At 46.1% G+C, this 68,566-nt stretch overlaps 1 protein-coding gene across 2 annotated transcripts; it reads left to right on the top strand.

The window, feature by feature from the left end:
- Positions 1 to 17,810: 17,810 nt before the first annotated feature.
- Positions 17,811 to 58,819, top strand: RYBP (RING1 and YY1 binding protein). 2 transcript variants are annotated; one of them, XM_054640204.2, is made up of 5 exons: positions 17,811 to 18,059; positions 18,886 to 19,011; positions 50,484 to 50,660; positions 50,775 to 50,873; positions 54,789 to 58,819. In XM_054640204.2, exons 1-5 carry the CDS (start codon positions 18,028 to 18,030, stop codon positions 55,039 to 55,041), a joined length of 687 nt encoding a protein of 228 aa, XP_054496179.1. In that variant the 5' UTR covers positions 17,811 to 18,027; the 3' UTR covers positions 55,042 to 58,819. The 2 variants fall into 2 exon arrangements, with proteins under 2 accessions (XP_054496179.1, XP_054496178.1); XM_054640203.2 differs by lacking the exon at positions 17,811 to 18,059 and having other exon boundaries at positions 18,689 to 19,011.
- The last annotated feature ends 9,747 nt before the right edge of the window (positions 58,820 to 68,566 follow it).

Here is a 68,566-nt window from a genome sequence, read left to right as displayed (position 1 = left end):
GGGCTGCTGGAGGGGGTCCCTGCCATGGCACGGGGCTGGAACTCGAGGGTTTTAAAGGTCCCTTGCAGTCCAAACCATTCTGTGAGTCTGTGGTTCTGCTGGCTCCCAGCATGACAGCTTCCCTGGCAAGGTTTGTGCAGTGCAGGGGTCCATGGGCCACCTGGCTACCAGTGGGATTCCACCCTGTCCAGCCAGAAAGGGGAGCAGGATGAGGCCTCTGCTGGCCCCAGTAGTGTGAGTGCTGTCTGTGGGGTGTGTGGCCAGCTGTGCACATCAGTATATCTCTGTATATGTGCATGGGCTGAGGGCACAGAGCAGCAGCAGCCTCCCCCCTTGGGCTGTTGGATTTTCCTCTGACAATCAGGATGTTGCCAACTGCTTAAAACTATCTAGTGGGTGCTAGAAATGATCTAAGATCTATTTCTTTGGCATTCCAAAGAAATGATTATTGCTGCTTCATTCTTTTTGCTGTGGTCATTGAGGCTCCACGTGGACCAGGCTTTTTGGGGCAATTTGGAGAAGCAGAAGAGGCCTGTACACAAGACAGCGACAGTGACAAAACTGCCAGAGATGGAGGCTTGGTGCAAGGTGATTAGCATTAATTTCTCAATAAGCTAACGAGAGACAATGTTGCCAGTGCCTTTTCAATGCTAGCAGAGCTGCTAAGAGCTGGGTCTGGTGGCTCCTCTGGTGCCAGCCAAGCCTGAGTGACCAGAAAGGCTCAGCCCACATTAACTGCAGCTGGAGTCTCGCTCCTGTTTGAGCACAGGGGTGATCTGGCAGCATCCCAAAGCACCCAGCCTTTGGATGCTGGCACCTCTCAAACTGGCTAAGGCACCACAAGAGTGCTCAGAAACCCATCCTTGAGCAGCCCTGATTCAGTGGGAGTTGCCTGTGCAGCTCCAGGAGTAGCAAAGCGTGTTATTCCAGCAGAGCAGAAACCATCAGCAGTGCCCCTGCTAGGGCTGCAGAGGCAGGTTTAGTGCCTCTTTTGATACTCAGCAGAAGCATTAATAGGAAGCAAGGAGCATTTATCAAACACCTGAAGCATTGCCCTCTGTGTGGCTGATGGGAGCCAGCTGCAAGTGTTTGTATGTGTGCCTTGCTGGGGAGCAGAGAGGGGTTTCCTCTGCTGCAAGGAAATGGTGTCAAAACTGTGAGTGAGCGTGTCTGGGCTGGGGCTGCTGGGCCCGTGGATCTGTGTGATCTGTGACCCTTGGGCTGGGCAGTGCGATGGGACATTACAGTGAGTCAGTGCTGAATAAATGGCCAAAGAAAGCTCAGCACAGGCTGGTTCTGGAGCTCTCCTCAGGTGTTACACCAGGCTGACTCCATCACCCCAGGCAGCAAAGGGAAATCCCAAACCAGGGATGAATTTTCACCGCAGCAGCTGGAATGCTTGTGCTCACATTCCTTGATCGCTCCTTTTCATTTTCCTGTGGGAAATTGTAGAAAATGCCTTCCCCCCGTGCCATGTGCCACTGGGGAGCTCCCAGATTCCCTGTGCAGCTGGGAACATCTCTTAGCAGTGCCAGGCATCTCACCCCCACAGCCTGGCCCTTGGGTACCTGTGCTGTGGGAGACAGGGGCTGCAGGGCCCTGGGGAGCTGCAGGGCTCTGGGAAGAAGCATCTTGCAGATGTGATGTCACCAGCCTGATCTGCACTGCCAGCTGCTGTGTCCCCAGGCTCCTTCCCTGCTAGAGGGCGTGGGGGGATGAGTGCCACAGGGGCAGCAGCACCCACGAGTGCTGGGGGTGGTCACCACGTTTGTGCTCCTGCTGCTCAGCTGAGCATCGAGTTCCACAGCTGCTCTCTAGACAGGGTTTAGAATCCTGTGCACACGTTATTGCCATTCACCAAAAGGTGTTTTGACAGGGCTCTGTGATACACTAATTAGAAACAGTCACTTAAAATCCACATCTGAAATGCATTGTGGAATTGAGGTTCAAGGAGTGCAGGTTTGCTACAGACACCAGATTCCTAGAGAACAATTTCCCACACCTAAATAATGATGTTTTCCATCATGTTACATCCATTAGCTATAACCTGGCAGTTACATCCATCATAATATGGTATTTCAGAGAAATAAATGAGTGTATTTTTCTCTGTGAGAACCAAGGCAAAAATATCTCGCTGCTGAAATATCAAGCAGGTTTATACAGTGAGACCAAGTGCAGACTCCTGCTCTAATACATTGATTCAGCCATTAACATACAGCATAGACTAGTCTGCTTTCTCCTAATCCTGTAACTTCAATACTAACATTTTTGTAGTTACTTCTTATTAAGGTTGCTTTTAAACCATGCAAGCAGCTTTCCAGCAATGTTATTAAACAATATCATGACTCTGCCAGCACCAGCCTGTATTTGTGGCTGTTCCCAGTAGCTGAAGCGCTTTTTAGTCTCCTTGTCTTGGGAGGGTGTTGGCTTTCCCTTCACTTTTTAAAAGCATTTAAATCAAATTTCCCAAGTTCTTTCCCACCATACATATGTGCCAGCAGGTCCCTGATTTTCTATTTCCAGCATGGGGATGGGGTGGTGCGTTTCAGGAAGAAGAGTGACACAGTTCCACACACATATGCTCTCCCTGCTTTCCCCGTGCTGTTGATGGGAAGAGCATTGACATTCCCGTCGTTCTCCGTCAGCGTCACTTCTGCTTCGCGCTGGAGCGGGATGTGCTGCTCCGCTGGGATGAGCCAAGGAGGAGGAGCAGAGCAGCGCTTTGCCCTGCCCCAGCAGCACCCTCACGTGTGCTGCCAGGGTGACAGGCTGTCCCTGGGTGCCTGTCCTCCTGCATGTTTCCAGCTGGAAAGCGGGAATGAGGGCAGTCCTTCACAGGAGGCATTAACGAGCAGCTGGCAGTGCTGGCAGCTCAGGGAGCGCCAGGTAAAAGCTGCACCTTGCCAGGATGAGGGGCTTCCCCAACACCTCTGAGGTCGGTGGGATTTGAAGGGGATTTACCACCCCCTTGGAAGGAGGAGAGGGATCATCTGGGCTTGATTTAAACCTGGCCCAGGCTGTAGTTTAACAGAATCCATGAGACTGCTGATGTGAAACTGCTCCTCATATGGGAGGAGGAAGAGGAGGAAGCAGTGGCTGCCAGATGGGCACAGCCTGTCCCCTACAAGCACCTGGCCCTTTGAGGGATGGTGCATCATCTGCTGGGGTGCAACTGAGCTGTGGGTGAGGTGAACAACTCTGAATGGGAATGAGCAATCAAATGTAGCACTCCTTGCATGCTCCAGCCCCAGAATTTGCCAGCTGGGAATCCTTTTCCTGAACAATGGTGGGGAAAAAATGCCTTGGGGATTGGTGATTGTAGTGGGGTGTCACTCTATCTTGCTCTGGGACTGACACCCAGGAAATGTTGTATTGAAACAAGTGTGTTGAGGGATGGAGAACCCTGAGATGATTGATAAACAAACCACATACAAACAGCACAGCACAGACTTTGGAAAATGTGCCAGTTAAAGATTTCCAGTGATATAATCACAGGATATTTAAAAAGCTTGATTCTCAGCAAGCCTAATAAAAGGGCAGTTCCTGAACCTCAGCTACAAAGCGAGACCACATGCTGGAACAACACGAGCACTAATTTCAGGCCTTAATAGACTACAAGAGCTAAAAAATGCTCCTGGGACGAGGGCAGCAGATACCTCATGGAGAGAGTGAGCAGCAGAGAGAAACAGGCTCTGGAATCAGCACCTTCCTCTCTTCCACCGGGTGCTGATACAGGAGATGGGGAAACACCAGTGGGATCTTCTGCTTCCAACAGTGCAGCCCCCATTGATTGCTAAAGCAATAAAATCGGCCTTTAGTCAAGCACTGCAAAGTTGCATAAAGCATATTTGATGGATTACACCTATCAAAACTTTTAGTGAGAGGAACAGTTACAATTAACAGGCTGCGAACAGGATCTTCTCTGCAATTTTTTCCTTGACATCATCAGTAATTACCTGCACTAAACGTGCTGCTGCTGCTTGGAGGGGGCTTGTCAATCAAGAGGCAGCTCAGACCCAGAAGATTATAAATTTGCTGTCGTAAACTTTGCTGCCAGACTGAGGGAGAAGCACTGACAGAAGGGTATGAAGCATCTGCAGGGCTTTGCATTCCTCCCTGTGCCCTCGTGGTTGAGGACGAGGAGGGAAATTACTCCAGGGCTGTGCCACACACACCGGCTGAAAATGCCAGTACTTCCATCTCTCCAGAAGAGCCATCCCACAATTACCTTCTGTGAGCCTGGCAGTTCCCTCCGCTGGAGAGATACAAGGTTATTAAGCAAATATGATTAATGAATAAAAGAACCTCTGGCATGCTGGAACGAGGCCTGTTGGGCTCCAGGAGGATTCATCAGCTTGTGCTTTGGGAACTGCGTCAGATTTCTGCAGTAATATGATTAACACGCTGTGTAATGGGCTAAATCCATCCCAAGTGTCCCTCCAGTTAAGCCTCTGTGTGGACACCTGGGATGAATTTGGCCCTTTTACAGTGGATGCACTTGACAGAGCTGGAAGAAAGAAGGGTACCGAGTTACTACTACAGCTGGGAAGGGGGATGGCAAAAAGGATGGAGAGGAGGGCTGGGTCTGGAAGGGATCCACACCAGCCCCTGCCCTCAGCACCCCCTGGAGCACAGGAGGGCTGTGGTGGGAGCAGAGGTGTGCAGAGCCCTGCTGTGCCATGCCTGCCGCCCCCAGGGACAGCTGCACCTTCCAGCCGCAGCCTCGGCCCCGCTGTCCCTGCCACGTGGCGCTGCCAGACCTCACGGGCGGCAGGAACGGGACGGATGGGGAGCGCTGCCTCCCTTATCTGCGGGGCCAGATTGCGAGCAGCTGCGGGCAGATAACGAGCGATGGAGATCGGCTGGAGGGAGGCGTTTGCTTCCCCTGCGGAGCAAACCCGCTCTCCCTTTTCCCAGCGCACTCTGGCACAGCCAGGCTGCCTTCTGGGCAGGGAACCTTCTCTGCCGCAGGGGTAAAAGCTGGAGGGTGAGTGATGGAAGAGCTGGAACCCGAGCGACCCATCTCAGTTTATTTGCAGAGCGCTGCTCTATCTCACCCTGTCGGGATTGCTGCTGCTTCCTATCTGCCCCAGGCCAGGATGGGTGTCCCCCAGCACATTTGACAGGCTTGGCCACAGGTTTTGTTTGCTCCAGTACTGGAATGCTCTTTCATAGGTAGGCTCTGTCCTGCTCTCATATCCTGCACTGCATTAATTGCAATATGATATTTCTCACTTGTTCCAAGGTACCTTCCATTTTGGGTAAGTTCCATGTTTTTGTGCTGTTTTAATAATTTCCAGCAAGTACCTTTGTTTTCCATCCTTGGATGGTTTCATCTGCGTGTTCACTGTGGTCTCTTACAGTTCACTTTAGTCTTGTAATTCCTGAGCAAGGACTGGAGCCTTTAGAGGAACTGCCTAGAAAGGGATTAATCGCAGCCAGACCTCGTTAAAATCCCGTTGCCACACCAATTCCCCACACTTACAGAACCTGACCACAGTGTGAAAATTGATATTTATGCTGAGGAGTGTCAATGCACTGCCTGTGCAGCGTTGCCTGATTTACTGTCCTCTGGGGGTGTGAGCTCTGGGGATGCCGGTGAGATGTGCTGGTCCATTTCCAAGCCCCCAAAAATTAAATAACTGCCCACCTGGGCCCTTCAGCACCAAATGTGATCAGCTCATTAATGCTGCTGGATTCTGTGGATGATCAGCCTCCAGCTTTATTGCCTGATTCCTAAAGCCTGGTTCCTGCAACTTGTTGAACTACTGTTGCAGCAGAACAGCCAGATTTTGTGATGGGGACTGCAAATCTGCTTTAAATTCATTTCTCTCAGCCTGTGGTCTCCCTCTGTCCTGCTGGATAATGGGGGACAGCCTTGGCACATAGGTGGCAGATTTCCAAGGAGACCCAAACCACTGGGGAAAGGTTTTCCAGAGGGGACATGACCCTCCAGGATTCCTGAAGACCTGTCTTTTCCCTGGGCACTACATCCCACGGCTGGCTGAAGAGTGCTCCTTCCCCAAGTTCTGCAATGGGTTTCAGAGTTTGTTGAAACTGATAAAAATCTCTCTTAGCTACCAGGACTATGACACAACAAAATAGAAATTTTTGTGATTTTTTTCTCTACAGTGGAAAAACTCTGCAAAATAAGTGTCTGTTGGCTTTGCAAGTCCCTCACTCCAATACTCTTACCAGATGGCCGGCGGCTCACAGGGATGTGGCTGCTCTGTGTTTGCAACCCTTTAGCTCCCGTGGAGACCTGGCTGTTTTGTCAGGAAACAGCAAGTTCTGCCTGAGATCGGGGCTGGGGCCTCTGTGGCTTTTCAGGGTGTAGGAGGAGAGTGTGGGAACCCCACATAGCACACCTGGCAGGGCACAGCCTGCTCATGAGATACCCATGCAGCTTTTCCATGGGATGCTGCTGTGGTCTGGAAGAGCATCTTGCCCAAAAGGCTGCCAAGGCACATGGACTAGAGGAGGGGGCATGGGTGCTGGGAGTTCTCATGGTCCTGGTGTGACCAATAATGGATCTGTTAACACAGTGTCTGCAGCTAGGAAAGGCAGGCTTATTTCTGTACCTCCCAGGAGACAGGCTGAAGCTATTATAAAGTTATTAAGCTATTATTATACACAGGTATTAAGGCTGAATGAAGAAGTCAAGTGATAGGAGGGCATAAAAAAGAGAAACCTCAGAGGTGTGCAGCAGAGTCAGGGAGAGAGCTGGGGAGGCATTTGCTGTGGAAAGGGGCTGGTGCATCTGTGGGATCAGAGGAGATAAACCGTAAGTCACCTCTGAGCTCTTGACAAGGTGTGTAAAGCATTTTCTTCTGCCATATGGCTGATTTGTGAGGATTCCTGCAGGGAGCTGAGCCCAAGGGCCCTGGTGCTGAGGACATCCTAGTCACCAGATCACTAAATGCTGTTGTGCTCTGCAGCATGAGCAGGGACCAACCAAGCTCCAAAACCCAGGGGAAAGCCCACCTGGGATTGCATTTGTTATGGGCCCCTGAAAGGATTATGTGTGCAAAGCTTGTGTTTTTGGTGTGAGCAAGTGTACAAAGCCTGTAAGGCCTGAATTCAAGCCAGCTGGAGGAGGGAAGCTCAGCAAGAAAGGAGGATGCATCAAAACCCAGCGTGGGTAGTGTCCTGGATCCACTCAGAGCTAAGAAGCTCTAAACACAGTGGGATACAGCAGCTGGACCTTTTTCCAGCAATCTGAGCATCCACCACAGGGAGCAGAGCCAGGGCTGTGACAAACAAGTGCAAAATGTTAGTCAGAAAGGACAAATGGAATGTGAAAAACCACCAGAAACTCCCAAAGTGGGTCAAATTCCTTGATGCATCTAACAATAGATGTAGGGCGGGAAGGACAGGGTGGATTCAGTTGCATGCCCTCCTGTGCCTCCTAAAATTTGGGCTGCACTGTGGGCCTGAGTCTGTGGTGCAGAAATTCAAAGCAGGTGGCTGAAATTGTGGAAGCTGGAGGCTCCAGCTCTGCCTCCTCCACCCGGGCCTGCCTGGCATAATATTATCTTCACGCCTGAGCGGGGAGGACTTGGCTTATTAAACTTGCAAACCTGCCTTGTGCTCACCCTTGGGTATCCAGGGCTGCCTGGTCTCTGGGGCAGGATGTTCTAATGCTCCTTTTACGCCACGTCTACCACAACGAGGCCTCCTTAATTGGCTTGTGGTTCCCACCAGCACTGCCAGCACGGAGCCAGCCATGCAGCAAAAGCTGCCAGCCACAGCTCCCGCTCCGTGTTGGTGCATCATTAGCTCACATGTTGTCTCTCTCCCCCAAGACAAACACACTGTGTAGCCAAAGAGGTCTGTGGGGAGGATGCACGGCAAGATCCAAGCATAAGAAGCAGGGGGAGCACAGGTAGTTCTCGTTCCCCTGCCCCATTTGGTTTCTCTGCCAAATCCCAGATTTTCGGTAGTATGGGGGAAACTTGCAGTGAAACATTCTTTTTTTTTCCTCTCTTTTTTTAAAAGGACATCCTCCCCTTTCCTTGTTTTAATCACTTTAAAATAACCCTAGAGGAGCAAGACTTGGGTAAATAAATGTGGGAACCAGGGGAGTTCTTGAACTGTTAAAGAAATCAATATAAATCAGAGTAACCTTGCCCTGATGTCTTCCTTATCACCTCTGAAGCTCTACCTGCCTTTGTCTAACAACAATCTCAGTTAATTAGATAATTAATCTAATTATCTAATTAGGTGGAATCACTAATAGCTATTCCACCTAATTAGGCCAGTGGCTGTATCTCAGCAGTGGTGGTTCTCTCTTTCTGGCTAACCCTCCACCTTCTGCCATGCCTTGAAACCAGGCTCTGACACAATTCACAGCTCTTTGTTTGCTTTAACCAAAACCACCTGGAAGCAGTTTTACATTTTTTTACTCAGGCTTTCCTTGAATCAAAGCAAGGTGGCCAGTTGGAAAGTAGAAAAGGAAGCTCTCAGAAGATTAATTTTTTTAGCAATGAATGCAGGAAGCTCTTCATTGTTTTAATTCATTCTCCTGATGTAAGATTAATTTTAGCCCTGAACACAACAACCTGTTATGAATTGATCCTAGGGAAGTATATTGCTCTGAGGCTGGGGAAACAACATAAGTAGCTTTTCCACCCCTTTATTTGGACAAGTTTAGCTAACTCATGGCTGCAGTCCTAACTACAGCCTCTTCCCTGCGGAAATGTGGATTGTGCTCCCGCTGCAGCTTTCCCAATCCGTCCCCTGCGTGACAGCACGAGGGAGCTGGCAGGAATTAAAAGCAGCCTAAGGCCATTGGTCCCCTGGCAGCAGAGTCCCACTGCTCCTCTCTGCAGGGATGCTGTGGCTGGCAGCACCACCATGCTTGGTTTGGATCACCTCTGTTCCTTCACGAGCTGTAGGTGCCTTCGGGGCTGTCAAAGCTGCCATAAGGCACTCATGGGGTATTTTCCCTTTAATGCCTAAATTGGATTTAAGGGTGTTTTGGTGCATTCCAAAACAAATCAATGTCTGTCTGCAAAACAGCCAGACTTGGCCCTGAGAAGAGATGGATGTGCTCACCCCTCGCACCCAGAGCTCTGCTTCCCTGGGATCCCACCTTATGCACCTGGAAAAACCATTCAACATCTGAGTGGTTGGGAACTGAGACTCTTCCAGCCCCAGGGATGTTAAATGGCTCACTCCATCCCTACCTGTCACTGGAGAGCACTGCTGGATCCTCTCTGATACCCACAGCCTTAGTGGGTACAACCTGGAGCACCACTCTGGTTGGGCTCAGAGTCAGAGACCATGGGAACCCTGGCTGGAGTCTGGATGAGGTAAAAGGGCCAGGTAGGTTCTGCAAGAGCTTCTCTGCAGTGAACCCTTTTTCTCACCTGGAAATGCTTCCTGTAGAGCTCTCAGGTTAATCTGCTTAGCATCCAGATCTATGATCTGGTTCTGGGGAATGACCTGTTCCTGCCTGACTGGAATGATGGGCAACACACAAATCCACAGCTTTTCATTTTGTTTTATTCTGCATTTGGTTGGGATTTTTTTTTCTATATGTATATGTAACTGAAACACCATAAAATGTCTCCTTGGGGTAGTTGGATTTTTCTTTTAAAAAAACAAGTTATGTATTTCATATATATATATATTGAGCTGCTTGGAGCAAAGTTGTCTCAGCATTCTCATTTTGAAACCCCCATATTGAGGTGTTTATTACAGAGTCGTGAAAATCCACATTTAGTTGAACTTGGCAAATGTTTTTTGGCTTGAAGCAAGTTTTCTTTTGAAGGAGTTTACTATTAAGTGTTTAAAGGTTTTTTTTCCCCTTTCTCTCTATTTTTCTTTTGAAAAAGCAACACCTTCCAGAACTGGGTTCAGAAGCAGAAGGCCAGCTCTGCAGCAAGTGTGAAATCTGTGAGTTGAGCACAGAGCTGCAGCCATTCATGCTTTTTTCTGACATCTGTTAAGAGAATGGGAGGAAGGGAAATCAGCTGTACTCTAGGAGAAAAGAGGCTTTTTTGTTGTTGCTGTTTTGGTGAGTCCTGAGTAGCTGCACTCCCCCAGATGCTGCTGATCCCAGTGCCAGCTGCACAGAGCACAGCATCTCTGGCTGCATAGAGCTGGTGCTTTCACACGCCCCAGAGCAAGCCAGATCTGCTGTACCTGGGAGAAAACTGAGCGTGCAGCAGGCTCCTTGCTGTTATGTGACTTAGATGTGTATTGAACAACAACATTCCTGACAGGGGCTGGGATCATGTTGTTACAGTTCCACTGGAGTAACACAGCTACTGCTGCTCTGGTTTGTGCTATGGCTCAATATCCATGACAGTCCATACTTGGCTTTATACTCCCAAGTTCCTCTGCTTTTTCAAGGTGTGCAGACCCATTGCTTCCAAAGTGAGGCTGTGCAGGTGGATAACCAGGTTTATGCAACCCCTGCTAGCAAACTGCACATCCCACAGAGCCAGGAGCAGGAGTCACTGGTGGGAAATGGCTGTTGCTGTCCAGGAGAGCCCAGCCAAACTCCTCTGCCCCTTTTCAGCCTGCAAGCTGGGAGATGGGTGAGTGTGAGGATGGCCAGGGCAGGCAGCCAGATCTCAGGCTGCACATCAGCAGGAGCAGCCTTAGTGACCTTGTGTTTGCTTATGGAGGTGGACAAACCTCTCCATAGAGAGCCAGGACCTCCCTGCTGCCTGAGCTGGCTCCTGGACTTGAACCCAAATGGGATGGCTTCTGAGATTCTGAAATACCATAGACAGAGCTGATTGGGGTTTTTTCCCCACATTTTCCCCACTTCCAGTTTCTGGCAGCAGCTAGAAGAGTGAGTACCAAAGTCTCCAGGGTGAGCCTGCTTTCTCTGGCTCTACCTTGCAAAGTCAGGATGTTTGAGGAGGTCTGATAATCACCCTTACCTTGCGTATTTATCGGCTTAGTCTCCACCCGAGGGCGTTCCCAGTGCCCTACCTGAGCTGGCTTTGCTCACACCTCCGTGCTGGCTGGCTGCCACTGCACTGCTCACTGTGGTAGGAGTACACAGCAATGGTACTTTTGGGCCCGTCCTCCTGGGCTTTTCCCATTTTTCTTCTCCCATTGAAGGTGCTCCAACAAAATGGTGTTTGTGCTGTGGAGATAGCAATGGACTGCCACCACTTTGTATCACAGACAGGACAGTTTCACTGCAGTATTTAAGGTGCCTGGCTGGAATGCTTGTGGTTGGACAAGTATGAATTTGACTTTACCTGTACTGGGGCTTTTCAGCCCCTTCCACAACGCAAAATTCGCTTAGGTGATTGAATTGCAATGTTGGCTTCCTCTTCCCTCACTCATGTCATCCTAATATTTTTTAAAATATTTTATCAGGAGTTATTTTTTGACAATTATGCTCCCACATATCATTGCTATGCAGATGTTACACAGATCTAATGACAATTTTCCATTTGTTGGGTTTCACCAGTCTGTCCAGCAACTTTGTGTGTTTCCTTATCACAGGCTCCAGTGTTCTACAAACAGCATGGACCTAGGAGATCAAGGTGCTTTTTCCTGGTTGCCAGCATCTAGCCCAAAGGGAGAGGCAGATTTGGAGATGTTGCTTGTTTCTATGGATAATAATCAATAAGACCCATTAGGGAGACAAGTACATACATCACTAAACTTTGACCTCTGCTCTCCAGATCAGTCCCAAGATGCCTCTTCATATGCTGGTGACATCCAGATTGTGCTGTTGCAAAAGCCTCTTTGCTTGGGAAGGGATTACAGATTTAAATTGCACAGCCTTTGCTATCTGTAGAGTACAGCATGCAGGATGCTTAGCTAGAGCCTCTAGTTTTTGTTGGCTTTCTTTACTACTCAGCCGAGTTTTATATTTAACGCTGTTGCATGCAGAGTGTTTTATGCCTCTCTACCTTTCAGGCTGTTTTTCACTCCAGTCTGTCTGGCATTTTAAGGGTTTACAGACCCTGGAGATTCCTGGCACTGGCTGCTGCTTGCATATTGCTCCTCATCTTTCAGATCCTTTTTCTCCTACGTTGCTCTTCGGCAGGCTGTTTCTGATAGAAAGTTTTTGGCTTGCTGTTTGAAGTTCCTGATAGTCGGCATTTGATCGCTTGCTAATTCAGTTCTACAGCTTTTTTTCCAAAGAAACCATGCAAGACTATCTAAAAATAGATTTAAAAAAAGAAAGAAAACTTTAAAAATACCCTTATTTTGCTGAATACAGGAAGTTTTAAGTTTTCTGGGAGGAAAAAACCCACATACCAAATTTAGAAGCAAATCAGAGATCCCAGGATGTTTGAGAAATCCATTTCTAGGCACAAAAGCTGGATGAAGAGTTTTCTTCTCCCTGTTCGTCTTCCCTTCCCTTGAGAGAGACCATCTACTGAAATCTGTTGGCTGGGAACAAGCCAGATGAGACCCTTGGGTGTGGGTGGGTGAGAAGGGAGAGACAGGACCCTGGTGACAGCATCGGGGTCTGACCTCAGCAGGGTCACAGGGACTGGGAGCTGCTCCACTGGGTGATTCCTTCTGCGAGTGATCAAGGTCCATCTTTGCATTGAGTGCCTCTGCTCCTCCCACTGCAAAGCTGTTTCTGTTCCGTGTTCCTCTGAAGGTTAGAAACAGATGTCTAGTTTCCATCCCACATGTCCAGCATGGATCAGTTGTGCTCTTCATTCTTGTCTAAGAGCTCTTTCAGTGCTGCAATGTGCTGCCTCCTTCCCCGCTGTGTTTTACAGTGGTCATACCTACTCCTTTGTTTCCCCAGGCTGAGAAAGTTGAGTTTGTAGAGACTCCTTTCATAAAAAAGGTTTTCCATTCCCCTGACCATCCTAGAAACTCTTCTCCATGCTTGTCCCTGCTTGAATGTTTTTTTTCTTCAACTGGAGAATTCCAACAAGATCCCACCTGTGCACTGTTCAGTGGTGTTAAATGCTTCCCTGTCTCTATTAATTGGTACTTCTGATGCCCTGCTTGGCATTGTCTTTTCCAGGAGCTAAGTCACACCAGTGGCACTCAAACACTTGAGGCAGCTCTTCTCCCTCCTTCATGCCAGACCAATGAGCTTGTGCTGCAGGTGAGAAAGGCTGATTACAAGCAGCCAGCTGTCAGTCAGTAACAGCGTATTTCACCCCATTTCCATTTTGCTCTCTCAAAGTTGCTCTCTTTTTCCAGTGTGACATTCTCATCTTCAGGTTATAAGCACAGTCCCTCCTTTTCCTAATGGAGTCACTAAAGGAAATATGAAGTAGTGTTCAATCCACAGGCAGTTTAATGAGGACCTCTACCAATTATCTCTCCAGCTCCTTCTTGCTTCATCCCTTGCCCACTTTGCTATGCTTGTGCTCCCGGCACAAGTAAAAATATTCCATGTGACCTTGCATCCAACTCATTCCTGAAGTTGGAAAATGGAACATGGTGTGGTAACTTCTGTTTATCATTTCCCCACCCCCCCCCAGTTATAAGTAAAGTCTCTGAGTGTTCCTGTATTAAGCCAAAATGGTTGTTAATTCAGTAAGTTTTGCTGGAGCGTGCATAGATCTCTGTGTTGCACCAGGGCCATCCATCAGCCAGCTCTGTGTTTACACAATCCCTAGCACAACGCTTTTCCCAAAAAGCTTATGAACTCAGCCTGGGCCATATATTCAAAGATGTTGTCAAGTGCTACGTGAGATTTCCAAGAGTAGTTTGCTTCTAACTTCTCTCTGGCATCGGCACCCAAACCCCATAGCAGTTAACGCTGTACTTTGAAAGCAAGAGAGGGTGCAGTATGTTGGCACCAGTGCCTCTGGGCAATGCTTGTTTTCTGGTTTGGTATTTTATTTTGTGGTAAAGACTTCCAGGCTCTGAGCACAGGCTCTTGCCTGCCTTGCCAAGGATGCTCTTATGCATGGCAAACATTATGCTGCTTTCTGTGAAGTCTGCCGGCCTTCACACAGCTTCTTTTTCTTCCACTCCTGGACAGTTTCTCCTCATGCTGGAAACCTGTGGAGGTTAAACATATTTAACCCTCTCCAGGAGGACACAGCAAAATGAATGCTGGTTGTCAAGGCGCTCTTGTGTAGCTGGTTCACCATTTCTACCCTCAGTTGCTAATTTCCCTTTCTACCCACTTCTGCTAAAAGGTGCTAATTGTGTGGTGATACGCAACTTCCCTGCCCCGGAGAGCGGCAGCATCACTTCTGATCCTTCTAGGTCTGGCCAAACTAATAGAGAGATCTGTGTCCTGAGCCTGATTCCAACTCCTATATAACAAATTCCTTATTAAATCCACAGCAAAGTCATTTACTAGTGGTTAGACTTTGGGCTCTTCAGGGCAGGAGTCACTTCTGAGAGGTTACGTATGTCTGATGCAAAATTTAAAAAATGTGTATTTACCACAGTGACCAAGGGGGCTGAGAAGCTCAAGTTAATATTTATATTTGGCATTGAACCCTATGCAAAAATAGTGACTTTGGCTGGGTGCAGTATCCCTGTTTATTTTTAAATCCTTTTTATACCAATGGTCCAGGTGCAGGGAATTACCCCTGCGCTCTTGGCACCCCAGGTTTTGGAGGTCTCACTGTGCTGAAGAAGCTGCTAACAGGGTGTTTATCTCGGGAGTGCATCTCAGAGCATCTCTGGCCAGTTGCTCTGGGGAGGGGTATGGGCTGCCACACTGTGGGTTTGGACTGTGGCCTCTTTTCAGGGCTGAAGCAGGAGTAGCTGCAATGCTGTTGGGGTGAGGGGGATGCTGAGCTGCAGAGGGGGAATGAAGCTCCATCTGTTTCATCCCAACATCTGTGTACAGATATGGAGGATGTACTGAAGTTTGCTCTGGACCTCCCAGCACAGGCTGTGGCTGCCAGGTCGGCCCAAGAGGTTTGTGGCCTGTGTGTGAACCTGCCCTCCCCAGTGCCGTGTCTCTTGTGCCCTGGAAACACCTGCAGCCAGCGTCTCTTTACAAGGATTTTGTCATTAAAAATCCACATGGTGAGGGAAGGGTGGGAAGAAGTGGATTAACAGGACCCTCTCGCAGATGAGAGCACTCAACACACATTTGGCATCAATGAGAAAGTGGCATCTTCTGTAGGCAAGAGTGGGAATTCCTTCAGGCAGATTTAGGACCTGCTGAACATCACTGTGAAGTTCAAACCATTTAGCTGGAATGAGTTTGAAAACTTGTGCCATGTGGGAGCCTAGAAAATTCATTCCTTACAGTTCTGAAATCCAGACTACTGGAGTTAAGGAGAAGTGTTAAATAACTTGCCCAAGGCTGCCTTGTGAGAGCCCAAACTCCATTAAAAATCCTCAGATGCTCAGAAGGGTGCACTACCTGTGCCACCTCAGTGAATTTTGAGGCTGGCAGGATAACTCACTGTGCTAATACCAGAGTGTAAAAGAAATACCCCCACCAAGGCACTTGGCCTTTAGTTTGACTGTATTTTCAGCCCTGACTTTTGGCAGTGGTTCCTGTCTTGATGTGTTGGTGTCTGGAGATGTCAGCAGGGAAGTGCTGCTTGCAGGACACAGCATCCCAAAAGCTCTGGCTGGATCGGCCCAACAGTGACCATGGCACTCCTCTGGAACCCTCCATGAAGGAAGAGACCCCAAACTGTGACTTGAAGGGTGTTTAACAAACTGGGAATGATCACCTCCTGATGGATGTACGGGATTGAATGAAGTCATGCTGTGCTTGGCTTGCCAAGTTTTTAACATGTGACGTTGGAAGGGTTATTTGTCAAGGAAGGAAGGTTTCCAGGGGAATTGATAACGAAGGATGTAGCAGGTTTTTGGAAAGAAAACAACTTTTGCTATGAAAACAGCAACCCTGAAACTTTTTTGAGGAGATAAACTGCTTTCTAAAAATGGGCCACAGCTCCCTGCTGCTTCCACACAAACTTACTTTATGCCTGTGGTGGCTGTCACTCTGCTTAACACAACACTATGGAGCTAAGGGAAACACCTGTGGCAGAAAATGGGAGCTGGACCGTGCCTAAGTCGAAATTTCAGTGCTTTCTGCCTTTCTGTGCTTCTCAGGTTCTCCGCTGACCTTGTCCCCAAGAACGGTGCTGTTCTTGTCCCCACACTCTCCATTGTCACAAAGGTCTGGAAGTGATTGCACACCAGGTCTCTGCTTACCAGACCCCACAAGCACTGCTGAGTTCCTGTTCCCACACAGATTCCCAAAGCAAACGTTACAGCTACAATCTAAAAGAGCAAAAATGTTTGGAAAACAGCAGATGCAATGGGAAAATGACACTTCCTACATGTGATAATTGTGCAACCTTAACTGTGCCCTTGGAGTATGTCTGCATCTTGCTGTATTGTTCAGGAACTTGTGTGGTGAAGAAAAGAGTCGGTGGAAGTCTGTCTGGAAATGAAAGTGGTTGGTGGAGGGTTAAATTACCTGGGTGGGCATGGGGGGGCTGGGTAGAGTAAATGGATTACAGGAAGCTCTTAAATATGGGAGGTGACTCTGCCAGCATGATTTCACTGTTAAAATGGGCATTGCTGGAGGCAAAACCCTCTGTGGCTTGTGAGTCCAGATTCCTAAAGCTTTAATGCACAGGACATGGTTATGTTGCCTCCTGCCATGTAGGTGCCTATCCTGTTTTAAGCCACTACACTGGTTTGCTTTCAAGCAATAATTTTATTTTTTTCCCCTTGTACTCAGCCATGGATTAACTCTGTTCAGACTGTCTCCACGCTCTCCCTGCAGCCCCACTCACCACTCTCTCAGGTACAGCCCCGTGCTGCCCACATCCCTCCTGTCTGCCCTGCGCCTTGCCTGGGGATGAAATTTGCTGTTCACTGATGGGAGATGTTTGCCTGGCTTAGTCACCACTGAGAAGGTGGGAAAGCACAGTGAAAAGCACAGTGGAAGAGCACAGTGAAAGAATGCCTGCACTGCAAGCCGTGTGTGGCTGTACCAACTTTTTAGCCTTCACTCATCGCCCCTTGCGCCATCCTCGCTCAGCTGCTCACGGCCCCCATCCCCTCTGGCTGCCGCAGAGGAAGCAGCCCCATGCGAAAGGGGCTCAGCAAAGGCACTGACAGCTCATGCCTGGCGTGTCACCGTCCCAGCCCGCCCTGCCAGCGCTTCCACAGGCCCCGGGGGGCCTGGGGGATCTCAGGGCAGGACTGCTGCTTTTCGGGAAACGCCACTTTTTGAGAATGCCACTTTTTAGGAAGGACGCGTTTTGCCACCTCAGGAGTTTTGCAGAAGCACAGCTCGTGCCTGGTGGAGTCGATAGATCACTGAGGGACTGATGGGAACATTTCTGGAAGCAGCATCACAGCAGCGCTGTCGAAACACCTTGGCCTCTGGGCGGGCCGCTGCCCTGACCCCGAGCCCGAAGCGAGCTCACGGAGGTGGCAGCCGAGGCATCCGTGAGGGCACCGGGAGCCCGTCCCCGAGGTCAGGGCACGCCGCAGGAGTTGTCTCCCTCTGCCCGGCCGCTCCGGCACTCCCAGCGCAGCCACCGGGCGGGCGAGCCGGCTCTGGCCGCCCTTCCCCTCACGGAGCGGGCCTGCCGACCCCCGTGCGCCGCCGTCCCGCCCGCGGCAGCCCCGCTCCCCAGGGGACAGGCGGGCGACGAACCCTCCGAGGGGGCAGGGACGGGAAGGGGCCACCCGCGGGCTGCGCGGAGCCCGAGCCCTCCCGGCGCGGAGGGGCCGCGGCGCGGGAGGGGCGGCCCGCGGGGGCTCCGTGCGGGCGGGGGTGGGACCCGGCGGGGCGGCGCAGGGGGCGCTCCCGGGGCGCTCCCGGCTCCCCCCTCGCTCCCTCCCCGGCAGGGCCGGCGGCGGGGCCGCCCCCATTGGCCGCGGCGCGGCAGCAGCTCCGCCCGCCGGAGCGGCGCGGCGCGGGGAGGGAGAGAGGGAGGAGGAGGAGGAGGGAGGGCGCCGGGCTGCGCTGCGCTGCTAGTCCGGAGCGGAGCCTGGCAGCGGCAGGATCGGCGGCGCGGGGTGCGCAGCAGCCGGAGCCTGCTGGACGGAGGCAGCCCCGTCCCCCCGCCCTCCCTCCCCTCGCCTCTTTCTTTGTGCGCAGGGCAGGGGCGGCCCCGATCCATGGTCATGGGCGACAAGAAGAGCCCGACCAGGTGAGCGGGGGCGCGGGGGCGCGGGGGGAGAGGCGGTAAGATGGAGGGAGCGCGGCGCGGCCGCCTCTGCCCCGGCCCCGGCCGAGGGGATGGCGGCGGGTAGGCCCTGGCTGGCAGCCGCCGGCGTGTGCTCGGCCCCGGCGGGGGGAGGCGGCGAGGGGCGCCTAAGATGGAGGGAGCGAACGGGGAGGGGGCGGCGAGCCCGCGCCGCCCCGCCAGGTACGCGGGGGGCCGGGGCGGAGGGGGGGCCGCGGGCGGGGAGAGAGTGAGGGAGGCTCCTAAGATGGAGGGAGCGTGGAAGGGCAGCAGGAGGAGGAGTGCCGGTGTCTCCCAGCCTGCCGCCGGTGCCAGGGCTGGTGCGGTGCGAGCGCAGCCATGGCGGCTCCGCTCGCTCGCACTCCCCGCTCCGCGCACTCGCCGCTCCCAGACAAAGGGAGGTTTAACAAGGTGGAGGAGGGAACGCGCCTCCCAGCCCGCAAACTCGCCCACCCACCCTCCCACCCTCCCGCCGCGGGCGGGGGGACGCGGGCGGCCCGGCCCGGCGGGTTCGGCCCGGCGGGGCCGGGGCGGAGCTCGGCGCCCCCCGCACCTCTCCGGGCCCGGCCCCGGTCGGGGTTTGTCGGCTGCTCCCGGCCCCGCGGGAGAGCGGCGGTGCGAGCAGGCGCTGGGTTTCGGGGCTCTGTAACATGGTTTCTCATGTGTGTGTTTTCTTTCTCTCCTCCTCCTCCTCCTCCTCCTCTCTCTCTCCTCCTCCTGCCGCCTCTCTCCTCCTCCCCAAACACACACGTACACACACACGCTTCCCCTCTCCCTCCCCCTCCTCAAGGCCGAAAAGGCAAGCCAAACCTGCAGCCGACGAAGGCTTTTGGGATTGTAGCGTGTGCACCTTCAGGAACAGCGCCGAAGCCTTCAAATGCAGCATCTGCGATGTCAGGAAAGGCACCTCCACAAGGTACGTCCGCACCTTTGAACGCGGCTCGTGCTCCGCGCTGGGCTGCGCCGACTTGTTGATTTTTTTCCCTGTTGCCTGGATATCGGCTGGTTGCATCCCCTCTCTCCCCCGATGCGGTCCCTTCTGTCCCTGTTCAAAACCTTGCGGATTTTAGAAATTCTCTTTCAAGCGTTTAATTGGAGCTGGAAGACATGTTTCGTGGATGTGGCAGCAACCTGAATCTTTTTGTTCTGTGCTCTTTTTTTTGTTGTTGTTGTTGCTTGTGTACAGAGATCCTTTTGGAGATGCACAGCCAGCAATGCTCTGACTCGGTTTGGCTTTTTGTGGTTTGGGTGGAGGTTTACCTGTGTCTCTAAAGGAGTGGAAATGATTTAGGATTAGGGAGCGAGAAAGGAAACGGCTGAAACTAAAGATGCCGTGAGAACTACTCTCTCCCTGAGATGTTGATCTCTCGGTGACTGTTGTCATCAGAAAGGAATCGGCTTTGTGCTCAGTGTGGGAATGGTGCGGGTTTTTGAAAGCTTTAGCTGTCAGGTCTCTCTGATTGCCTTGCTCTGAGAAACTGTGGAGGTCTTTGTGAGGTGGTGAGTCTGACATGCAGTAGTTAATTTAATCTCAAAAAAGCCCCCAAACTTGCTATTTCTCAGTTAGAGGGTTCGGAAAGTTTGTCCTGGCAGTATCAGTTGGTGCTGTGCTTTTCCTTTCTTTTTGTGATTTGTTCTACCATGTTGATTTCTGATTTTGTTCATGTTGTACCTTCCAAATTGGAGTTCCCATTGCAGTGCTCTGCCAAAGAAATAGTCTGTGAGGTTTCCATTGTGAGAGGCGTCGTTTTCCTTGAGTGCAGCTGTGTATTGAGGTGCTCTCATCAGCAGGCTGTTTGCATGACTTGGCTGTCTTGGCTTGATTGACAAAGGAGGTGAAAGCGTGTTGGATTGTTATTGTTCGCACTGTGCTTTAGACAATGTGAAGTGCCTACATTTTTAATGGGGAGCATGTTTTCGGGCCGTTGAAACTCTCCGAGTTACAGTAACAGAGCGCTGAAGTGCTTCACTCTGCGTTTTGTGATGCACATCAGCTACAAGTATCTGTGCTTTTTACAAAATGTACAGGGGTGTTGAACTTAAACCACTAAATAGCGTGGTTAGAGCGTTGGGTTAGGTGGAGCTTTGGGACAGCAGTGTTCTGTGCGCACCTGGAGCTGACTCTTGACTCGTTCAGTGTCATTTAGTCGTGCAGCTGAGCCTTCCCAGCACGTTCGATTCCTCTGGGTTTCTGCTCCTTGCCTTCCCGGCAGGCTCAGGTGGAACGTGTTGCTCCTGCACTTGCCTGGTCCTGAGCTGCTTCTCCGGAGTGTGGCCCTGCGGTCCCCACACGCTCCCGGTGTCACACCAGTGCCTGGGTGTCGGTGGGAGCAGAGCCCTGATGAAATTTAGGAGCCCAGATGGGATCTATCCTGTATCAGACGCTGTTATTTTCATTGGCCACCAAGCTGCTGTTCATTTGGAGAGCAGCAGCCTGCTCGCACAAGCCTTTGCATTTTTATTTTTTTAAGAGATAATTTTCAAACTGTTTGTTGCAGTAGTAGGATGGTTTGTCTTTTAAAGGGCCATTAAGAGCAATAGCAGTCGATGATTTCAGGTTAAGAGCTGTAGCCTTACTTGCAGATGTGATCCTCGGGTCTAGAACATTGTAATTCTGTTTAGCTTTTAATGGACCCTTATGAATGGCTTCTAATTTTAATTCATTTAATTCATCAGCTTTCTATTCATTTTTGCTGCTTTTAAAATGGCTTTTGTTTGTAGAATTTGAGAAAGTATTTAAAATATTCAATGGCCCATCATGTCTTCTTGCATATTTGTATAATTTATGAATAAATATAACAGAAAGCAGGAGTGATTGAGTGTTGTGAGCATTGTGTACTGGGAAGTTCTGGGAGGTCAGAGCTATTTGTGGTGTTACTTTGAATTTTATAGTATGTGACGTACGAGTCAGTGCTTGGAAATTATTCAGAATTTTTTAAATAAATGACTGATGTAAAGATACTTAATGAGTTATGATTGATAATTTATTACTTGAAATATAAGGTGTCTGATGAGCTTGACTTTTAAGTTGCAATTTGACAAGTTGATGACACTTTTCCACAGTTAAAACTGCCTTGCTTCATTGTGACTTCCTTCAGTAACACTTACGGAAATTTATCAAACTCACTTTAAAAAAAAACTCAACCAAGTAGTGAAAGACATGGTGAGGCAACTGTTTTTCATCAAATTATTGTGTGCAATCACAGCATGCCCAGGGATTTTTTTAAGATCTGGCATGACCTACTTCCCCCCTCCCTCTGCTGTGAAGCCAGTTATTTGTTGTGGAATTTACTTTGGCTGATAAATATTCTCTTATTTAAGAACTGGTGAGGCCCTGAGCTAATTCTCACCGTGTGTATATTTTTTCAGACTCAATATAATCTGTTGGTGTGTGGGAGGGGTGGCTGGCAGCAGATAGAAGTTTTATCTTCTCAGATCCAACTATCTCCTTTCCCTAGGATCTAGTAAAAGGAGCTTCCATCAACAGTGAGTTTTAGAGCTGACCTGCCAAGTCAAAATCGTTGTAGAGGCTAAACAGTTAAATTGCACTCGACTGTTTTTTCAAGGAGCTGTTTATAAATATTTCAGGTGCACTTTTAAATAAAAATTAGGTCAAATCCATCTCTGAAGAATTGTTGTGCAAAGATTATACTAAACCTGTAGCACTTGAATACTGTATTTGTTACAGTATGCCACTAACTTCCTTTTCTCACCTGGATTCTTGCTATTTTATGGTTAAACTTTTATTACTTTCTATTTAGGCAAGTATGATGAGTTTTTTTACTGTTTCCCTTCTGTGAGGATGATGGCAAAGACACCAGCTCTGTTCAGCACAGAGCTCAGCTGGGTGAGATGATGCTTGAGCTGGCTGCAGAGTGAGCAGTGGGGAGCTGTTTGCTGGAGCTCACAGTGCCTTATTCCTTTCCTGGAGATTTTTATTGGTGTCACAGCACAGGGAACTGCTGCTGGTCACCACTTTCACTTGTGTCCTGTGGCTCTTTGGTGGTTTGCTCTGGTGTAGCAACACCAGCTCCTGCACTCAGGAGAAGACTGGAACTGCCAGGAAGTTTGCTCCACAGATGCAGGTTCCTTTCCAATATCTATTACTCCTTCAAACACGGAAGGAAAGTTTACTTTGGATTTCCTAAGAATGCGAGGGCAGGATTTGGCCTCGTATTTCCTGTGAGTTGCTATTTGGGGGTAGGTGATGGCTCTCTGTTTCTGTTTGTTTTTCTTAGTGGCATTCTTGCTCCTCTTCTCCTTTGGTTCTCTGATAGTTTACATATATTGTGTTCCTGTACACCTCTTGTAGCTTCCTCTCTCCTCCCAGGCAGGGCTGGAAGTGTTTCTAGATGGGATTGTTTTCAGACTTCATTGTGAAGTGAATATTTGCTCCCCTCCTTATTTTAGGGGGAGATTTTAGGGAAACTGGTTTTTGAAACTTTCTTTTTGGATGAATAGGCAAGTGTCGTGATGTGGTGGAGCTTCTCTGATGTTAATTGTTCTCTAAATTTGGGATGAATGCTTTTCTTTTCCAAACTCCACATCCTCTTATCATGAATGTGCCTTGAGTACAGAGAAATGCACTTAAAGTCAGTGGAAAATGTGAAAGCAACAAATGGATGTCTGATATGCAAATTAACAGAACAATGGGAGCTTTTACTACAAAATTGAGTTGAAATGTGTGTGTCCTCTGCAAGTACAAATTGAGCAAGCATTTCTGTTTTATTTGTTGCTAATACCTGTATGCTTGAAGTGCAAGGTTTGGAGTTTGCATTAAGTGATGTGAATGTACACTTCATTGTGGAGTGCCCAAGGACTGATGACAGCAGTGCTTCACCTTCTTGCCATCCTTATTTTTGAGGGGTGGCTGAGCTAAAACTGTTTATATTTATAACTGGAATTCTCTTGTATGGAACAGATGTCTCAGATACTGGCCTTTGTTTCCCTTTAGTTTTGCAGAAAATTTTCATGTTTGCAGGATCTGAACTACCTTGAAGGATGCAGACTACTGTCCATGCCTCCATGGAAAAGTATTCTCTTCTGCATCCAAGCTGGGCTGACCAGAATAGGCACCAGATAGTTCTGCTATTCCTGGAATGAGGAATCAGGCTTATGATCCTGACCTTCATACAAATAATGTGTGCCCTGCTTATTTGCCATGTGTTTGCAGGACTGTTCTGTAGACTCATGCAGTGATGTGTGGCTGTGGTGTAGATTTGCAGCCAAGTGGTTTAATTTGGTTCTCTCAAGTTAGTTAGCTTTCACTTGCATAAAGGTGGGTTTTATTTAGCATCATAGCTGGCCTTAAGGTGGCCTAATTTCTATAAAAATGGAATGTGTAACTTGTCTAAAAAAAGCTGTTGTGGCAGCAGTGTTGGTGCTTTTACTCTGGAATATTTGTTTTACTATTTGGCTGTTTAAATCTATTGTTAAATCATCCCTGTTTTTCCTGTTGATGGCTGGATTTAAATGGCTGTTGGATTAGCAGGAGTGAGGCATTGGCTGTACCAGCCTGGAGTTGTGGCAGTGTTCCACTGGAGCAGCCACATCCTGGGGATGTGTCCCTTCAGGGACTGCTGTTGGGGTAGGGGAGGGTGAGGTGTAACTCTGCCTGGGTGCTGCTGAGAGCTGCAATGCTCAGTACCTATTTGCAAAATGTTTGCCCACGTGCCAGGGGATCTGGAGATCCTTTTTGTGTCATCCCTTATTCACCAGCACTGCCTAAAAGTGAGTGGCTGTTACTTATTGGATTTGGGGAGTGCTGCTGCTAGGTCTGGCAAACCCACCAGGGCAGAGGAGCCAGGGGCAGGAGCAAACACCATCTGACAAGCAGACAATGCTGATGGTTCACAGCAAACCCTGCATTCTGGGGCTGTGGTTTGACAGCACACCAAGTTTGAATCTGTGACTTGTATTGCAGAACCGCATGTGTCTCAGCCACATGGCTTGGAGTATTGATCCACTGTGAACTGACTTCTGGTACAGATTCATGCCACGCTTATTTTTTAAACTAGCTTGGAGTCAGTCTGTGACTCTTCAGCTGAGCAGATGAAGCTGTTCAGCTTCAGATCAGCTATTATCTGTCAGCCTGGTGCAAGCATAACCCTGGCATAAGATCTGTGTCTTGTACTTTGGCTGTTTGAAAGAAGTGAGAGTTGTGTCCTGATTTGCTCTTTGCGGCGTTTGGCTCTGATTAATGATCTCATTACCATCACCCCAGGATTTCTCTTAGATCTCAGCACCTCTGGGAAATCATTCTCAGCAGGGAGAGTCCTCAGTGTTGATGTGCAGCACCAAGGCAATACCCCTTTGCTATGGTTGTCAGATTTGGGTACCTGAGAAGCTGTGAGTGGCAAATTCAATAGGGAGTATGATGGTTCCTGTGACTTACTTTGCTTCTACCACTTTTTTTCTGAATGTCCTACTAAGTAACAATAGCTATACCTGGTTGTTTTCCTTCTTTTATTAGGATAAAAAGATCTTTTGGTTAAGATAAATAATAAAATCTTCAGCATGAAAAAGGGGTGTTGATAATATTTATGTAGAGTACGTTTAGGTTAATTGTGGGTGGTAGGGTTTAATCTCTGATTTCTTGTGGAGCCTCTCTGAAGATCTAATGGATAAACTGCGACACTGAGCGTGTTAATACATCACTGATAATATGCAGTGTGGATATTATTCATTTTTCCCTTCCTCCATAGGCTGCTTTTCTGGGAGATGGGAATCTAAATCAAAGTGTGTGTGTGTGTGTAGGAGGAGAGGGCATGCAGCTCTCTTTTATTGCTGTGAACAGACGTGGAGTCCACTGGGATGCTGACCCCTGGCTCCCAACAGGTCCTTGTGGGGAACTGGTAGGCAGAGGAATGCAGAGCAACTTTCTCTGCATGCCTTTCTTAATTGCCCTGATTGTTTCATGTTGCCATCAGCTGCTGCTGCCTTTGCAGCGCTGGTGGGTGTGTTTGCACCCTGATGTGGGGTTTGTCTGCTAAGAGGAATTGGTTGAACTGGAAATAAGACAGTGTGCAGTGTTGCCCAGAGTGATAGTTGAGAGAGGGAAGTGGTGGATGCAAAGTGTGGCTCCCTGTGGCCATCCTCTGCTCCTGTGGCATCCTGGCTGAGTGTCTTGTGCTCCTTCCTGGTGTTCCCCAGCAGCATGCAGCACTCTGGGACTCTCTTTTGGCTGAATTTTTAGGGCCCTGAAGAAAATGCATGAGACCCAAGACCCTCACGAGGGGTGAGAGGAGACAAGAAATGTGCTGTGGGCTGGATGGGTTGTTTTGGCTGGCTACACCTGGCTTTTGAGCTGTAACTTGGGCACCCCTGCCATAACTCCAGGCCAGTTCACTGCTGTTCTTGAATGGGGTGCCACTTGTACTCCAGTTGCTTTGCATTATTGGCTTAGTGTTCCTTGCTGTGGCACTGCTCCTTGTCTTCCTGCTCCACTGGTCTTGAACAGACAGGTGCTTCCAGGGTCCCTTGGTGAGGGACACAGAAGTTCACAGCACTTCTGGGGAGCCCTGCTGTCTGCAGGAATATGGCAGCAGAGTGAGACACACAGCTCCTGCATCAGGCAGAGCATGTACTCTGCCTGTCCTTTATTTCATGTGCATCTCTCCTTGTCTGGGGAATTCTTCTTTGGAGGAAACCCACTGACCTATTTTGTGGGATTTCAGGTGGTTCTGTAGGTTAGTGGGTTCCAGCCCTGCAATGTAGGTCACTGGCAAGGTGTGCTGGAGTTTTGTAATGCATAGCTCTGACCTGAAACAGGATTCATACAAACTCTCTCTGTGGCTGTGTCTTGCAGCTGTACTTTGCCTCTTTGCACTGGGCTATTTCTTCACAAGGTAAAATGAGAAAATTGGCCATTTCCAGAGGGAAGGTGTCTTACAGGAGGGTTTATGAGTGTTTATTTAAAGTTTCAGACAGGTAAGGGCAAATTTCCCTTATTGCCACTTTATGTTAAGGGCACAGCAAAAAAAGGCAAGGAACACTGAGTAGCCCATCCATGCTACTCTAAGCAGATGTCCAGGATTACAGGATACACCAGAAATAATGTGGAAATGCCTCCATTACATTTATGTAAGTTCCTTTTGCAGCTGACATATGCTAAATACATTGATTGTCTCTTTGTGCAGACAGATTTCCTTTACATCAAGCAGAGCTCCTTTTTGCACTTTTTTGTTGCATCTGGAGGTACAACCAGATCCTTAACATTGCTCTTCCCATAAACCAGCTATTAATTAGGAGCATGTTCTTTGTAGCAGAGTGCTAATTGGTACACCAGCAAAATCACTGCCTGTTAAACATGGGAAAGATAGTAATTCTGACTGGCTCAAAAATAAGTGAGAGAGAAAGCATCACTTCTCTTTGCTGGCCCGCTGGATTTTGTTTGACTGTTCACTAACTCATTGTATTCCAAATTACGTGAATCTCAAGTTCTCCCAAAATTAATTGCTTAAAACTGGATGTTGCTTTGATAATATTTTATTCCTGAAGTTCTTTCTGTGTTTCTGAAAGTTCAAAGTACACCCACAGCCAATTTTCTGTTAAATAATAGTAAAAATTCACAAGGAAAAGGGCTTGTAGGGATCTAAAATATGGATCATGAAACCAGGAGACCTGATTTGAACTGTATGTGGTCTTTTATAAGGCACTGGTCTGGGATTGTGGAGCACACCCTTATGCCACAAGGATCAAGGTACTGAAAATTTGGAGAGGGAATTTTTGCAGGGGTGTGAAGGGACAGGACAAGGCTTCAAACTGGACAGAGGGCAGGGTTAGATTAGGTATTAGGAAGAAATTCTTCATAGTGAAGGTGGTGAGGTCCTGGCACAGGTTGCCCAGAGAAGCTGTGGCTGCCCCATCCCTGGAACTGTTCCAGACCAGGTTGGATGGGGCTTGGGGCACCCTGGGATAGTGGAAGTGTGGTTGGAACAAGGTGATCTTCAGAATCCCTTCAAACCCAGGCCCTTCTATAATTCTCTGTTCAGAAGTTCCAAAAACTTTAGTTTTAGGATCTTACCAGATTGGTCGTCTTTAAATAAAATGGAAGCAAAACAAGTCAGTTTTGGATTTTGTTTAGGGCTAAACAAGGAATAAATGTTTAGACATGTTTTCTCGAGCAGATTGTTTATGGGGATTTCAGAGTTATAATGAATTGTTTGTAACATGCAGAGGTGCTAAGTGAGACGAAATATCTTGCCTGAGATAAAGCTGTCTTCTTCAGATTTATATTTTTGAGTAAACAGAAGTGAGACTGATCATAATCTAAAATGTTTTATCTGAACTAAATTATTTTTGTGCATGTGGAACTGTGTCTGGGTAATTCATGTGCAGCTTCACGTGGTCAATTTGGGGAGGTGGACAGGGGGATGCAGAACTACTGGGATTTGGTGGCTTCAGTGGTGTAAGGTTGATCAGAAAACTGCCCCCAATGAGTAGAGAGTGTGGGTTACTCCCTGCACCCCAGTCTCATATGTGCAGTGTTTTATAAATTATAGGGGTATTTATTAATGGAATAGAATAATAGAATGGCTGGTTTGGGGTTTTTTTGGGGGGGGATTTGGATTTTTTTGTTATCTATGTAGTAAATAAATACATAGAAGGATTTATATTTTTTTTCATTTCTGTTTGCAGGTGGCAGTGGGGCTTGTATGATGGTAATGTGATTTCAGCCTGTGTAAGAGATGCTGGAATTCACCCTTTAGCAAGTCAGTGAGCTAAATATCCTCAGGATGCCATTTTTAATCTGTATGATTATATTCACTGTCTGTGTTATAATTTGATCAAGAAATTTATGTGTATGGGACGTGTTTCGTTCCCTTTGTTTAATTAAAAAGAAAAAAGATCTAGTTTAGCAGAAGAACATAAATCTTACTTGTCCTGGGTGGACAAAGCATGCTGATCTGTTCAGATTGCTGGAAATGTGTGTCTCTGCTGAAATATTTGGCTCTCATTATATATCTTGGAGCTCTTATTCTGAAAGTGCTTTCACTGTTTTTTTCGGAAGTGGCACAGAGCACTTTCTCTTCCTGAGATGAGATTTCAATAAGAGAGGCAATACATTGATGGATGATGGCCCTGTGATGGAGTCAATCAGCCAGTGCAGTCATTTGTCTCCTGGGGATACAGGGTAGAGCACATCATTAGCAGCAGAAGGGGAGGCTTTCCTCTGTAATGCTAATAGGGCCAGGGAGCTGGTTGGTGCCTGTTTGCTGCCATTGCTCCGTTATTACAGGTGCCTTGAGGAGAAATAAAACCATTTTCATTTGTTATCCATGGGTGTGGATCAATTTAACAGAAATATTTAATAAGCTTTAGGAAATGTTTGTGATTCAGCATAGTCTTAGCAATTTGTAAACCTCCATCATGTAAAAATGGTGAATTATTCTGGGGGAATTGTGTGTGTCTTATTGGTTTTACACACAAGTAGCTTGAGTATGGAGAAGAGACAAGCAGCTGGCTGATTTGAAGGGCAGTGGGCCTTAATTGGAGGAGAGGTTGAAAGGGAAGCCCTTGGGTAGCAGGAGTTAGTGCAGCAGTCTGGTGGCGCTGGGTTTCTGTCAGAGCAGTGAGGGAGGGTGGCTTGTCCAGGGACAGCTGGGGCTGTGCTGCTGAGTGGCAGCAGCACTGGGCTCAGGGTAGCTTGGTGTGCTGGGCATCACCCAGCTTTGCCCAGGGAGGGCGAGTTCACCTGCACTCTGCTCTTCCTCCATGGCTGCTGTGCTCCTTCCTGGGCTCTTGGGAGCCACAGCAGTGATCCCAGCAGCAGCAAGTGTGGACTTCCCTCAAGGTGGGCAGGGATGCTCCTGTTATGGGATACAGGGCTGCAAGCCTTGTGTAAGCAGAATGGGTGCCCAGAGATGGTCAGCTCCAGCAGGGCACACACAGAAGCTGGAAATATTGGGAGGTCAGGGTTGTTCTGAGTGGCTGGTGGGTGTTTCTGTACCCTCCAGCACTGTGAGCAGGGGCCTGGCAGCTTGGACATAGCTTTTTTTTCCCCCAAAAAAGTCTTAACTTACTGTGAATCTGGACATTCAGGTAACTCACCTGCATACAATTACCTGTCTGTAAAGTAAATGCACTATGAAGTCCACATACAGATTGTAGAAGGTAAAGTTCATTTTTGGGAAGCACTTTAGGTTCTGAAATGTCTTCTCAAAAACTGCATGTGAAGTCAGACTTAACAAACAGTGTTTATCTTCTTTTCTCTGAACTGTATAGATAATGGTTAAAAAAAGCAAGGGCAGCCAGAAAGCAAGTGAAGTTGAGCTGCTGGAATGGTGTGGTGGGCACTTTTTGTACACTTCTTTTCTCTCGTGTACAGTGATGTCTTTGCTCCTGGAGAGGAATGGCTCAGCTAAAGGCATGGGATGTCAGCGTTGTGCAATTTTACATAGGGGTTAGCAGAGCATGCTTTGTCATGGGTGTGGGAATACAGGGCTCTGGCAGCAATTAAGAGTCATTAATTAAGAGTGCTTATTGCCGGATGTGAGTCAAGTTAGTTGTGAGTTGCTTAACTTCTGAGGTCAAGAGGATCTGATGCATCTGAGACGTGCATCCATGGGACTGTGGGGCTGTCCACAGGGATGGGCTGGAATAGCAGAGCTCAAACTGAAATGTTGAGCTTCATTAGATGATTTATTGACAGTGACAGGTTGGCAGCACCTCTGCCAGCTGGGAGCACACATTTGCATTCAGAACCTCTGAAGGGTTCCTTGAGGTTCCTGGCTTCTATCAGCTGGGAACCTATAAATGCACACCAGGAGTTTGCGCTGCTGGGCTGAGACGCCTGAATCAGCATTCAAAAAAGCAACAGTGAAACTTTCTGGTGAGGAAAAGCTGTTCTGTCTCTATGAAGGGGATGCATTTTTTTCCAATTACAAGTTAACAAATTGATAGAAAAATCAATGACAAGCAGAACATGGGCAGAATATCATGTGTGCTCTGTGCTGCATACCTGCTCTGTGAGTGCCTGGGAGATCACACCTTCATGTTCAGCCTGTGCACTTACAAAGATGTAAAACATGAGGACAATCTCACTTGTGCCTGAAAGAGGCATTTGTGCTGCCAGTGGCCCAGCATGTCAAGCAAGTAATGGGAAAAGATCTGTAATAATGTACCTGTTATAGTTCTCAGGGTTTCCCCTAATGTGCAGGGACAGTGAAGGATAGCACTGAGCAGTAGTTTGGTTTTATTTCCATCTCTCTAGTTTTTCCTGTCTTGCCATTTTTTTTGAGTTTTAAGCCAGACTAACTTTCCCACTGGCACTCTGAATACAAAACTCTGAAGTTGTACAGCTGTATACTGCACTTACTTGTTTATGAAAGCTGTCACAAGCATGAGTGGTTTATTTTTTTTCCCCCACAAAGGTGTAGTGTGAGGAGCAGGTTTATTTAGTCACGGGTGTGGGAATACAGACATTGTGCTTGGAAATGAGTTTAATAACAGTTGGTCGCTTCATTTCCGAGCGTGCTGGCATCTGCAAGTCTGCCTTGGTTCAACAGGTAGTTGATGCTTGGGGAGAATGTGACCTTTTGCTCCTTGCATTGATTTTTTTGAGTCATTTCCAGAGGCTGCAGAAGCACAGCACTTTGCTGTCAGCTGCAAGGGCTGGATCAGGCCTCTGGGATTGAGGCACTGAGAAGAAAGGGAATAAGTTGACATGAAACTTAACATGGTTGTCTTTTGTGATCTTGCTTTTTTTTTTTTTCCCAAGACTGTTTGTTCAAGTAGATGTTCTTAATAGATAAAAAAGATTTGAGAAATGTGTTGAATAAAGCTCTAAACAAAGACTTCAGGAAACAGTGTTTTCTGTGTCCATGTAAGCAGAAAACTTCTCAGACTATTCTTTGCTCTTGGTCTTCCTGGAGCCTCTAAAGTCTGAACACACTGAGACTGCTACAATTCTGGATCTGGTTTGTTTTCTGTTTATTTTTGGTGGTTTTTTTTGTTTTTGGTTTTTTTTTTTTTTTAAAGAGATCACCTCTGTGACCAAACATTTTCTTGTTTTCAAACAGAATGTAACAAAATTCCCAGAAAAACCCAAGAGATTCACCAAATTTTGCAGAGCTACAATTTTCAATGAGCCTGATCTACGTGCTCACTTGTATCAAATAGATTACATTCCCTCTCCCTGGAGTTGTAGCCATGTCTTTGCTTGTACAGCCAGCAGATTATTAGTAGGTAAGACAGGTTGATTATTGTGACTTGCTGCTTTCCCTGCTTGTTGCAGTTCAGGGTATTATTGTTAACAGCTTTTAAAGTCAAGTTCCTCCTGGAAGAATTGCTGGCTCCAGGCAGAAAAAGTTTTCCAACCAGTTCTGAACTACTGGGACTGTTGAATTTTTTGAAATGCTGTTAACTGCTGCAAGTACACCTTGAATCATGCATAGCCTGAAGAGCATCCTGGGGGTAGGGAGACATAAATAATTGTTTAATTGCTCTGCTGTGTAGCTTAAATCATGTTGAATATATAGAAAAAACTGATTCTAAACAGTGGTTTTTGGTAAGAATTCTCTGAGTCTGAAGATGAGCATTTATCCCAGTGAAGTTTAATGTGGTGGTAAGCAAGACAGGCAAATGTGTCTTGACTTGAGTTTAAGTTTGTTAATAAAAATGTTGCCAATCTCTCAGCTTTCAGATGTTTGGTAATTATGCTAACTGGAGTCTTGAAGAGTTTTAAAAGGAAAACATCATTCTATTAGAAGGAAAAACTTTGTCATTAACATGTACAAATTGTTAATAACTATTTTCAAATTTCATTAGATTAATGAATAAACATGTCTTCTGTGGTTGTTAGCAGATACAGCAGAAATCAAATAATATACTAACATTGTTTTAATTAAGAATACATTGATAAGTCTAAAAATTCACTTTTGACATCCAGCTCTTAGGCTTGAAATGAATCAAACTTAGGCTTTTTTATACTCCAGGAAAATATGCTCTTTTCTCAAAGCATGCAGCAAAAGCAAGCTCATGAAAATCAGTATAACAGAGTTCAGCCACTGCAAAATATCATTATAATAGTTAAGTAATTATCCCACTGCATGACTTAGCAGGAGGGATAAATAATGCATGTAGAATTGTGCTGGAGCTTGCAGGGAAGGTCCTGGCTGGCAGTGGGAGCAGCACAGGCAGAGCCCATGTCCAAGGAGGGTGTCTGCTGGGTCCAGGAGCTGATGGCTGAAACCTTTCAATGCCTCTGAGGAAATGCAAACCAGATCCAATTTTCTCTTTTCCCTATAAACTTGAAGGTGGCCATTGGGAAGAAATCCTCCTTTGCTGCGTTAGCAGAGCTTGGCTCCTGCTGCTGCCCAGAGCTGTCCCGTGGACAGCGTGTCCCAGCCCCTGATGGAACTGTGGATCTGGTCAGCAGGAATATTGGCTCCTTTTGCAGCAGACAGATGAGGGGCTTGATTTGTCTTCCTTTCAGCTAGAACTGAATATTCTGAATGTGTCAGTTGCTGTCAAGAGGATTGTACTTTGGATTAGTGAGCTCCTGGAAGCAGTTTGAATCATTGCAGTTAAAAGCACGCCGAACAGCGCTGTAATTAATAGTTATATAATGTACCCAACAAGCTTAGGAAGCCAGGATGTAACTTGGAAAGAAACACAGCCCTGTGCAATCCCTGTATTGCCTGAGGACCACTGTGCAATTCAAGGGTGATGCTTTTTGTCCCAGGACCATTATGGTCAGGGCAGGTTTGTTGCTGATGTGTCAGTTCCCTCACCGGACTTTCAGAGCTATCTTTCTGCACCTTTCTCTTCTCTTCCCTTTCTCTGATGTCCTTCTCATCAGGCCCTGGTCAACCCAAGAACATTGCTCATGTTAGGCTTGTTGGAACTATTCTTTGCTTCTGTGTCTGCAGAAATCTTTGGCTGCTGTGTAATTATGGATGCCACATGAAAAACTCCCCAGCTGCTGAGAATAATGCGCATTTCTGTTGTGGAGTTTTTGAATAGACATTTCAGGGCAATTATGCAATACCTCTCTGCTATGCAGTACCTGTCAGCCCTTAACCACTTGTGTTTTTAGGGGAGCTGAAATGGCTATCGAGCCTTCCAGAGTAATTTCTGCTTTGTGACAAGCTCAAACCTGTCAGGCAAAGCTGTGTATTTCAGCAAGGCAGCAGGTGAGTCTGTGCACTTCAGACCTCCTGTCTTGTAGGGATTGGATTGGAGGGGTAATGCTTTCAGGTTTTTTATATTAAAGTCTGTGAATAGCTTATGCACAGAGATGGTTATCAAAATTCTGAGGTGTTGCTCTAATTCTGGGTGAATTTGATAAAAAATTAATGTAATTTTCTTCCCGACTGCTGAACACTTCAGTTGTCTTAAACCTTTGCACTCCAACATCTAAAAATGTTTTTTTCTCTTAGCTGGTGTGTAGGTGTGATGTTTGGAGACATGGTTTAGAGGTGGACCTGGCACTGCAGGGTTGGACTCTGTCTTAAAGGTCTATATCAACTTATGTGATTGTGTGAAAAAGAGAGAATTTTTCTGGTACAGAACTTAGTATTTCTGTTTCTAAAAAGGTACCTTACCAAATGTGATTGGTGATTGGTTGGTTGGTGATAGATTGGTGATTAATTAGAAAGTAATTCTCATCTCTAAAAAAGAGCTACTACTTTATTTTAAAATGGAATGCTACTGCTAATCAAATGTAAGGTTGCCTGCCCTCCTGGTTTCTATCTACATTGTTTCCCCAAGTCAGTTTGCTCAGTATTCACTGCCACTGACCTTGGATAATTAAGAAAAAAGCCTGCTGTTCTGAGATGATAAATGCAGCTTCTCTTTGGAATGAGGCTGATTAGCTCAGTTGTGAAAGTGTCATTTAATGTCTGTAGTTTCTGGTGGGATGGGTGCTGCCTCTGCTAGGCTTGATGTTCCTCTTCTGCTCCCTGATACCCAGCTGAAGCTGTTGCTGAAAACCCCCTGGGCTTCCAAGATCTGAAACTTGCAGGGGACCTCTGCAGTTTTCAATGAAAATGAATTTAAGGCTTCTTTTCCTTTCTGGATCACTGACACTTCCAGCATATTCCCAGTGCAGCTCCAAGGCTGCAGCTGTGCCCTGGCTGGGGGTTTGGGATTCCTGCTTGGAGCAGCAGCTGGAGCAGGGCTTGGTGCACGAGGCTGTTCCTGTTCCACAGCACTGCCAGCCCTGTGCACTGGGGGCTGAGTGGAGAGAAAAGGCCAAGTCATAAAAACAACAAAGAAAAGTTAAGGAGAAGAAAAATTTTTTTCTGACCTGTGAAAATATTTGTCAAAATTTCTGTTGGACAAGTCCCTTGCTTTCTTATTTTCCTCTGTGCTGCTGCTTGGGCTTCATTATTTATTTTTGTTGTTGTTCTCTGAGTTACTTGGATTGTTTGTGACTTAAAATACCTGCTTGTTTACAGTGTGAAGGCTGTTTGTTTTTTAAACATCTTCATGTTGATCATTCAGTTGCATGGTATTTTAGTGGCTTTTTTCTTAGTCTAGGCTTTCCACATGAGACACTCATTACTTTTTTTTTTCTGGCAAAGTACTCCAGGCTGAAGATGGTTCACAAAGTTGTGTTTTATTGATCTTTTTTTGGTTTTGTTTTTCTTTAGCTGGTGTCAGCCTCTTCTTGAGAGACTATACTCTGGTGGTAAATTGTGTATTTTGTCAGGTTGTCTTTTGTTATTACACAGTGGGGGACTGTTCCTGATGGGATCTTTGGGTGCTGATGTGGTGGCAATAATTATCAGTAAGATTTTGAATGGCATGTGGACTCTTAGCTTTTGAAGCCAAATCTGCAGCCTTGAAAATCTTCAAGTGATCATAATCTTCCCCCCCTACAAAGGTAAAAATTTATTTAGGAAATTGCATAAGACTTGTTATGCAAGCAGTCTCTTTTTAGCCTCTGTGTAAAGTGTATTATAGAAAAAGGTGTTATTTTTTTTTCAAATTCAGGCAGCAAGTGGCACAAAAATCTCACAACTGAGATGTTTTAATGAAGAGAGGTTTTAATGAAGGTTGTGTTGTGTTTGGAACAGAGGTGATGCAGAACTGCACCCAGCTCCAACAAATGCTCACACCTGTTCCCACAAAGAGATTCAATTCCCACCATGCATCCAGTTCCAAGGAACACTGATTGAGTGGACAGGCTGTAGATAAAATCACCAGAGGTCTGTTAATTGAAGTACATTTTTCCTGGAATGTTGCTAGTAAACAACTGCTTAAATGAAATCTATCCATACCTTGCTTTACATCTCATTTAAGGATTTGCTGCTTACCCTAAGTTCTAGGTCATTTTTCACATGTCTCTGCATGTCCTGAAGCAACTAATTTTGTAGATATCTCTCCCTTTCCTCTGCAGGTTTTGTTTTTGATTCTCCCTGAGAACCTGGTTTTAAATAGAATGAATTGGTACAGTGAGGTATTGCTGGGGTTGTAGGAGGCCACTGGACCCCTGGTCCCCTTTACACCTTTAACTCCACAGCATTAAAACACGGTGTGGCTGCTTCCCAACACCAAGGCCCTTCTGGGTTTTACATTCAGGTTGTAGCTGTGTGCCTTGAATAAATCTGTTTAGTTGAGGAAGGGTTGTTTCATGTAATATGTCTGAGTGGAAGAGTTACTTGAACAAAAGAGACTTAAAATGAAGCTGTTAATTGTCACAGCCGGTGACTTTTTTCTATGCATTGCTGCCAGCTGAGAGCACTTTAAACTCCCATCTGAGGTATGAGAAGGCCCATGCCTCTTATCTGCACCTCCCTGAGTAAGGAAAGCAGTTGTTCAATTATTCTCTATAATTAGTGTGCTTCAGTGGGTAGGCAGGTATTAGTTATTCACAGCCTCTTTCACTCCTGCTTTTCCAGGAGTGTTTGCCTTCCAGTCTTCTCCCTTCTCTGTCCTGAGGCATCTGGATGTCCCTTACCTGGGTAGTGGGTGGGCTGTTCCTAATAGCTGTGAAAAGGGGAAAGTTCAGATCAGTACAAAAATCAGTCCAGCTGATATAAGAATGTCTTACCTAGGTTGAAAGAACTGGAGAGATGCTGTGGTTGCAATAATGAATGAAATATTTAGAAGAATTTTTCCAGTTCTCTGTGGGTCCCTTGAAAGGAGGCTCATCCACTGCCTGTAAGGCAAAGAAGTTTGCTTGAACCTGCTGGAATTGGTGTCACTGAGGTTTAAAACTTCATTGTAGGATGTATTGTCTGAAACACCACCGAAGTGCATTTGTCTGTGAGCAGGGAAGCCAGATGCTTCCCAAGCCTTTGGTATCTGTACCAGCATCTCTGGGAAGTGCCTGCAGCCTCCAGGGAAGCAGCAAAGGATTCTATTCCAACTCAGGTAGTTTTTTAACCACCGTGTGAGTGGCATTTAAGCTGCATCAAGCTTTGACTTTGTAACTTGTTGGCTTTTCCCTCTTCACCTCCACCACCTTCTTTGAGCTTAATGTGACACTTGGGCTCAAACATAGGAATTCTTTTCAAGGGAGCTCTGAGGTGATTTGCTGCCTTTCCCTTTAGAGGAGACTTGAAGCTTTTTCCAGGTTCACAAGGACACTGGCTATCTGTGTTTAGAGCACATGGAGTGGCTATCAGGATCAAGGGCTGCTTGTTGATTTTGGATGGAGCTTCCTGCCCGTGCTGCCCTGGCTGCCACCGGGAGAGGGAAGAAGCTGAATAAACAGGGAAACTGTGAAATAAACAGAAACAAAACCAAACCAAGCCCCTGCCTCGGGGCGTGGGCTCAAGTCAGTCAAGCAGACTTTCTTTTGTTAAAAGGAGGCACATAAAAGCTTTTCTGCTTTTGTTTCTTGTGCCATAATGATAATTTCCATGTGTTTTTCTGTGGTGTTTGATTGCTTTCAATTTCTTCTGAGGAAACTTAGTGGAAAAGCAAAAATTTGTGTTACTGCAGATGAAGGGGTTGATTCAACCTTTCCTGCCGCACGTACCCCACTGTTTTTAGTAGAAGTGATCAATTTCAAGCAGTCAGCTTAAGCCTGCATGTTTTTCCAAGCTGCTACTCAGCTTTTAAAGATGTTATTAGACATTTTAGATTCCAGGTCAGGCTGTAAATACTCATTCTGGGGCTTCAGTACTCAGAACCTTCCTCACTGTTTACCGTGAATGACAAAGCTGCCAATGCACTGGTGCCAACCCCTGTGGCTTTGTGGGTTCATCAAGGGGGAATAGGTGGGTTTGGGAAGCAGGAATGGCAGGAACAGGCAGGGCTGTCTCATGTAGGCAGTGCAGACAGATGGGGGAGGTTTGTTTGGTTTGAATCCTGGCACTTGCTGCTGCTCCAAGTGACTTCAGGCATTATGAAAAGAGATGGTGATGAAAAATATTTTCTTGTTTTTCCTCTAGATCGTTCATATGTGTGTAATTGCACACAAAGTTATGCTAACCCCAAAGCTTGTGCTCTTTTACTCCCCAGTTTTGGTGCAGAGTGCGGGTAGGAGCTCCTTAGGAAGTGGTTGCTCAACTCTGTTTTCCGCAATGCGTTCGAGTAAAAACAAGGTTCTGTTTTTAGCTTGCTTTAACTTGGAAATTCTAATGATAAGCATTTAGCTGCACAAATCCAGTAAGAAACTAGAGGAAGAAGCAGCATAACATAGTAGAATCCCACTGAGTCATTTTTGTAAATCTCCAGAAGCGAGTAATTTCTCTAATCTGGTAGATGTGTATCACCAGTGGGGTGTAGTCCCAGAGCTCAAAAAACCTTCCCCTGTAGTTAAATGGAAATAAACCCTAACCAAGGGGTATCTTAATAAGTACATCTGAGATTGAAGTGCCTGGGTATTGTGATGCCGGGAGCTGGATGATTCACTTGAACCAGAACCCAACCCAATGTAGCTTAGGAGTGTCAATTATTTTAGATTAGCAAACACGGTAACAAAGTTGCTTTGTTAAGAAAACAAGTTTTTTGTTACCATGTTTGCTAGTCTAAAACAATTGGTATTTGTTTATTAGCACAAAAAAAAAATTGTAATATGTTGTCTAAAAATCCCTGCATTTAGTTACATAGTTGGTAGTTTTATCTTTCCCTGCTCATATAATTCACAAAATCTCTGTAACATGACATCAGATATAAAGTAGAAAGTGTTGGTGTGTCAGGGCAGTGTGTGTTGTCTGAGGAGATTGTAGAGGATGTGCCATGTGCTCTTCTTGAGCTTTCTGTTCTCTTTTGTTGTACAGAGGAAATGAAACTTCAGCTGTGTTCTGAGTATTCTTTTCTTCAATTTCCAAGTAAGATCTCTGACGGCTTCTGTATTTCATTCATCTACAAACCAGTTTCACTTTTCGTTGCACTTCTTAGTTACACATGATGGTAAATTTGCATTTATTTGCTATTTGCACGTTGCATGGTATTTCCTGTTGTATATTCATCCTGTCAGAATTTACAGTGGGATTTACAGGGCTGATGCATTGTCTCACACCTAAAAATACCTCAGTATATCTTTTCTACAGAAAAATGCCCAAGCCTCATTTCTTTCTGTCCTGACTAATTGGCAGGCATAGGGACAGTTTAACAACAAAACTTTAAACTTAATTAGTGGCAAGTGACTTGGTCACAAGTAATTTTTGAGTCTGTGGCTTTGAATTTTCACTGTCATTATTTAGTTTAACAGAAGGTAGGTCATATAAAAAGAAATTACTCAGATCTGTATTCTTGATGTGCAGATTTTGAGTCATTGCAAGACAACAGTCAAGCAAGGACAGATGTTTTGTACGAGAAAGCCTTGTGTTGACTCTCCAGCCTTTGGGTAAAGGATTGTGCTGGATGCTGCTGTTCTTACCCCACAGAAATCAAACAGTGGCAAACACCCAGACACTCATTTCTGTACCTCCTTTCCCACCAGGGCTGGGAAGTGAAGTAGCTGGAAGTGTTGGGAGCCGTGGGGCCTGCTTTGCCCCGAGCCTGTGCAGATGCCAGAGTGCATTAGGCTGACAAACCCACACGTGTTGCGGGTCAGGCAGGCTGCCAAGAGCTCCGTGCTCGGCCGGCGGGGAGAGAAGCATTAGGAATCCCAATAATCCACACATCAGTCTCTGTGTGCTGCCTGGTCAGTGGAGACCGAGCGAGTGAGCTGTGGAGAGATTGTGGGTATTAAGTGGGATGGGTAATGAAAGGCTGTGCTGGCGCTGATGTGAGAGTCTTTAAATGGAAAATGACTTTAAATGATGGTGCCAGGGCAGTTGGAGTGATTTGCCGTTGGCGCAGGATCACAGTGTAACCGGTAGTTTTCAGTGAGACTAACCACTTCTCCAGGGTGGAACACCAGAGTTGTTTGAAGAATTAAGAAGTGGGGGGAAAAGAGCTCTTCACTGAATTTGCCTGCTTTCCCTCCTTGGGACTTGTACCAGACTGACGGCGATTCAGGATTTTGGTTGGGTGTGTTCATGTGCGTACAGATAAACACAAGCTGTGTGACTGAATGCAAAACTGCAAAGTAGGAGTCATCAGCGTGAAAACAGTGGTAGGAAATAAAATCAGCATTTAGGCTCAAGATTATCTTATCTGAGAACTTTCTTGAAAAATTATGGTTTGTCTGGACAAGTAGTTATCATTGTTATCCACAGATCAGAAGTTGGCTCGCAGAGAGCTCGGAAATGTTTCTGTTGTTGTAATTAGTTATTCCTGGCTTTTTGTTGTGTAGGAGAGCACTCTCTGCTAGTCTTATTTACAAAGGTAGTTGTACCTATGTCATGCTAGACACATACAGGTAACTCACACTGGTACTCCAAGTGGGAGCCAAAGTTTACTAAGTAGCTTCTTCTAAGGCTTTCTAGCCTAGTGGGAGGAAGAGCTTTCAAACTGAGTATTGTAATATTGTTTCCTGGCAAATTTTGAAACCATCTGGGTCAGTTCCTCACGCCCAGGAGTAATAATTGTGAAAGCAAAAGTTTCAGCGCTCTGGGGCTGTGCTGTTCCCACGGTGCCTGCACAGCAGCTATCGACGGCAGCCTGGCTTTCCCTGTGGCTTTCCCGGGCAGCGGCAGCGTGTGCAGGATTGCTGGAGCTGGACACCCCCAAATGTCACTGGTACATCTGTGTTCACTTATCACATTGTGTTCAGAGAACACAATGGAGAAAAAGAGCTCCTCTGAGCACATGGTGGCCTTTTGAAAACGCATGTCTGCCTGCCCCGTCCTTCAGAGCAGCTTTTATTTCTTGGCGTGTTTAGAAAAGCAAGCTGGGTTATTGAGCAGTGGGGTTTTCTCTAAACCACTGGCAATGACCTTTTGATTGCTGATGGTGCTGGGACAGAGGTGTGAAGGGGTAGGTGGGGTACCACTCACTGGGACCAGCTCCCTGCACCTTGGAGCAGCCCTGATGTCTCTCTCAAAGTGCACGGCTGCTGCAGGCTGGGGCTTTGTCATGAAGCTGCATTCCTGGCTGTTCAAGGGCTCTTGAAATGCTGCTTTCATATGAAAGGAAATCCTATCATTGGTGTTCTTTTAATAAAAAGGAGGTTTGGCTTGCTGGAAAAGCTCAAGTTTTGCTCATTTAGGTAAAGCCTGCAGTGTCTGATGTAGCTGAATTAAAATTACTGCCTTGCTCAATTGATGTGCTTTTTATTTTTTATGGCATCCCATGAGAATTAGGGCCTATTAAGTTTATTCAGAATCTGTGGTAGAAATGGTAGTTTGTCATTTTGCTTCTATCTGGACTTATTCTGGTCGGTAAATGATAGAGAAGTCTTCATTTTTAAGTGTACAGTATTCCAGTGTCATGCAAGTGTAGCAGAATTTTGCTCTGATAAACTAGCCCACATATTTTGAGGGCACTTTGCAAAAGTTGCTTAGTAGAAATTCTTCCATTGTTTTTAAGAAAAGCCTCTCTATCCACTGGTTGGGTATTCAAGTGATTTGCATTTTTCACACAGTAAATATTATGTGCATTTGAGCACTATTCTCCAAGTCCCAGACTGGTGATAGGGGATCAGCTTGAGAATTTAACTGACATATCTTTTTTTTCAGTAGGGAGGATATTTTCTCTGCATCTCTCCTTTTTTGTTCCTTGTTTTCCAAGTTTGGTCTCTCTTCTGGTGTGATTTTGAAGTGTGAGACTTGAGTATCCCAAAACCTGGAGGCAGATGCTCACAGATGGGACATGTCAAGATGGATTATATGTGACAATTTCTATTATTGGTCAGGATTTCAGTGTCTTGAAACAGAAAAACATATATTGGCTCCAGTGATAAGGTACTTTTGTAACACCAAGCCTGGTATTCCTAGTTTCTAGCTTTAGTGCTAAAAACTGTTATTTTCCTCGTATTTTTGTTATTTGAATTTATTATGCAATAACCATGAGCAGTTGCTTTGAGGAATCTATATGTTAAATTTTTATCAGATCAATTTATCTCCTCATGCTGCCCAAGTGCACTTTGTTACTCACCAGGAAGTTTTGAGCCAGCGTGCTTTTCTCAGGATTACATGTAACTTAATAAACAGTTAAATAAGAAGTATTTTAAGTAATTGTTTTTGTTGTAAATCCATGTATTTTATTATACACATCTTGGTTGCTGCCAGCTTTATGAAGTGTTTTCGAATTTTTGCTAGTGAGAGCAGCTTATTTTTGTCAAGCAAGTAAAATGGCCTTAGTTTTATCATCATTCTGGTGCTTGTAGGCAAGTAAATTTTGTGCTGAGATCAGTGATTTTTCCATAACAACTTTGTAAGTCCCTGTAAATCATGGAACATTTGGTATTTTGCAGTAAGGTACGGCCATAGATGAAAACACCAGAAGCAGCTGCATGATAAATTCTCCTCTTTGGGAGTGCGAAGCAGCGATTGGAATTTTCACTGATGGATTAAACTGAAGCTCCAAGTGCATCTGGGATGGGTCAATAGCACGAGCAGGCCAGTTGCAGTAAGTTTCCAGAAATTAAGCTTGTGCAGCACTTGCAACATAGAACTAAAATTATTGGTGACCAAGGAAATGGGCATACCTAAGTGGAATGGTTTTGGAATCTCAAGGCCATCTTTTCAAGTTTGGGCTTGGGATGATCTTTACATTTCCAGCTGCATCTCATTTCAGTTGTGGTTTTTGTGTGTATTCACACAATTTTTCTGTTGCTGTAGAACTTCTTCCCTGTTAATGCAATAAATGGTTAGGAAGCAATGCTCTTTCTGGAGTGCATAGGCCTGGAGCAAACCACTGCTGGTGGTAGAAGGCAAGAAGGGGAGTTGTAAAATTGTTTTTATTCAGCTGGAATTTAGGGTGATATTGCAATTGGGAGTTGATGCCATTTTAATCTATTACATATTGTGAGTTTTGTTTTAAGCAGAAGAGATGTATTGTGCTGTATTTTTTAATTTATGATTTTTTTAATGGACCATTAAAAAATCTTAATAGAAAACTTTTTTTTAAAAAAGTAAAATAATGGAGCAAGGAATCATCTGAAAAAACTGTATTTCTGGCTATGTACTTTAGTCTTACAGAGTCAGAAAGTCCTGGAATGGTTTGAGTGGGAAAGTACCTTAAAGGTCATCTTGTTCCACGCCCCTGCCATGGGCAGGGACACCTTTCACTAGGCCAGGTTGCTTAAAGCCTCATCTAACTTGTTTTGAACACTCCCAGGGAGGGAATATTTTGTATATAGCCATGAATCAGAAGTAGTAATTTTATAGTATTTGTAAGCATAATGAAGTTGTGATCACTTGGACAGTTCTGCTTCCCTATCAAATGAGACAAAAATGGTCTTAAAACATGGTAAATTTGGTGTTTGGCCAATTCTTTACTAATTTTATACTCATTTAATTAAGGGTGTTGAACCCCTTATTTAAGGAAATGTTACTTTTTTAATGAAAGCAGAAAAAGCAACTTCACACATTTCCCCACTCTAGTCCTAAAAAGATGTTCCTATTGGAAGCTAATTCCAGCAGATGAGCACAGAACAATCCTCAGTTAGAGTACACAGCTCTTCAGCACTGTCCTGCTGGCTGTGGTGTGTGAATATATTTATTTATATTTATTTATACACACACCCAGAGCTCCTGCACTGCCCACTGACAGGGAGCTGTGGGGGTGCAGCTCCAGGGATGAGCTGGGACAGGCTGGGGGCATCCAAGGAAGTGTTTTCCAGGGATTTGGATTGTCAGAGACAGCAGCTGTGGGATGAGCCTCTGCTGGGCAGCCTCGGGGCTTTCGCTGGCACTCATTAGTACAGATCAGATAGGAAAAGATCTGCTTAGATGGGTGCCACAGGTGAGCAGGCAGGTGAGGCTGCCAGCACTGCCTGTGCTTCCAGGCAGGCTTTTCCTGTGAAAGGAGGAACAGCAGCCTTTCTTCCAGAACTTCAGCCTGACTTTTGTTTTTCCTCCTGCAGACACAGTAAGTTAAATTTCACGGTATTAGCGCTTAAGTAAACGTCAGGCTCTGTTCCAATAACTGATACTCAGCGTTGTTACTCATCATCACTGCTATTTTCAATCCTCACTCTGGTAGCAAAGAAGCATGAAGAACTTCTGTTTAACTCTTGCTCTTGGCTCTCTGTCCTCCAGAGTGTACAGAAGCTGCTGCTCGCTGCTCTCTTGAAACTTGTTGGTATCAGGAACCCTCCACAGAGGATTTAACATAGGGTTAACCCTCCACAGGCTAAAACCTGTGGTCCAAAGCACATGCACCATTCAGTGTTAGATATCTCTTTTGGAATGATTTTATAGTGTGTTGTGTGATAGGCATGGACAAGGTGCAGAGCCCATGGGATCTGGTAGACCAGCCCCAGGTTTGTGGTCACTCAGGTTCAGCCCTTTTTAACCAGAAAACCCACTCTGTGATTTATCAATTTCCCAGTGGGAAAAAAACCTCAAAACAAACCAAAAGAGAGGCCAAATGCTTGCAAAAATGCAAACAGTGATGCTTCTCTGCTGAAGATTTTCCAACAAAATCCCAAATAGCCCCGTTTTCTGGCTCAGGGCTCCTTTCTTGCTGGCTGCCCACCAGGTCCTCAGTCCAGCTGTGCAAGAAGCACCATATAAGATGTTTCTTAATTTGATAGGAGGCAAATGCTCCAGATTTACTTTCATGTTTGCATTTCATTTGCAGTTTCTAGTCCTGTACTGTATTAGAATGGGTGTTTTGAGGACTACTGTGACCACTTTGTTTTCAGGGGCAAAACTCTGGTCAAACTGCTTCCAAAAACATCTTATGGCCCTGACTTCAGACTTTTGTAATGGCATTGTATGGAACGATGTATATTTAAAAAGAACTAGACAAGTTCTTTTATTACAAAACCTATTACACTGTGCTGTTGAGCAGTCATAGTGGAATAGTTTTTAGAGCAGTGCTGGGACTCTCTTAGAACTGTTTTTTGCACATTTTCACAAAAAAAAACCCCAGAAACATGAGCTGCAGAATATGTGCGGTGACAACTCTGGGAATAAACCTCTTTTATTTATACACTTTGATTTGTAAACATGTCCAAATATTTTTTAAAAAGTAGTGCTGAGGCTCCTGTAACAAGCAAGAATGGAGTATTTTTTTACAGGCATCATTCAGAATCTCAATTCTCCTCTGGTGGCACTGACCAGACACTTCCCAGCAGCCAGGAATGCCTGTCCTGTTCTGCATATGCCAGTGACAGCTCTCATTTCATTTAATAACGTTCTCATTCTTATTTGATTCAAAAGAAAATTGGGAAAAACAGAAGAAAAGCAGGTTTTCATCCAAAAAGGCCAAGAACTGGCAGCTTTGTGTGAGCCCAGTAAATATTAACTACTGCAAATAATTTTAAAGTTTACTTCTTAAAGTAAACAAACATAAGTATGTGATGTTGTGGGGGTGGGGGAAGATTGTTCAATCTGTGAGAAGTGACCTGAAATCTAAAAACTTCTGGTGGAGAAACAAAAAGTTTAAAACACTCTTCAGCTCAAGGTTTGTAGTCATGGCCAGGAATAGTTATCAGCAAAGCTGAGGCTTCTTTATCTCTGTTGCCTGTTCTTGACTCTTCCAAGGAGGTGGAACACGGGCTGGATGGTCAAGGAGAACTGAACAGCTGAACAGTTTTTGGAGGTTGCTTTCTTTGTGTGAACCTGTTCTTTTCTTTCAAGTTTTTTTCTAAAATATTCAGACTTACTTAGACTCAGAGTCTTTCAAACTTGTTGCTGTGCTCAGCACCTGGGGCCCACAAGTGGGTGTTCCCTTAGATGGACTCCTGTACTTTTAAATGTCTGTCTTCTAAATAAAAACAGTGCTAGCACATCAGTGTTAAAGGAAAAATCTGTTCTTCCACCAAAATATTGCTCAGTCATATATTTCTTGCAGTTTGTCCTTCTAGTCTTCTTTTACTGTTGTTCTTGTTGCTTTGTTTCCTTTGTTTCTCCAGTGGGGAACTGGAGATAAATGTATACAGCTTCCATACTGCTTTGCAGTTCTACTCTAAGGACAATGTGTCTGTTCATCCTTGTTCTTGTTGCTAAAAAGGACCCTGTGGTCATCACAAATGAGCTGGAAAATATTCATGTAAGAATGGGGGCTCACCCCATCATGTTTACAGCTTAATTTCTCCAAAGCTTTGGTTCTTCTGGGTGTAAAATTCTTTTGAGGAGACGTTAATTTAGTTTGTGCTCATGGGTTAGTTTCTAATCCTGCTTCATGCTCAGAAGGATGCTTGTTTTATAAGTGTTTTGGCACTAACTGTTTTATAAACGCTGTAAATACTTTTAGTCTTGTTTTCTTGTTTTTCTTTGAGCAAAGATATAGTCATGTGTGACTGGGGTTATTAAAATAATCATGTACTTCTCACTGCACAGTGCATGAAACACATTTTGTGAAAGCACCGCGGAGCCGCGCAGAGGTCGGCTGGTATCACCGCGTGCATCAAAGGCAGAACAGCATGAAATTATCCAAATCCTCCCTACTTCACGTTTCATGAGGCTTTTGACTCTGCAATCCCACTCGATGCCACTTTCATTCTTCTGATAACATAGTTGTAGGGAAGTCAGAGCAGTTGTAATTAGATCCATGTTCCTGGGGATTGCCGGGGTCCCTCCAGGTCTGTGGTGCTGCAGGGACAGAGCCCAGCCACTTCCCTATTCCCTGGTGTCTGCAGGTGCCTTCCCTTTTCTCAAGGCAGCAGGGCCAGAGAAATCCCAGACAGATACAGAACTTAGTCACATGAAAAATGAGGTGCAGTTTATCCTGCTATATCCCTCTTGAAATCCAGAGTAACTCCCGGGTTGGATGTGTGATGATTTGTGCTGCTGCACTCCTAAGCCTGCTTGCAGGGGTTGTGAGTGGAGCAGCAGAATTCCTTGGTGTCCATGCTCTTGGATTTGGTTCTGAGGCATGATTTTAAGGGAAATCTTTGAGATAGATACAGAAGGAAATGCAATAGTGAAAAACTACTTGCTAGAACCTTAAACTCACACTTTGCTTTTTAATTTTTACTTTATTAAAAGAGCACAGCAGTGTAGGTAGTGAGCCCTTCAAAAAAGTGCATTTATTCCACTTCCCATGAGTGAAACACCCCAGTGTCACTTCACATGGCAATCTGAGGGTACAATATTTGCATATATTGTGTGTATATATATGTGTGTATATTTGCATATAGTTTATATTTGCAGGCACAGTGTTTCTGTGAAATGTGTTACTAAAAGGTAGTAAAGATCATTTACGGGAGTTGATGGTGAAGAGACCCAGGTGCCACAGCCATTCTTAGAGCAGACAAATATATTTCAGCTTTTTCATGCAGCAGTGTGTCCTTGCTGCAGAGGTCATGAGTTGTTGTGAAGATGTCTGCTCCTGGGATGTAAACTACCTTTCAGTTAATGTGAAACAATTTATTTGTCTGTACATAACTTTGAAAGCACAGTTTAATTTCATTTAATTTCTCTTAGTTTTAGAGGGGGAGAAGACAGACCTCTTCATGTTGTAAAAAGAAAAATGATGTGCATTTGTTTGTCACATCAGTGTTGGATCTTTACTCAGGTGGTCACCTAAATTAAGGGAAAATTACCCAAGCAAAGCATAACTTTACTATCATAAAGTTCAGGTAGGAGAGAGCACACCTATTTCAGATACTTGCATTGAAAATTCAAGAACTAAATTAACACTATTGCATCTCTTCAGATAATTTTTGGGAAGTTGAGGCTTTTTAGCTGTGAGTTGTGAGTGCTGTTGATACTTCAAACCTCGTAGGTTACAACATAGTTCTTCCTTAAGCATGAGTGCTGGTTAGAAAGCCTGAAGAGGCTGAGTTAGGGTTTGGTTTTTGTCACTTAGATGTGTCACTCTGTGTACCTGAATACTTGAATGTTGCAGAAAGTAAACCAATGAGAAGATTTTGGGATAAAAAATGGTTAATACTTGTTTCTGTAGCTGTTTATTCTTAAAAATAAAGTTTAGAAGTAGTTGCAACTTCCTGTTCAGATTGTTCTGCTTAAGTGATAACTACTTTAATGTAACAGTGGTGTATCTGGGTTGAAGCATTTGCTTTGGAGGTGGCCAAATAAATCCTTTTTGGTAGGCAGGGAAACTTGGAGTAAGTTTTGGATGTTGCAGCTGCTTTACTCAATTGTGGTTCCTATGGTTATAGTTTGCTGTGGTTAAAAATGTGCTGCTTGACTTGCTTTGCTTGGCTTTTTAGTAAAGGGCTTTTAACCAGTGTGTCCTGGCTATAGTGGCAGTGTGGGCCTTACTTGAAGGATTTTATTACTCCTATTATTATTACTCTTACTCTGCCAGTTACTTAAATTACCTAGCTTTTACCCTCTTCCTAAACTTGCTGCTGGCATGGGTGAAACAGTCAGATTAGGAACTGGAAAGTTGCTGGGTTATTTGCATTATTTAAAAAAAAAAAAAATCTGTTCTAGTAGTGCAGCAGACCTTGAAAGATGCTCAGTGTTGACCAAAGTCTCAGCAGCTTTGTGCTCCCTCCCTCATGGCAGGAGCAAACCCATGGGCAGGGCTGGCTCTCCTTCCCACAGGCCCCTGGCTGCTTCCTGCTCTCTTCCCTTCCACCTTTGGCTTTGCCCTCACCAGCAAACCATCCTGGTGGGTAAGAGGGAATATGTAAAGAGGGATTTTGGAGAAGCTTTGCTGGTTAGCTCAGTGACTGGCCGGAAAATGATCAAACTTAATAAGTGTAGTGTGCTGTCACAGGTACAGATAAGGAGCAGAAGAGCATGGGGCAGTGTCTCCACAGGAGTGCTTTAAGGCTGGTCCTTTTGCCATTCCAGCCTTCTCTATGGAAATACAGTGGGACATATTTATGCAAGTTTGGGTTTTGTTTTAGTTTGCATTTTAATATTTGTGTCTCTGTTCAAGCAGTGCAGCCCTCCTGCAATGGGAAGGGCAGCTGCACAGGTTGGGCACAAGGCTTGGAAATCACATCACAAGCAGCACATCAGAGTTGTGCAAAGTGGGAAAACCTCTCAGAGTCATGAATTGGGATTTCCCATGAATGGCTCACGTTTCTGACTTAGCTGGTTGTGTAAACAGCAAATAACTGTAAGTCTGGGCAGAAGTGGCAGCTTCAAGCAGTGAGTTAATCATGTATAATCATGCAGGGAGATGGTATCTGCCCTGTCTTTGATGATTTCTTGACATTTTATCTTTTTTTTAGTAGGTGGTGAGCAGGTTGCTTGACAGAAGTTAATGTTGTCAGCTTTTAGTGTGGTTGCATCAATCTGAAAATCTTTTCCATGTAACCAAACCACTTCTTTTTACATGTTCCTTCTCAGTCATACAGACAGAAATTGCTGTATACTGGATTTCAAGATGCTAAATATCTTCACTGTTCTCTGGAACAGGTAACTGCTTGATCTGATCTGCAAAACGTTTCAGTATCACAGTTATTTAAGGCTGAAGACCAGATCCTTGTTCACTCAGATGTGTATGCAGATTGTAGCATCAACTGAGTTATAGTTTCTATGTTGGGGGAAAAGTCTGATTGCCAGAGGTGTTGAGATGGGTCAGGGGCCTGATTTCAACTTGTTGCATAGACTTTATAATAATCTGTGGTAGAGAAATTAAATACTTGGGTATATCTGACTTTAGTAAAAATATCTTGGTACCATTTTACAGGAAACCAGTACCAAGAGAGGCTTAGCAGATACTTGGATTTTCCCATGACAGGGAGTAGAAATTCTCTGGGTGTTCCCTTGTGTGTATAATCTCTCAATGCAAATGTTATGTGTGAGCAACTAATGTTTTGGACTTTTTTTTCAACACATCACACCACTAAGTAGGTGCTTGAAACCTCTCTGGATGTTTGTAGTAAAAGCTGGGTACAGGTACAGAGCTCTGCAGCACAAAGCCCTGGGGTTCACCAGCTGTAGAGCTGATTGCCAGTGAAAGCTGCACCCAAGTACAATCTGTTGTAGTCTGATCTGTGTGCAAATTTGATTTGTATTTATGAACAATTTAACAGCTCTGGACAAGCCTGGGCAACTGTTGCAATTAGCATTTGGTTTATTATGGACGACTAAGGGAGTTGATTACCTGGTTTTGTTCCTCTCCCACGAGCTGTGTGGTCACAGGGAGTACAGATCTTTCTGGAGTGTTGAAGGAATTGAATTGATCATGAATAGCTGAAGTATTCAGAGTATAAATTGCTTTGTGATGTGCCAGGGGGAAAAGTTTTTGAGTTGTCAAGAGAGAACATGAGAGTTTGGATGAGGAATGCAGGAGAGACAAAGGTACCAATTCCTGTGGGATGTGAGAGGATCAATAACCAAGATACTGGTTACAGGCAAAGCTCCTGTCTGTGTAAGGCACAATTTGCAGTGGAAGCAGCCTTTGAAAGGCAGCTTGCTGGTGTTTCTGTGTGAGCACACTGGGGACAATGGTGTGAGGCCAGCGTGTCGGAGGCTGGCACGGCTGCTCCCAGTGCCACTGTGAATGCCCACTTGTCTGCTGTGCTCCTGCCAGCCCAGCCCTCGGGACAAAGTCATCTCAGTTACCTTCTCTTCTTCTTTGTTACTTGTGCAAGGTTTGCTGCTGCTGAACCAGAAGATTATTTGAGAAATTAAACTGAAGGATATGAAGGAGGCTGATGTTTATCAGGAAACTTTTCTTTTTGTCACATTCTGTTCCTTTTCTTCAAGTGTAGCCACAGTGTATTGCTGGCAGCTTCTGGAAAGCTGATTTTTCACTGCTGTTTCCCCCAAAACTGGCTGTGATTTCATGACATAGATGAAGAAAGGGAGCATTATACTTCATAATGTTAGATACTAAAACCTGATGAAACAGCAGTTCAGAGTATTTCTTTCTTTTAACGTTTCTGTCTTGTTTGGTAACAGCAGTAGTACTTCACATCAAATAAGGACATCCATTTGGTTCTTTAAGTGGAGTGTTCTTCCCTGGTTGCTGAAATAAATCTTCATACTGCTCTCAGCATAGTTATTTTTACTGTGTAAGACTGACTGTAGATCTCTCTTTTCATTGTCATTATAGAAAACCTAGAATAAACTCTCAGTTGGTGGCACAACAAGTTGCCCAGCAATATGCAACCCCACCACCACCTAAGAAGGAGAAGAAGGAGAAAGTGGAAAAACAAGACAAAGAAAAACCTGACAAAGAGAAGGAAATTAGTCCAAGTGTTACAAAGAAGAACACTAACAAAAAGACTAAGTAAGTTTGAAGGATGCAGTATTAAATGTGATGTGATTTCAGTAGCACTGTGCATTGGTCAATTGTGCATTTAAACCAACAATGTAATCTCCCTCTTCCCTCCAATTCTCACAGACCAAAGTCGGATATTGTGAAAGATCCTCCTAGTGAAGCAAACAGCATACAGTCTGGGAATACTACAACAAAGACCAGCGACTCAAATCATACTTCAAGGTAACTCTAGACTAAAGTTAAGCCTGTGGTACCTGAGAACTGTGTTAAAAAGCAAACACTTCTTTTTTTGATGTACAAGCACTTGAACACTCCACTAGTGAGGACAGATTCAGGCTTTGGAAATATTAATTCTGTTGTCCATTCCATTTTTATTTCTCTGCTAAAATAATTGTATTGTCAGTTGAGTAGTAATGCTTTTGACTGTAGACACAGTGGAGGAAAAACATTAACCAGCAATCGTATCAAATTCTTATCATCACTTGATAGCAGTAACAAAGGTTACTTTTTTACTTCCTTATCTGTAATTCAGTCACTGTAATTGTCAAGATAATTTTCCAAGTATAAAGGAACTAAGTATACATGAACAGATTTGCTGGGATCTTGCTATCAACAAAAAGTACAAATGGCTGGTTTGATATTTGGCTAAGTTTGAAATAAGTGTATGGAGAGAGGTTTATTCCTAGTCTTGCCTATATTGTTCTTCCATTTTTTTAATCAAAAATTCAGCATCACAAAACAGTTTTTGTATTATTGAACTTGACAGCTACAGAAGGCAGAACTGAACTGGGTGCTTTGCCTGTGTGGGCTGTATAAGAATTGCATCTCTCTTTAAAATGTGCTGTAATAGGTGTTTTATAGTGAAGCCACATGAACTGAGGCAGCATCAGCTGCAAACACTGGTAAAGCACATGGCAAATATGGTTGGCACTGCTGTTGGCATTCAAATTGGCAAGGTGTGACTACAGAAAACTCTTGTCTTGGAAGTTTTTAAATAATAGCATGAAAATCTTTAAAAAGAGGGAATATCCTTTGCATAGTAACCCAGTAGTGTAGTAGTGAGGGCAGTGTGAAATCTGCTGTGCTACAAGACTGAGCTGTTTGCAGGGACTGCTGTTAACTCTTCCTCAGCCCCTAAAGAAAGAAGTGTCCATTCCTGATTTGATTACAGAGAGGCAGCTTTATTGCAGTGACTCTTTTCTTGTCCTGTTCTTCTTTAAATGGTACTTATTTTGAGACTTAGGATGCAGGAGACTTGATGTACTTGACTAATGACATAATATTAAATTGAGAGATTACATCAAATAATTGTTTTTACTCATTAAAGGAGTCACTCTGTCTACTGCAAAGTCTTTTAGTCCATGTTTTGTGGCAAGCTTTTGCCAGGCCTAATTAAGCCTTAATAGTACCAGGTCTAGCTGGGTATTTTTAAAGGGTACCTCATCTCCTTTACTTCTTAAACTGTCTTTTGAAGTGTTTTATTTAGTAGAACTTTTCTTGCAATTCTCAGGAGTGCTGTCAAGAGTCTTTTTCTGATTTTTACAGAATGATAAGTTTTTTTCATGCCCAGATTGCTTAACAGTTTTTCTGGGTTTTTTTGTAAATTGTCTTTTAGGGCTCTCTGGATTTTTAAGAAATCCTGTTTAAATTTCTTGGATACCATGCCTGTTTCTGACAATATGTCTTGGTTTATACCATGCCTTCCTGTGTACTTTTAGATTGAATGTTTTGAAACACTTGACTTATTTGGCCATAAAACCCTTTTGCTATAAACCTGAAGCATCAGGGTGTTTAATTTTGCAAAATAACATGAGTGGGCCAATCCCTTTCTTCTATAAGAAGCAAAAATTGTATGCATGTGCTGAAAAGATTGGTGGTTTCCATCTGTGCTTAATCAACTCTTTGTACAGGGGAAACCCTGAAAACCTCCCAGAGAAATGGTTGGGAGGCTCAGTTCTAGAAGTGATAAGGTGAATGTTTGTGAGTGGGACTGTGGGGAAATCCTGTACCTCAGCCCTGCTTCCCACAGCCCTTCCATGTTACTTTGTCCTGGCATTTAAAGATGCATGGGCAGCTCCATTTTTTCTTTTTTTTTTTAAGCTAATTGCACCTCTCAGAGCTACCTTTTAACGAGCAATAGCCGCAGTTCATGACCAGCCCTGTAGGAAGGCGGAGGCAGCGGGCTCTGTTCCGGTATCTGGGCCAGCATTTTGGCTCTTTCTGAGTACAAGAGGAAACAAATGACCGAGGCAAATTACAGGAAGGACTGGGTTTCCTAGAGGAACTCGGGGCTCGGGGAGGAAAATACGTCCTCGTGCTTTGCTTCCGGGAACAGCGAGAGCCGTGCGGGGGATCTGCCGGGACGGTACCGCAGCGCCGGCGGAAACCTCAAACCCTGCTCAGCCAGCCGGCCTTTCTTGGAAGCCACAAACGAGGTGGCATCATTTCACCTCCCCGTGGCTGCCTGTGCAGCTTGGCAGCTCCTGTGAGTGTGTCTGTGCAGCGTGGGTGCATCTCCCTGCCCCGGGAATCCAGAGCGCGGCCCCGAGCTTGGAAAGGCCGGTCCTGGAGCGAAGGGGCTGCTGCAAGGAGGAGTTTCACTGAGCACAATGCAGCAGTGTTTTGGGGTTTTGTTTGTGTTTTCTGTCTATTAAAATGCTCTTCCTGTGGTACTTGTTAAAAATTGCAGCAGCCTCCTAGGTTAGATAAGAAAATACTATTTTTGGTGCGGTAATTTTATTTTTGGTGAGGAAGTTTGCAGAAATACAATTGTTCTATTTTGGAAGCCGTACATCTGTCCTCAGTGCATTTTTCTGTTCTGATTCTGGAATACCACTTGGATAACTGCTGCTTAAGGACTTTCTCCTTGTTAACTTACCACTGCAAGCCATTGAGTATTCATGGCGGGTAGAAAATGAGCTTAATTCCCTCTTTTTCTGTTTTACTGCACTAGCCTTGTGTGCTGCAAGTGAGGAGGAGAAAAGGCAGAGTGGTTTAAAAGCTGAAGCTTGATCCCAAAGTAAATTAACCTTCCCTCCATCCCTCTCAATAAGGCAGCTCTCAGCAAGCTACTTTTCACTGATGTATAAAGACTCTCCTTTTTAATTTCCCTATTGGGAATATTCTGCTGCTTAAGTCTGACCCTTAATTAGGAGCAAAAGCTGTAAATTACAGCGGTCTCTGCAGCTGACTTGGAATTTGCTGGTAGCTGGAGGAATGTCCAAGGCTTGTTGAAGCAGAGCTTTGGACCAACCCGTGAAATGTGCTTGAATGTCAGCTTCCTAGAGCTTCGACCCTTATTAGCTACATTACTAATTGAATTGATAGCACAGCATGCAAATTACTGAGATAATCCTGAGCAATAAATACCAGTGGGTTCTTTTCAGGTGATTTGTGTTTTTTTCTTTCCCCTTTTCTTTTTCCCCTAACCAAAAGCTCTGGCTGCAAAAAATACCGTTGTACATTTTGGATTTTATTTACAATAGCCTCAATTCCAGAGGGAACATTATGAGCTATTTTATCCATAGGCTGATTGGGCATCTGATTTGTATAAGCTCAAAGCAGCTGAAAGAGAAGCCAAGTTGTCCCAGTGCCTGTGTTGTTTGCAGCTGCAGAGTTCCAACATGGGGAATGAAAGAGCCATGGCCGAATGCTTTCATGTGGTTTTGTATTGCAGAGTCACAGCCTTGTCTCATAACATCAGGGCACATGATGAGATGGTGAATTTAGATAAGAGAAGTCTTTCATCTGCCCCTTGGGGAGGAGATCCTTTGCTCTGTCTGGCTCCTGTCCGCTTGGCTCTGCTGTGGTGTCCTCCTTTCTGGCAGGGTTGGATGGAGAGAAGCCTGCAGGAGCCTCCCTGTGCAGAGCTCTGTGAGCCAGGTTGTTCTCTGGGGCTGAGTGTGCCCTGCAGCCCTCAGAGGCACAGGGAGCCTGGCTGGCACAGGGAGCAGGGCACACCTTCATCCTGTGCTCTGCAGCACTCTGCCTGCCTGGCTTCTCCTCCCAGCCACTGCCAGCTGCGCAGGCAAGGGAGCACAAGTCACACCGAGTTTATTTTCAAATGCTTTTCCTAATAAACTTTCCCTTTCTCCTTTATTTTTATCCTTTTAATAAATGTCTTCTCATTTGTTTTAGACCCAGACTGAAAAATGTGGACAGAAGTACCGCACAGCAGCTGGCAGTCACAGTGGGAAATGTCACAGTAATTATCACAGACTTTAAAGAAAAGACTCGCTCTTCATCCACGTCGTCTTCTACAGTGACCTCCAGTGCAGGATCAGAACAACAGAATCAGAGCAGCTCGGGCTCTGAGAGCACAGACAAGGGCTCGTCCCGTTCCTCCACGCCCAAGGGGGACATGTCGGCAGTCAACGACGAATCTTTCTGAAAAATTGCACATGGAGTTGTGGAAACTATGAATCAGGGTATGAAATTCAAACACTCCACCTGCCCACGCTGTTCAAATCCTGGAGAGCCTCTTCTGTGCTTGAACACACTTTCTCGGACATCGACCTCTTACTGATGCAACCAGGATAATTTCTGCTTGCCGTGGGCATCTGGCCACCAAGGAATTTCTCACCCTAGCGATTACTCTTGACACTTTTATGTATTCCATTGTTTTATATGATTTTCCTAACAATCATTTATAATTGGATGTGCTCCTGAATCTACTTTTTTATAATATCTGCTGTGCACAATTTTCCATGAACATGACAACTTTTTGTTTTGGGGTAGGGAGTGGGTGGGGTGGGAAGGGGGCTTTATTTATTGCATTCACAAACTCCATCCTCTTTCAACATATCCTTTTTAAGTTCAGTTCTTCTTCCAGTTATACTGTGTACTATCAGTTTTGATATAAATTATATATAAATATATATATAAATAAATATATATAAAGGGTTATTTGAAACCAATACATGGAAACGCTGGTGCTTGAAACACTGTGAAGTGATAAAACAAAATAATTGAACCGTTCAAGATCTGGGACAGTCCCCTTCTGTGAAAGTACTGAAACTGAAATGGAACTGGTCTTAGGTGAAAAGTGTTCCTGAAGGTTTGAACCTGGATGGGACCTGTTCTCTCTATTGTTCCTTCCCCGTTTCTTCCCTAAGCAATGGCTAAAGTGTACTGGACACGGTTTTAATTGTTACAGCTTGGGATCTGAGATGAGAGAGGATTGCTCCAGGTAGCTGGTGCTTCCCCTAGGGTCACTCAGGTTGGTGATGTGCAGGTCCATGCCCAGCTGGAGCAGAAGCATTCCCAACCAGACTGCTGGTGTTACACCCCAGATCCGTGTGTTTGGTAACATGAGCGTGGCTGTGTCCTGCACAGCCAGTCCCACACGTGTTGGTGTTGTTAATGAATTGCAGCCAGCAGCCTCAGTGCCCCAGGTTACCAGAACTGGAGTGGTTGCTGTGGGTTGAAGGCAGCAGGGAGCCTGGGAGCAATCCCAAGCTCAGGAACGGAGCTGGTGCTCGCTCCAGCCACGTGTGGGTCGGTGCTTGTCAGCCCTGTCCCATCTGTCCCATCCATGCTGTTGGGCTGGCTCTTACCCTTGGCATCCATCTGTGTCCCAAGAGTGCTTTCTGAACAGCATCTTGTCCAGTGATGGGCTTGTCAGCGTTCAGACACTTCCGAGTCTCCTGCTGTGGGAGCAAAAGTAGGGAAAAGTTTTCTTGCTGGCAAGTGAGCGATGTGTGGCTCATGCTCATGACCAGCATCTCCTTCATTCTTACTCTAAAGCTATCCAGACTATAATTTCTTTTCCTGGCCTGTTAGTGTTGCTTTACAGTTTACCTTCCATGCATTATCCTGCTAAAACACTCAGCTGAAGAGGTGAAACAAACTTTTGTTAAAAAGCAAAACAACCTTTTGTTAAGAAAGAAAACAAACCCCAAACCTCTTTGGCTTTTCATCTTTATTTAGTGGCCCCAGGGTGCTTTGCAGTAATTTCAGGCACAGAGGCTGTGGCTTCATCTGACATCAAATGCATAACTTTTAGGCATGATGAAAGAGGGCCACATTTTGACAACTTTGTGCCTGCTTGTTATATTGTGAATTATTTGCTTGGCAAGAGAAATTTCTCTTTGTGAAGGCAACTGATTTAAGATTTTTTTTAAAATCTGTGTGGTTTTGAGTAGCAGATGTAGGTTCCTTTCACACTGGTGACAGAAATGTGTGAGTAAGGGATCTGGTAGGGCCCCTGCTTGAAGGCATGTGCAGTGGCAGTGCCTTGGCAGCAGTGGTTTTATTCGGAACATTAGCATGGGCACCCCAACTTAATTCTGCTTATATTCACAGTATAGGCTGTCTTTTGTACGCATTTTTAAAAGTATTAAAGAACCAAAGGAAAACAGATGCTTCCTATGAGCATCAAGACAATTTATTATACATAGTTTTAAATACTATGAATATCTCAATCCACATTTTAACATTAGTGGGATATTGCAAAGACATTCCTTTTCCAGTTTTTACTATTCCTTTAAGGGTCTCAGGGAGGGTAAACTGGTCAGCCATATTTATTTATTTTACTGAAATGTATTGGAATAATTTTTTAAGAGAGATTTTTTGAAGATGCCCCTGAACTTGTATATTTTGCACTGCTTTATAAATGATCCATTATCAATTAGGCTTGCGTGCATCTCGGCCGTGATCCAGCCAAGAGCGTGAGCGAGTGGCAGGTCCCGCTGGCCTCAGCAGGGCTCATTCTGGTGCTTCAAGTCAAACCACGTGCTCACCTTCTTCGTTGGATCTGGGAATTTGTGCAAAAAAAAAAAAAAGAAAAAAAATAGCATTGTGTGTACCAGGAAATTGCTTCTTTTTCAAGTGAAACTAGACCTGTAGATCAGTTGAAAAGCTTTAACGCCGTACCCAGCTACTCGTGGTAAAGTCGGTAACATCTGTCCCTTTGGCGTGCCTCCTCGATGAAGTAGCTTGCTACAAACAGATGGGAAAATTTCTTTGGAACGAGTGACCTGTAATTCTGCAATCAGTTAGGAAGTGCTAGCTAAGCATTGAAGCCCCAGCCTCACCCGTAGCTGTTGTGTTGTGGTTTGAAGGACAGCGTTTGCTTTCGCCATTTCGGGAGTTGGCGTTCCTGCGGCGCCGCGGGCGCGGTTCCCTCCACGCCGTGGCCGTGGGCCGGCCCGCCCTGGGTGGGGAAGGTGATCCAGAAGCAAACCAAGCAAACACTAGTGTAGGGAAGGACCAGATTCACGGTGTTCAGTGGCACAGAACGCAGGTAAGTGAAGCACAGTGTTACGATGGCAAAGTTTGGACTCTTACACAGACACACACACAGACACCGACACAGCTTGCCTGACTCGCTCAGTTGACGTAGTTCTGCAAAGGAAAGGTGACAGCGTTTTACACCACCAGGCTATTTATTTCAATTGGAACTTTGCTTCAAATTGGACAGACCCAAAATTTGGCAGCAGCTTCTGTGAGTTTATTTCCACTGAGATGTTTTCACCTGCCTTACCAAGATCATTCTCAGTCTACTTTTTTAAGCTCTACCATAAACTTAAATTATTGAAAATTTATTAATTGCTGACTATATAATAACCTTTGCTTGTATGTAACCGAATGGTTTTAAGAGCCAACATTTAGAGTATGACAATGGAGCTGAACAGTTTTTAATGCGCAAGCAGTTCTGTTCTTGTGTATGACTTGTAACCTTAATTTACTGTGTAAAGATGGTTACATTATTTCCTTAGCTTTGTTTGTTGGAGACAAATATAGATTGCTTGTTTAAGTATGTCAAAACATAATCTTATCTTGTGGATTTTTATGTTAATGTATTATACGAGCTCTATTTTTCATTTGCCCAGAAAGACAGCTTGTATAACGCTTCTGAAAGTTTTTCCGCTCTGTAAAGTCTTTAGAGCTGACAGTCCTGTTAGGTTTGTTTTAATCTTCATGCTAAAGTGTCAATGGTGGTTTTGTGAACTGGTCAGAAATTCACAGGTCTTAAATGTTTTTGGGAAATTTATATTGGACACTGCTCTTTGTCTAGCAAATAAAAGATGTTAATATATTCCTGTTACTGGCATGTGCACGACTGTTATTAGAAGCCACTTTATCATTTTCCTGCTTTAAATAGAAATGTCTATTTATGAATTCTGCTTGTAGTTTTTTCACAAATAAAATAGTAAAATTTAATTAAATCTGCAAGCTCTCTTTTTTGGGAGATGCCAGTATTCAGAAAAGGTGGAGAGTCCTCTTGTTGGAGTAGCTCCTCAGTGTCTTGCTTGTTCCTGAGCTACCGCTCGAGCACCCACTTCTGCAAACACAGGTTGTGCCCATGGAAAACCTCAGTCAAGTGAGTAAATCCAGTTTGTTCCCTGGGACTCACAACTTGGGGGAGACTTTGTGGCAGATGTGTCTGCAGAATTTGGGTTTCTGGTCCCTGGAAATAATAATTTTTCCCCTTTCTGTAGCTGCAGGAGTGGCAAGGCTTACTGCGGAGGATTTAGTGAGAGCCTTTGAGAGTTCCTTTGCCTGTCTTGCACTAAAAAAGTCCCAGGAGTAAATTTAATAAAATGTAATTGAGAGTCTAATTGTATTTTTGTAGCATAAAAATACTGATATTTTGCAAGCAGTGTTTTGGTCTCTGCCTAGGAAACAAGGTGATGTGAATTACTGTGCTCTTTCTAGCTCGTGTTTCCCTTCCACCACCGAGATGGGAGATGTGTGATGTAAGTGTTCAAATATGAAGCTGAAATTTGAAAACAAAGCAATGGATAAAATGCCAAGGGAACAGAATCTTTTTCCTGGGAATAGGAAGGCAGTTCCTAAAGGAAAAGGCATTTGGATACTTTTAGGTATGCTGAGGGAAGTGTGTGTTACAAAGAGAGGTCACTTTAGAAAACCCCATGAGCAAACAGACGCTTGAATGCTTTTAACCTCACTTGGAAGCGATTCAGGTGCCTTTGTGCCAAGAATGAGAAGAAGCAGGAAAGGTAGTGGTTGTTCTACAGCCCTGAAAAGCACTTGTTTGGCATGCTAAGGACTGAGGAGAGGAACCGTCCTTGCCTTGAAGAGTCTACAGTCCCTGTCCTCAACCTGTGACCAGCCAAAGCTGCCAGAGGGGCAAAGCATAAGAGCAGCAGGGAGAGGAGGAGGCGGCTGCATCTTCATCACCTTGATGCTTGAATATGAAGGTAAAAGTTTGAATGGAGCCAGCAGAGGACTTCCATGGCAGTGTTGTCTCCCTCAGAGCCTGCCCAGTCAGTCACCTTTGTTGGGATTTCAGGTGACTGGTGTGGAAATTCCTTGCCTTGGAGCCACATGAGCCGAGGGCCACCTCCAGTGCTGGAGCTGCCGTTGTCCCTGCCACTGGCTGTCACTGTATGAAGGAGATGCAGTGCCACACTCATGGATTTGTGGATCCCTCCAGGATGTACACGTTCAGGCTCAGGCTGGTGGCTTGCCTGGCAGCAGGCTGGATGGATTCCTACAGCCCCACTTGGGTATTTAAAGGTAAACCTGAGTCTATAATGCTTTAACAGAGCAGAGCTGTGAAACTTCACTTGTGATTCACAAACGGATCAGATTAAAGGGAAACCAGGGCAAACTGATCTGGAGAACCAGCAGGATCTGGAAGGAAGAGGGAGACTGTCTGCATTTTATAACACCTGGATGCCCTCGTGTCTTTTGTAGTTGTAACAAGGAGAGGGAAATGTCAGGTCTTTCTGCCTGCCTTTCTCCTGGCTGTTCCTTGAATATTTACGTGCCCAAGTCTTGCTTGCCTTTGCTCCTGCTGTCAGCAGACACAGCAAGGCTTGTTCACTATTTTCCCTTATGATGATGGATTGCTTGATATTTGTGTGGAGCCTTTTTCCAGACAGGGTTGGGGCTGATGCTGATTCCAGCTGAACACATCTAATAGGAAGACACTGGAAACTTCAGCTGTGCTTTCTCATTGTTTATTCTCACCAGAGAAAAACCTGCATGCAGAGATCACCAATAACATCAAAAGCTGTTTCAGAATCTCCTAATCAAAGCACTTCACACCACTGCAATTATCCCTCTTCCAAAACTTCCCCGTGGCAGAGGAGGGAAGCCTGTGACAGTGAAGAGCACTGTGTGCCTAGCTCTGGTCTGCAGTTAGCATTGACAGCAAAGGTAAAAATGCTGTCTTCCTGCAGCCAGTGCTGCACAGCTCAGCACAGGGCTGCAGTCCCCTGGTGCTCCTCAGACAGGGATCACTCCTCACTCAGCAGGAACTGATCTGGCAGCCCCGGCTGTGCAGGAAGCACGGAAGGCACGAGCCAGTTGTGCTTCCTAGATGAGGAATCGAGAAACAAATACTCCCTTGTTCTCCTCTGTCTCCATACAAAAAAAAAAAGGAAAAAGAAAAGAGAGAGGCATTGCTCTCTACCATGACTATTTATTATTCCCAGGATACTGGAATTTCATTACTTTCTAACATTCTTAATTTTTTCCAACCTCTTTTCCTTCATTGTTAGGAGTTGTCAAAAGTGCTCTGACATCCTTTAGAGACTGTTCCGCTTCCCCCCTTCTCCAAAACCACTCTGAGAAGGACTGAAAATGGCACAGTGGCAAGCAGAGAGTCCCAGTGTGAGAATCCCTGCTGCTCCACATCCCTGCCTTGGCAATCCTCCCTTCCTCCTGCCAGCAGGTGAGGCAGAGGCATCCAAAGCTGATATTCCCTTAAATGCTGTGAAATTCCCAGTGTATACACACTTGATTAACAGCACATCAAAAGCTTTTTAGGCGGCTTTTAAATTGGCCACAGCTACTGGAGCTGGACAGAGTTTGAGGGGGGAGATCTGAAGTGTTGGAAAAAAACAAGTTTGGGAGCTGAATTTGGGTACAGAATGTCCCTGTGAGCAGGGGGAGGCTGGAACGCTGTAGGAAAAGCACACAGTGGCCCAGGTAAGTAGAATGGGAATGGATAAAGCTGATTTTTGTTCCTCCCCATGCTGTGCTGTCTGATTCATGTTGCCCAGGAGGTTTGGTGTGGACTTGGCAGGAGGAGTCTTCCATGTTTGTGTGTGTATTTTAGGAGGGATTAAAGCTCACAGTAGAGAAGCAGAACCATTGAAATTTTAATTCTGCCTTCACCCAGGAATTGATACCTATCTAATACATACAAGCTATAATCTTAAATATAGATGGTATATTTTTACATAGGTTGTAGAGATATTCTATGGGATAAACTAAAGGTGCAGTGAAGTTTAAAAGCACAACTTGTCAAAAGTTGTCTCTGATAGAGATTTACTCTTTTTCTGACTCTCTTGAGGAATCACCAGCATAAGCCAAGAATAAACAGGGCCAACAATCCCTCCCACCCCTTTTGGGTGGTTATTACTGTCTTGCTCTGCAAATTGGCTTCCACACCAAGCAGGCTGTCTCTGTTCATATGCTTTACTTCCCTATGGGGTTTATAAAAATAAGATGAAGAAAGGGCAGGAAAAAAGTAGCTTTTCATTAAATTAATTTCTTTCTGATCCAAGAAAGACAAAATCATGGAGCAGCAGAAGGAACTGGTTAGGGCTCAAGGCTGATGCTAGTCTCTGGGTGGGTTAATTTATTTATACATCCAGATTTTTTTCAAAGGTTTGAAGAGACATCCATCAGCCTTGAGCCTCCCAATGGCTTTGGAAGAGGCTTCACAGAGCCTGGATGGAGGAGCTGCCCCACAGCCAGGGGAAGCCCCATGGGTGCCTCTGCCCACGAGGAGCAAACACCTCGTGCTTTCAAACTTTCTCACATGCACGGTCCCTTCTCTTCATTCCCAGCAAGGAGAAGCCTCTGAAATCTCAAAATCTCCCTGCTCAGCCCTTGGGAGAGGCTGAGGCTTTGGCCGAGGGTTAGGGCAGCACCCATGCTCTGACAGAATCGGCAGCAGAGCCCGAGGAAGCCTGGCAGCATCCCTGCGTGCCCAGGAGCTGTGCTTGCTACCAGGAGACAGGGATGGGAACGGATTCAGCCGCTCCCATTGTTCTCCTTATTCAAGGCGAGTTTTGTTGGTGTGAAGTTAAGGCAGGGAAATGCGGACTGGAGCTGGGGGAGCTCCCTGGCAAAGGAATGCGGTGGTTCCCGGATCGTTGCGGGATGTGCCAGCGCAGTGACAGGGACCGACCTGTGCGACAATGGCACGGGGAGAATGAGTGACGGGAACCTCCCCTGCCTGCAGAGCAATCCCGAGCTGTGATGGCACTCACAGCGGGAGAGGCTGACGGGGGTGCAGCTTTTGGGAATTGCTGCAGGCTGCTGTCTCTGACTCAGCCCTGGCTGCTCTCTGGGTTGGCTGCATCCACCTTCCCACTCGCCCTGGGAGGGTCTGCCGTCCCCCTGACATCCCCCTGATGTCCCCCTGCCATCCCCCCAGCCTTGGCAGGGTCTGCCGTCCCCCTGCCATCCCCTTGCCATCCCCCTGATATCCCCCTGCCATCCCCCTGACATCCCCCTGCCATCCCCCTGCCATCCCCCTGGCTTTTGCAGGGTCTGCCGTCCCCCTGCCATCCCCCTGCCATCCCCTGCCATCCCCCTGCTATCCCCCTGCCATCCCCCTGGCCTTGGCAGGAGGAGCCAGGCTGCAGCAGCAGCAGCAGCAGCAGCAGAGCAGCCTGTGTTCTGTTTCTCAGTGCTGCTGTGCTGTAATCCTGGAGCAGGCCTGGGGAGATGGTCCCACTGGACCCCCCTCACCCACAGCTTTGTCAAGCCTTCCTCTCGTTTCCTGCACCAGTTTATCTTGGCATGCAGGACCAGCTCTGCTTTTGGGTCCTCATGAACCCCTCTGCAAGTCCCATTAGAGATGGCAATTGTCATTTTCCTTCTGTGCCAAGTTATAAATCCCACAGATTTATATTTTCAAAGCCTTCATCAATCAAGAGATTAGGCCAAAGGCAATGAGTTAAAACAAGGGGGAGGTGACTCCACTGAGAGCAGTGAGGAGCACTGTGGAGCTCCCTCCTGGTGATTCCCCTGAGCTGGGTGTTGTGGCTCACTCTGCCCTCTCTGCCAGCCAGAGATTTTATCTAAAGGATTTCATCAGAGTGGTCCCTTTCCTCCCCACATCCATGCACTCTCTGAGGAGCAGGAGCTGGATGGAGCAGAATGTGAAGCTCTCAGACTCCTGGCTGGAACCAGAAGGCAGACCACCCTCCCTCCTTGTCCTGGGGAGGAGCCTGCCCTGAGCCACTGGAGTTATTCCTGCTGATGTGGTGAGTGCTGTATTTTACACAAGGCTGGGAGTGACTCTCCATGCAGGAAGGGAGCTGGTGCCTTGTCCTGCTGGACACTGGGAGATGTTTTCCCCAAGAGCAGATCAGAAGTTTATTTGTAGTGGGTTAATGACTCTCCTTGTGCTCAACAGTTTCTCCTTCACACTGGGTTTGCCAGAAGGGGGTTGGCATTCCCGAAAGCTGAGATGGTGGAGTGGATCTCAAACAGCACCAAAATCCAGTGATGTTTTTCTCTTGTCTCACCTTTATCTACCATTAATAATACTCTTGACATCTAGACTAGGGTAAATAGAGATTTTTTTTTAACTGTATCTCTGCATCTGGATTATTTCCAAGTTGCTGGCAAAGCTGGAGGTGATCTGTTCCTGCAGGGATCTGGGATCTGGTCACAGACCTGGTAACACACAGAAGCAGAGGGTGAGCAGGGAAAGCGGCCTCTGCTCCAGTCATCCCTGCCTTGTCCTGTGTGTTTGGACCCTGAGATGCTCCTGATGAGGCTTTCACAAGCTCTCTCTTGGGATTTTGGCCAGTGCAAGTAATTCCACTCAGGAGTCTTAAAACTGCTGCCCGGGGAGGCAGAGCTCAGCCTGCAGCTCTGAGTGCATATATCCTTGCTATTCCATGGATTTAAAAAAAATAATAAAATAAACAGTGGTGCTCTTACCTCAGGCTATCCATTAGGAGTGTGATTTAGTGCAGGGAGGGCTATAAAGGCAGTTGATAAATCTTCTGTGCAGCACAAATAAAATCTCTTGCGGGAGGAGGAAGCGCCCTGGATAACGGAGCGGGGAGGGAACAACCCTTTCTCCCTTGTCTAATTAGGCTGTCCAGGAGGAGTTAATATAAAATAATAGATCTGGAAAGCCCAAATCTTCACAGCCTCAGGAAGGACTTCATCCCCTTAAATTACGAGGCTAAGACCTCATTCAACAATGCTTTGAAGGAGATCAGCTATTCACGGCGGCTGCGGGCGCGGGCGCTGTGTGATTGCAGCATCTTCTGAAGAGAAGAGCTCGCTCCTGTTCCCATTGAATGCTACTATTTTTATCCTCCTTAATTTCTAGAAGGTATTTCCAAGTGGGAAGCAGAGCAGAGAATAGCAGATCTTAACTCTGCCCCGTGTAACAATTGCTGTAAAAAGGAGGGAGAGATGTTTGAAATAGCTTGCGTCTATTTTTGGTACCACCAATGTGGTAGCAGAGCTCCTGGAGGTGTTTGCAGCCCTTGGCACCCTGGGGATGAAGGGGAATGGGGTGAAGGGGTCACTGCTGGCCCTGTCTCCCAGGGGGTTCACAGGCCAGGAGCCAGGAGGAGTCCTGGCCATTCCTGGGGATGTCTCAGAGGGGCCACAGGGAGGACGATGCTGGCAGGGAAAAGGGGGTGTCTCTGCTTGGCTGCATCCCCCTCCCAGATCAGCAGACCCCTCCTGTCTCACCCCTCCTGGGCCCCCCTTGCCTTTGGAGAGCTTTGATCCTTTTCCATCTGGGAGGCAGAAGAGCAGAGGGACTTAATTAGGTGCAGTTACCTCACCCACCGCAGAGCAGCCAGGCCTGCTGGCATGAGGTCAAAGAGGAAATCCTGGGCCCACCAGGGCCAAAGTGGAGCAGTTTTGGGGAATGCCTTGGACCTTGTGCTCTCTCCTGCTGAGCTGTAAAAAGCTCAAAGTCTTCCAGCATCATGGAAATGCTGGAGAGCTCAGGAATGACCATCACTGACCCCTGGATCACTGTTGGAGCAGTGGGGTGAGGGGAGTGCTTTGGGAAGAGGATAAAATAGGATGGATCCTGGCTGGAAAATTGAGCATTGTGCAAGGGGGCAAATAGGGACAGTGATTTGTGAGTCCCCATTTCAGTTTGTGACCCTGGCCACGCAGTTTTGGATGTGTAACAGGGCTTTTATCTTGTGATTATCCCTTCTGCAGCCACAGCTTTTGCTTCTCTCCATGCCCAGGTTCTCTGAAGCTGCTGAGCACAATGTTGGCACACACAGCCCTTGTGCTGGACAGAAGCGTCCTGCTTCACTTGAACATGAAATATAAATCAGAGATCAAGTGAATTACTGTGCCATGCTGCTGCTCAGGCAATAGGGAGTCTTTAAATCAATCAGGCCCCAAATAAATAAATAAACGTGCAGCAGACATGCTGGAGTGCATGTCTGATTCCTATCAGAGCAGTAATTCACGGCAGATGCTTGCAGTTCTCTGCTTCCCGCTCTGTTACCTGGGCTGCTGGACTCACAGGAGACAGAAAGCAGATTTTTTTTTCCCTCTAAGCTTTCATTATTGTTGCCAAAGAAACCATTTCATTTGCTTGCCACGTGTGCAGCAAATCTGGTTCAATCCATCTGGATGCCGAGGGATGAAGGAGAAGGGCTCTGGGGAGGGAAGGCTGCAGAGTGCAGCCACCACAATGCCCATGATGTGCTGTGAGCCTGGGGATGGGGCTGGGAGCTGCAGCAGGGACAGTGCTGCTGCTGCTGCTGCCTGGGGAGGCTGCAAGGGCCCCACTTCAAGGGTTTGACCTGCACGAGCATCTCCACAGCAGCTTGGAGAGCTGGGTGAGCTGGGGCTGGGGGGCTCGTCCCTCAGAGAGCCTCCAGACACCAGCCCAGGGAGCAGCACCAGCCTGTGAGTGCCTGCCTGGGAGATCCTCCCACCCTCAGGCACTGAGACTCCCCTGGTTTTCCTTCCAGCTCACACTGGCACTCGGCAGAGAAGCATTTGAAGTGTTTGATCTTTCTGGGCTGCTCTCTCCCCCCCGCAGGTGCCAGGCTCAGGAGCAGAGATCCCGGGGGTGCTGAGTCTGCCTGGCACCATCCTGCTCTCCCCGTGGCTGGCACCATCCTATTCCCTCCTGGCTGGCACCATCCTGCTCCCCCCATAACCAGCACCACCCTATTCCCTCCTGGCTGGCACCATCCTGCTCTGCCCATAACCAGCACCACCCTATTCCCTCCTGGCTGGCACCATCCTGCTCTCCCCATAGCCAGCACCACCCTATTCCCTCCTGGCTGGCACCATCCTGCTCTCCCCATAACCAGCATCACCCTATTCCCTCCTGGATGGCACCATCCTGCTCTCCCCATAACCAGCACCACCCTATTCCCTCCTGGCTGGCACCATCCTGCTCTGCCCATAACCAGCATCATCCTATTCCCTCCTGGCTGGCACCTTCCTGCTCCCCCCATAACCAGCATCATCCTGTTCCCTCCTGGCTGGCACCTTCCTGCTCTCCCCATGGCTGGCACCACCCTGCTCCCTCCTGGCTGCAGCCTGGGCAGGAGCACAGAGGATGCTCTGGGTGCCTCTCCCCATCCCTTCCCAGTCCTGGGGATGGTTCCAACACCAGCAGTGAATGTGGGCAGCCAAGCCTGGGCTGGAGAGGACTGGGGTGGCACAGGCTGTGCCAGCCAGGCAGAGCAGAGGCTGTGAGGTGGGTGTGCTGCCCCAGGAAGGTGGCACTGGGGGCTTAGTCCCTTTTCCAGGGCAGTTTTTGTCACTTGCAAACGGTCCTGGGCCCCTGTCGCCAGCCCCTGAGGCTGGAGGTGAGTATTTGGATTTCACAGGAGCTTTGCCTGCAGCTGCAGCCTCTGCCCTTGTGTGCCCAGTGCTTTATAAAGGCAAATGAGCCCTGATGCTGGTGGGAGGCTGCTGGCACAGCAGGGTGCTCCCTCACACCCTTTCATCTGTCCTGAGCAACATCAGTCCAAGGTGATGATATTTCACCAAGTCAGGGCCTCTTCTCCCTCGAGTTCCCCCAGGAGAGAGTGTTGAAAGTGAACCTTGGACGGACCAGTGGAGCTGACACTTTGTGATAAAAGATAAAGTGATTGCAACACTGGGGGTTCAGCCTGGATTTCTGAAGATTTATCCCCAGGGGAGAGCTGAGCTGATGCATGGGTAAGGTTTTTCCTCCTAAAACTCCACTTGTAAACCCAAAAGAATAAAGGTCAATCAGTTAAACCCACTCAGCACATAATCCTGTGCCCTTCTGAGTTAGCACAAGCTGTGTAAAGCAAGGCAGGCTGACACACACAGTCGTGCTGGATTTATCCCACAGCAGGTTCACCCCTCAGCTCTGAGTGCCATTCCTGGTGTGTTCCTCCTCCAGCAGCTCATCCCAGCCCTGGACAGCAGTGTAAATCCTTCTTTGCAAATCATTGACCCAATAGGTCATAAAAGTTCCTTTATGGCCTGTCAGGACAAGCGAGGTTCTTTACATTCACCCTAAGTCAGCACAGTAAAACTTTTATGGTGTTTTCAATAACAAGAGCTACTGCACGTGAACAGCAACTAATTTTTAAAGCCTTGGTATTTCAGCTGAGATGAGGTTTTTTCCTCTCTTCTGTTGGAAAAACGCTGAGATTAGTGTGCTCAGCAGTCAGTGCCTGGAGCTGACCTCTCTGCCTGACATGGTGCTCCAGCTTCCACAATTACTGAGCACCCCTGGAAAGGAGCTCCTGCAAACCAGACTGCTTTTCTGCTTTTCTGGCAGCATCTGTACAAGTGGAGAAGCTGAGCTTCAGGTTCCCAGGTGCTTTTGGGAAGCAGGAACCCCCAATCCCAGCACTGCTGCACCTGAGTGTGGAGATACCCAAAGGGAGAGGGCAAGGGGCCCAGGGGGCACACACCATCCTGGACAGCTTCATCAGTGAATTAACAGGGTTTATTCAGAGTGCTCTGCCTGTTACAGTCATGAT

This window comes from Agelaius phoeniceus, chromosome 11 (assembly GCF_051311805.1).
Source record: "Agelaius phoeniceus isolate bAgePho1 chromosome 11, bAgePho1.hap1, whole genome shotgun sequence".
NCBI lineage: Eukaryota > Metazoa > Chordata > Aves > Passeriformes > Icteridae > Agelaius > Agelaius phoeniceus.
The sequence above is the reverse complement of the archived record's forward strand: the minus strand, read 5'-3'. Positions and strand labels throughout refer to the sequence as shown.

Excerpts from the sequence above, each read along its gene's own strand:
- RYBP (XM_054640203.2), top strand. The coding sequence starts at position 18,746 with ATGGTTTCTCATGTGTGTGTTTTCTTTCTCTCCTCCTCCTCCTCCTCC. Across the intron at positions 50,661-50,774 it reads AACACTAACAAAAAGACTAA|ACCAAAGTCGGATATTGTGA; the intron begins GTAAGTTTGAAG and ends CAATTCTCACAG. Across the intron at positions 50,874-54,788 it reads GACTCAAATCATACTTCAAG|ACCCAGACTGAAAAATGTGG; the intron begins GTAACTCTAGAC and ends CATTTGTTTTAG.